At 41.5% G+C, this 59327-nt stretch overlaps 1 protein-coding gene across 1 annotated transcript; it reads right to left on the bottom strand.

The window, feature by feature from the left end:
- Nucleotides 1-35437: 35437 nt before the first annotated feature.
- rgs4 (regulator of G protein signaling 4) lies at nt 35438-58269 on the bottom strand. The gene is given in 6 exon segments (XM_039001709.1): nt 35438-35677; nt 36153-36316; nt 39457-39518; nt 52519-52556; nt 57773-57863; nt 58226-58269. Coding segments are annotated over 6 exon segments (639 nt in total).
- Between the last annotated feature and the right edge of the window lie 1058 nt (nt 58270-59327).

Raw genomic sequence — 59327 nt, 5'->3', positions numbered from 1 at the left:
TCGTTTGTATGCATGTTGAACGAGTGGATTACTGAAATCAATGGCGCAAACTAAACTGACATTTTTGGATATAAAGAGGGACTTTATCGAACAAAACAACCATTCATTGTTTAGCTGGGACCCTTGGGATTGCAATCAGAGGAAGATCTTCAAAGGTAAGTGATTTATTTTATCGGTATTTGGGATTTTGTGACGCATGTGCTGGTTTGAAAAAGTATTTTGACGTGGCTTTTTAAAAATCTGACAACGCGGTTGGATTAACAAGAAGTTGAGCTTTTTAACGATGTAAGACACTTGTATTTTTATGAATGTTTAATTTTACGATTTTTGTATTTTGAATTTTGAGCTCTGCAATTTCACCGGATGTTGTCGTAGTGGCACGCTAGCGGTACACCGATCCTAATGCAAACAGAGAAGAGCTCCAACTTCTTAATCATAGCCTCAATTTTGTCCCTCACATTGAATATAGTTGCGGAGAGTCCTTGTAATCATAGATTCAGATCATTCAAGCGAGAAAAAACATCACCCAGATAGGCCAGTCGTGTGAGAAACTCGTCATCATGCAAGCGGTCAGACAAGTGAAAATTATGGTCAGTAAAGAAAGCTTTAAGCTCATCTCTCATTTCAAAATAACGTGTCAATACTTTGCCTCTTGATTACCAGCGCACTTCTGTATGTTGGAAAAGCGTTACATGGTCGCTGCCCATATCATTGCATAATGCAGAAAATACACGAGAGTTCAGGGGCCTTGTTTTGACAAAGTTAACCATTTTCACTGTATTGTCCAAAACGTCTTTCAATTTGTCAGGCATTCCCTTGGCAGCAAGAGCCTCTTGGTGGATGCTGCAGTGTACCCAAGTGGCGTCAGGAGCAACTGCTGGTTGTTTACCACTTCGCTATTTCTCCCTGTCATGGCTTTTGCGCCATCAGTACAGATACCAACACATCTTGACCATCAAAGTTCATTTGATGTCACAAAGCTGTCCAGTACTTTAAAAATATCCTCTCCTGTTGTCCTGGTTTCCAGTAGTTTCCAGAAGAGGATGTCTTCCTTAATTGACTCCCCATAAACGTAACAAACATATACCAGGAGCTGTGCCAGGACCGCCACATCTTTTGACTCATCCAGATGTAACACATGAAAATCACTGGCTTGTATGCGAAGCAATAATTGTTTTAACTTCTTCTGGCTGCAAGCCCGAAGCCGGGCACAATATGACAACAGCCACTTCAAGTGCAGGGCGCGAAATTCAAAATATATTTTTTAGAAATATTTAACTTTCACACATTAACAAGTCCAATACAGCATATGAAAGATAAACATATTGTGAATCCAGCCAACATGTCCGATTTTTAAAATGTTTTACAGCGAAAACACCACATATATTTATGTTAGCTCATCACCAAATACAAAAAAGGACAGACATTTTTCACAGCACAGGTAGCATGCACAAAGCCAACCTAACTAACCAAGAACCAACCAAACTAACCAAGAAACAACTTCATCAGATGACAGTCTTATAACATGTTATACAATAAATCTATGTTTTGTTCGAAAAATGTGCATATTTGAGGTATAAATCAGTTTTACATTGCAGCTACCATCACAGCTACCGTCACAAATAGGACCGAAGCAGCCAGAGTAATTACAGACACCAACGTCAAATACCTAAATACTCATCATAAAACATTTCTGAAAAATCGATGGTGTATAGCAAATTAAAGACAAACATCTTGTGAATCCAGCCAATATTTCCAATTTTTTAAGTGTTTTACAGCGAAAACACAATATAGCATTATATTAGCTTACTACAATAGCCTACCACACTACCGCATTCATTCATCAAGGCACGTTAGCGATAGCAATAGGCACATTAGCGATAGCGAATAAACCAGCAAAAGATATATAATTTTTGACTAACCTTGATAAGCTTCATCAGATGACAGTCCTATAACATCAGGTTATACATACACTTATGTTTTGTTCGAAAATGTGCATATTTAGAGCTGAAATCAGTGGTTATACATTGTGCTAACGTAGCAACTTTTTCCCAGAATGTGCGGATATTTTTATGGCACTCAACTATTCTGACCAAATAACTATACATAAACGTTACTAAAAAATACATGTTGTATAGGAAATGATAGATACACTAGTTCTTAATGCAATCGCTGTGTTAGAATTCTAAAAATAACTTCATTACGACATCCAGCTTAGGTATAGCGAGAGAGTACCCAAAATCTGGGCACAAACGACTATTTCACATGTTCGACAGATATATGAAATAGCATCATAAAATGGGTCCTACTTTTGATGATCTTCCATCAGAATGTTGTACAAGGGGTCCTTTGTCCAGAACAATCGTTGTTTGGTTTTAGAATGTCCTCTTCTCCAGTCAATTAGCACGGAAAGCTAGCAAAGTAGCGCGACCAATAGAAGACATGCAAATTAATAAACTGACCTCAGAACAGCCTGCAGATTTCAGATTTCTCACTTCCTCGTAGGAAACTGGCTCCAACTCGAGTTCTGTTTTACTCACAGATATAATTCAAACGGTTTTAGAAACTAGAGAGTGTTTTCTATCCAATAGTAATAATAATATGCATATTGTACGAGCAAGAATTGAGTACAAGGCCGTTTGAAATGGGCACCTTTTATCCGGCTACTCAATACTGCCCCTGCAGCCAAAACAGGTTAAAACATCTCCTGCCATGTCACTGATGCGTCGTGAAACAGTGTCGTTTGATGAAGGCATTGTCTGTGTAGTTTTTTGGGCCTTTTCCCCCAGCATTGTCTCAGCCATATCCGCGGCAGCAGGAAGAATTAAGTCCTCCATAATAGTATGGGGCTTGCCGGTCCTAGCCACTCATTAGCTCACCATATAAGACGATTCTAGCCCCTTCTTATTAATGGTATCTGTTGCTTTTATACATGTCTACTCGAAAGTCGTCTTAATTCTCGCTCAAAAAACTCCCTTGACTTATTTTTCGAGTTGTCATGTTTCGTTTCTAAATGTCTGTTGATTTCATTGAGTTGTGAGTCAATGTAGTTCTCATCATATTTGCGCCTCTTCGATGGTCCAACATCCCTGTCTGTTGTTCCGTGCTTCCCCGGGTAAGGGGGCAGTAGCTCTTCAGCTGCATCAGATTCACAACTGTCAGTGTCCTTGCTAGCAGGGCTAGCAACAAATGTAGAATTACTGATGATAGCATTGGAAGTGCTCGTGGAAGCAGAACAACTTGTGTCATCAACAGGTGCAGGTGTAGTACTGCTGGTAGTAGCAGTACTACCAGTACAGCTGGTATGTGTCTCTATGGACGTGGGCCTTATTTTTTAAATATATTTTGTAACCATTTTTGAGCAAACAGAATGAGCAGCAGCTACGTTTGGCTACATACGGACCGTTAGTGGAATACCCACGAGAGAGTAACGGTTAATGTGATTGGATGTTACTTATTTGACTAGGCTACTGTACCTGTATTTGACATTGTGTTGTTATTTCGCTGAACACTAGATGGTTTAATTTTATTTTTGGCAGTGAAACGAGGCTACTGAGGAGAGAAAAAAACATCACCCAAATGTATAGCCCCATTGGAAAATCTAAATGGTCTGTTTGAAAATGTGAATTACATTTTATTTGACGTACCCCTGATGGCACTGCACGTACCCCTACAGGCATAGCCTATAGAAAGGTTGCGCAACATGAAATCATGGGCTCTCATTAAATGTTTGATTAGATTTTCAATTACATTTGCATTGATGTCAAAGTGATTAGAGGGACAATAGAGGGCTGAGTACCAGGCAGTTAGCAAGTTTGGTAGGCTACTAATGACCATTATGACCATTCAACCAAGATCTCAGCGATCACTGCCTCATTGCCTGCATCCGTAATGGGTCAGCGGTCAAACGACCTCCACTCATCACTGTCAAACGCTCCCTGAAACACTTCAGCGAGCAGGCCTTTCTAATCGACCTGGCCGAGGTATCCTGGAAGGATATTGTTCTCATCCCGTCAGTACAGGATGCCTGGTTCTTTTTTATAAATGCCTTCATCACCATCATAAATAAGCAAGCCCCATTCAAGAAATTTAGTACCATGAACAGATATAGCCCTTGGTTCTCTCCAGACCTGACTGCCCTTAACATACACAAAAACATCCTATGGCGTTCTGCATTAGCATCGAACAGCCCCCGTGATATGCAACTTTTCAGGGAAGCTAGAAACCAATATACACAGGCAGTTAGAAAAGCCAAGGCTAGCTTTTTCAAGCAGAAATTTGCTTCCTGCAACACAAACTCAAAAAAGTTCTGGGACACTGTAAAGTCCATGGAGAATAAGAACATCTCCTCCCAGCTGCCCACTGCACTGAGGAAAGGAAACACTTTCACCACCGATAAATCCACTATAATTGAGAATTTCAATAAGCATTTTTCTACGGCTGGCCATGCTTTCCACCTGGCTACCCCTACCCCGGTCAACAGCACTACACCCCACACAGCAACTCGCCCAAGCCTTCCCCATTTCTCCTTCTCCCAAATCCAGTCAGCTGATGTTCTGAAAGAGCTGCAAAATCTGGACCCCTACAAATCAGCCGGGCTAGACAATCTGGACCCTTTCTTTCTAAAATGATCTGCCGAAATTGTTGCAACCCCTATTATTAGCCTGTTCAACCTCTCTTTCGTGTCGTCTGAGATTCCCAAAGATTGGAAAGCAGCTGTGGTCATCCCCCTCTTCAAAGGGGGGGGACACTCTTGACCCAAACTGCTACAGACCTATATCTATACTACCCTGCCTTTCTAAGGTCTTCGAAAGCCAAGTCAACAAACAGATTACCGACCATTTCGAATCACACCATACCTTCTCCGTTATGCAATCTGGTTTCAGAGCTGGTCATGGGTGTACCTCAGCCACGCTCAAGGTCCTAAACGATATCTTAACCGCCATCGATAAGAAACAATACTGTGCAGACGTATTCACTGACCTGGCCAAGGCCAATCACCACATCCTCATCGGCAGACTCGATAGCCTTGGTTTCTCAAATGATTGCCTCGCCTGGTTCACCAACTACTTCTCTGATAGAGTTCAGTGTGTCAAATCGGAGGGCCTGTTGTCCGGGCCTCTGGCAGTCTCTATGGGGGTGCCACAGGGTTCAATTCTTGGACCGACTCTCTTCTCTGTATACATCAATGATGTCGCTCTTGCTGCTGGTGAGTCTCTGATCCACCTCTTCGCAGACGACACCATTCTGTATACTTCTGGCCCTTCTTTGGACACTGTGTTAACAACCCTCTAGACGAGCTTCAATGCCATACAACTCTCCTTCCGTGGCCTCCAATTGCTCTTAAATACAAGTAAAACTAAATGCATGCTCTTCAACCGATCGCTGCCTGCACCTGCCCGCCCGTCCAACATCACTACTCTGGACGGTTCTGACATAGAATATGTGGACAACTACAAATACCTAGGTGTCTGGTTAGACTGTAAACTCTCCTTCCTGACTCACATCAAACATCTCCAAACCAAAGTTAAATCTAGAATTGGCTTCCTATTTCGCAACAAAGCATCCTTCACTCATGCTGCCAAACATCCCCTTGTAAAACTGACCATCCTACCGATCCTCGACTTCGGTGATGTCATTTACAAAATAGCCTCCAATACCCTACTCAATAAATTGGATGCAGTCTATCACAGTGCCATCCGTTTTGTCACCAAAGCCCCATATACCACCCACCACTGCGACCTGTACGCTCTCGTTGGCTGGCCCTCGCTTCATACTCGTCGCCAAACCCCCTGGCTCCAGGTCATCTACAAGACCCTTCTAGGTAAAGTCCCCCCTTATCTCAGCTCGCTGGTCACCATAGCAGCACCCACCTGTAGCACGCGCTCCAGCAGGTATATCTCTCTGGTCACCCCCAAAACCAAATCTTCCTTTGGCCGCCTCTCCTTCCAGTTCTCTGCTGCCAATGACTGGAATGAACTACAAAAATCTCTGAAACTGGAAACACTTATCTTCCTCACTAGCTTTAAGCACCAGCTGTCAGAGCAGCTCACAGATTACTGCACCTGTACATAGCCCATCTTTAATTTAGCCCAAACAACTACCTCTCCCCCTACTGTATTTATTTATTTATTTTGCTCCTTTGCACCCCATTATTTCTATCTCTACTTTGCACATTCTACCACTGCAAATCTACCATTCCAGTGTTTTACTTGCTATATTGTATTTACTTCGCCACCAAGGCCTTTTTTTTTGCATTTACCTTTCTTATCTCACCTCATTTGCTCACATTGTATATAGACTTTTTTTTCTACTGTATTATTGACTGTATGTTTGTTTTACTCCATGTGTACCTCTGTGTTGTTGTATGTGTCGAACTGCTTTGCTTTATCTTGGCCAGGTCGCAATTGTAAATGAGAACTTGTTCTCAACTTGCCTACCTGGTTATTAAATAAAGGTGAAATAAAATACATTTAAAAAAAATAGCAGCATCAGAGTTTGGAGAAGCCTAATTACCGTGAATAAACAGTGACGTAGAATTTGACAGCCATCATGACTCGTGACCGCCGTTGTGGAGGTAATACGGTCAGTGCCGTTTAAAATGAGGCTGGACAATTTTTGATAAAAAATGTTTTTCAAGACCATGGCCTTATTTCTATTACAGCATATACTCTCATTCATATTCCATTCACCCAGTTAATTGTAACAGTGATAGGTTTAGGCCCCATCAAGACATCAAAACTATGAAATAACAGATATGGAATCATGTAGTAACCAAAAATGTGCCAAACAAATCAAAACATATTTCATATTTGAGATTCTTCAAAGTAGCCACCCTTTGCCTTCATGACAGCTTTTCACACTCTTAGCATTCTCTCAACAACAATCATGAGGTAGTCATCTGGAATGCATTTCAATTAACAGGTGTGTCTTCTTAATGCGTTTGAGCCAATCAGTTGTGTTGTGACAAGGTATGGGTGGTATACAGAAGATAGCCGTATTTGGTAAAAGTCCATATTATATGGCAAGACAGCTCAAATAAGCAAAGAGAAACGACAATCCATCATTACTTTACGACATGAAGGTCAGTCAATACGGAAAATTTCAAGAACTTGAAGAACTGAAAGTTTCTAAAAGTGCAGTCGCAAAAACCATCAAGTGCTATGATGAAACTGGCTTTAATGAGGACCCCCACAGGAAAGGAAGACCCAGAGTTACCTCTGCTTCAGAAGATAAGTTCATTAGAGTTACCAGCCTCAGAAATTTCAGCCCAAATAAATGCTTCACAGAGTTCAAGTAACAGGCATTTCTCAATAAATCAAATCAACTTTATTTGTCACTTACTTACAAGCCATTAACAAACAGTGCAGTTCAAGAAGAGTTACGACAATATTTACCAAATAAACTAAAGTAAAAAATAATCAAAAGTAACACAATAACATAACAATAATGAAGCCATTTACAGGGGGTACCGGTACCGAGTCAGTGTGCGAGGGTACAGGTTAGAGGTAATTTGTACATGTAGGTAGGGGTGAAGTGACTATGCATAGATAATAAACAGCGAGTAGCAGCAGTGTACAAAACAATTGGAGGGGAGGGGGTTAATGCAATAGTACGGTGGCCATTTGATTAATTGTTCAGCAGTCTTATGGCTTTAGGGTAAAAGCTGTTAAGGAGCCTTTTGGTCCTAGACTTGGAGCTCCGGTACCGCTTGCAGTATGGTAGCAGAGAAAACAGTCTATGACTTGGGTGACTGGAGTCTCTGACAATTTTATGGGATTTCCTCTGACACCGCCTATTATATAGGTCCTGGATTGCAGGAAGCTTGACCCCAGTGATGTACTGGGCCGTACGCACTACCCTCTGTAGCGCCTTATGGTCAGATGCCGAGCAGTTGTCATACCAGGCGGTGATGCAACCGGTCAGGATGCTCTCGATGGTGCAGCTGTAGAACTTTTTGAGGATCTGGGGACCCATGCCAAATCTTTTCAGTCTCCTGACGGGGAAAAGGTTTTGTCGTGCCCTCTTCACGACTGTCTTGGTGTGTTTGGACCATGATAGATCATTGGTGATGTGGACACCAAGGAACTTGAAACCCTAGACCCGCTCCACTACAGCCCCGTTGATGTTAATGGGGACCTGTTCGGTCCGCCTTTCCTGTAGTCCACGATCAGCTCCTTTGTCTTGCTTACATTGAGAGAGAGGTTGTTGTCCTGGCACCACACTTCCAGTTCTCTGACCTCCCTATCATCTTTGTCGGTGATGAGGCCTACCACTGTTGTGTCGTCAGCAAACTTAATGATGGTGTTGGAGTCGTCTTTGGCCACGCAATCATGGGTGACCAGGGAGTACAGGAGGGGACTAAGTACACACACCCAGTGTTGAGGATCAGCGTGACAAAAGTGTTGTTGCCTACCCTTACCGCCTGGGGGCAGCCTGTCAGGAAGTCTAGGATCCAGTTGCAGAGGGAGGTGTTTAGTCCCTGGGTCCTTAGCTTAGGGATGAGCTTTGTGGGCAATATGGTGTTGAATGCTGAGCTGTAGTCAATGAACAGCATTCTCACATATCTGTTCCTTTTGTCCAGGTGGGAAAGGGCAGTGTGGAGCGCGATTGAGATTGCCTCATCTGTGTATCTGTTGGAGCGGTATGCGAATGGGTGGGTCTAGGGTATCCGGGAGGATGCTGTTGATGTGAGCCATGACCAGCCTTTGAAAGCACTTCATGGCTACCGACGTGAGTGCTACGGGGCGGTAATCATTGAGGCAGGTTACCTGCCTTGGGCACAGGGACTATGGTGGTCTGCTTGAAACATGTAGGTATTACAGACTCAGTCAGGGAGAGGTTGAAAATGTCAGTGAAGACAATTGCCAGTTGGTCCACTCATGCTTTGAGTACACGTCCTTGTAATCCATCTGGCCCCGCGGATTTGTGAATGTTGACCTGTTTAAAGATCTTGCTCACATCGCCTACCGAGAGCGTTATCACACAGTAATCCAGAACAGCTGGTGCTCTCGCGCATGCTTCAGTGTTGATTGCCTCGAAGTGAGCATAAAAGGCATTTTGCTCGTCTGTTAGGCTAGCGTCACTGGGCAGCTCGCATCAGGGTTTCCCTTTGCAGTCCGTAATAGTTTTCAAGCCCTGCCACATCAGACGAGCATCAGAGCCAGTGTAGTAGGATTCAATCTTAATCCTGTATTGATGCTTTACTTTTTTGATGGATCGTCTGAGGGCATAGAAGGATTTCTTATAGGCGTCCTGGTTAGTGTCCCGCCCCTTGAAAGCGGCAGCTCTAGCCTTTAGCTCGATGCAGATTTTGCCTGTAATCCATGGTTTCTGGTTGGAATATGTACGTACGGTCACTGTGGGGACGACGTCGTCGATGCACTTATTGATGAAGCCGATGACTGAGGTGGTGTACTCCTCAATGCCATTTGATGAATCCCGGAACATATTCCAACCTGTGCTAGCAAAACAGTACTGTAGCATTGCATCCTCGTCATCTGACCACTTCTGTATTGAGCGAGTCACTGGTACTTCCTGCTTTAGTTTTTGCTTGTAAACAGGAAACAGGAGGATAGAATTATTGTCAGATTTGCCAAATGGAGGGTGGGAGAGAGCTGTGTATGCATCTCTGTGTGTGGAGTAAAGGTGGTCTAGAGTTTTTTTCCTCTGGTTGCATATGTAACCATGCTGGTAAAAATGTGGTAAATCTGATTTAAGTTTGCCTGCATTAAAGTCCCCGGCCACTAGGAGCACACCGGGTGAGCATTTTCTTGTTTGCTTATGGCCTTATATAGATGGTTGAGTGCGGTCTTAGAGCCAGCATTGGTCTGTGGTGGTAAATAGACGGCTATGAATAATATAGATGAGAACCCTCTTGGTATATAGTGTTGGTCTACAGCTTATCATAAGGTACTCTACATCAGGTGAGCAATACCTAGAGACTTCTTTAATATTAGACATCGAGCACCAGCTGCTATTGACAAAAAGACTCACACACCCACCCCTGAGGGTCTTACCAGAAGTACAGTTGAAGTCGGAAGTTTACATACACTTAGGTTGGAGTCATTAAAACTCGTTTTTCAACCACTATACAAATTTCTTGTTAACAAACTATAGTTTTGGCAGTCGGTTAGGACATCTACTTTGTGCATGACACAAGTAATTTTTCCAACAATTGTTTACGGACAGATTATTTCACTTATAATTCACTGTATCACAATTCCAGTGGGTCAGAAGTTTACATACACTAAGTTGACTGTGCCTTTTAAACAGCTTGGAAAATTCCAGAAAATGATGTCATGGCTTTAGAAGCTTCTGATTGGCTAATTGACATCAATTGAGTCAATTGGAGGTGTACCTGTGGATGTATTTCAAGGCCTACCTTCAAATTCAGTGCCTTTTTGCTTGACATCATGGGAAAATCAAAAGAAATCAGCCAAGACCTCAGAAAAAAATGTAGACCTCCACAAGTCTGGTTCATCCTTGGGAGAAATTTCCAAACGCTTGAAGGTTCATCTGTAGAAACAATAGTACGCAAGTATAAACACCATGGGACCACGCAGCCGTCATACCATCTCCTAGAGATGAACGTACTTGCTGCGAAAAGTGCAAATCAATCCCAGAACAACAGCAAAGGACCTTGTGAAGATGCTGGAGGAAACAGGTACAAAAGTATCTATATCCACAGTAAAACGAGTCCTATATTGACATAACCTGAAAGGCCGCTCAGCAAGGAAGAAGCCACTGCTCCAAAACCGCCATAAAAAAGCCAGACTACGGTTTGCAACTGCACATGGAGACAAAGATCATACTTTTTGTAGAAATGTCCTCTGTTCTGATGAAAAAAAAATAGAACTGTGAAGCACGGGGGTGGCAGCATCAAGTTGTGGCGGTGCTTTGCTGCAGGAGGGACTGGTGCACTTCACAAAATCGATGGCATCATGAGAAAGGAAAATTATGTGGATATATTGAAGAAACATCTCAAGACATCAGTCAGGAAGTTAAAACTTGGTCGCAAATGGGTCTTCCAAATGGACAATGACCCCAAGCATACTTCCAAAGTTGTGGCAAAATGGCTTAAGGACAACAAAGTCAAGGTATTGGAGAGGCCATCACAAAGCCCTGACCTCAATCCCATAGAACTTTTGTGGGCAGAACTGAAAAAGGGTGTGCGAGCAAGAAGGCTTACAAACCTGACTCAGTTACACCAGCTCTGTCAGGAGGAATGGGCCAAAATTCACCTAACTTATTGTGGGAAGCTTGTGGAAGGCTACCCAATTCGTTTGACCCAATTTAAGCAATTTAAAGGCAATGCTACCAAATACTAATTGAGGGTATGTAAACTTCTGACCCACTGGGAATGTGATGAAAGCAATAAAAGCTGAAATAAATTATTCTCTCTACTATCTACTCTCTACTATCTCTCTACTAAAACTGAGTTTAAATGTATTTGGCTAAGGTGTATGTAAACTTCCGACTTCAACTGTAGCTTCTCTGTTCTGCCGGTGTATTGAAAATCCCTCCAGCTCTACATTGTCGTTGTTCAGCCACGACTCGGTGAAACATAAGATATTCATGTTCTTAATGTCCCGTTGGTAGGGTAATCGTAGTTCATAAATTGGATTTTCCAATGATTGCATGTTAGCATGTTAGCAAGTAGAATTGATGGCAATGGGAGTTTACTCACTCGCCTATGGATTCTCAAAAGGCAGCCCGATCTGCGTCCTCTTTTCCTCCGCCCTTTCTTCACGCAAATGACGGGGATCTGGGCCTGTTCCCAGGAGAGCAGTATCCTTCTCATCAGAGTCGTTAAAGGAAAAAGCTTCTTCCAGTTCGTGGTGAGTAATCCCAGGTCTGATGTCCAGAAGTTATTTTCTGTCAAAAGAGACGGTAGCAGCAACATTATGTACAAAATACGTTACAAAATAAACAAACAAAACAGCACAATTGGTTACGGGCATTTAAAACGTCAGCCATCCTCTTCGGCGCCATCTTATTTAGGTTGAGGATCTTTTCGGAGGAGACTGCGTGAATCAGGCCTTCATGGTCGAATTGCTGCAGAGAAACCACTACTAAAGGACACCAATAATAAGAAAAGACGTGCTTGGGCCAAGAAACACGAGCAATGAACATTAGACCTGTCCTTCTGTCCTTCGCTCTGATAAGTCAAAATGTGAGATTTTTGGTTCCAACCACCGTGTCTTTGTAAGACGCAGAGTATGTGAATGGCTGATCTCCACATGTGTGGTTCCCACCATGAAGCATGGAGGAGGAGGTGTGGGGGTGCTTTGCTGGTGACGCTGTCTGTAATTTATTTAGAATTCAAGGCACACTTAACTGACATGGCTACCACAGCATTCTGCAGCAATACGCCATCCCATCTGGTTTGGGCTTAATGGGACTATCATTTGTTTTTCAACAGGACAATGATCCAACACACCTCCAGGCTGTGTAAGGGCTATTTGACCAAGAAGGAGAGTGATGGAGTGCTGCATCAGATGACCTGGCCTCCACAATCACCCAACCTCAACCCTATTGAGATGGTTTGGCATGAGTTGGACCGCAAAGTGAAGGAAAAGCAGCCAACAAGTGCTCAACATATGTGGGAACTCCTTCAAGACTGTTGGAAAAGCATTCCAGGTGAAGATGGTTGAGAGAATGCCAAGAGTGTGATAAAGCTGTCATCAAGAAAAGGGTGGCTACTTTGAAGAATCTTAAATCTAAAATATATTTTGATTTGTTTAAAAAAAAATTGTTTACTGCATGATTCCATATGTGTTATTTCATAGTTTTGATGTCTTCACGATTATTCTACAGTATAGAAAATGGTAAAAAAAAATATGAAAAACCCTTGAATGAGTATGTTTTCCAAACTTTTGACTGGTACTTTAGCTGACACTTGACCAACCGGCTCGATTCGGTCTTTTGTAGCAAAATTTGAAATTGTGTTTTTTAAATTGGATAAAAGTAGAGACTCAGAGCTAGAAAATAGTATATCATACACTGCAGTTGAGGAACAATGGGAAAGTAATTCTGCTTTGAAAGTTGATCAACTTTGGACCTTGAATGTTTTGGTACGGACTGGAGAGCTGTTCTTTGTCTACACCCATTCAGCATCGTTCACACCCTTTTAAGCTTTAGCCCCACCCATCTCTTTAAGGATTAACATGTGAGGCTATATACTAAACAACCAAAGATTTCAAGACTGAAGGCTAGTTTATACTACGGGTGTCTTCGTACATTTAATGTGGAGTGCCAGAGTGTGCTCTGGGCGTTCGTAAACTCAGAGCGTTGTCAGATTGGCTGTTCGTAAATTCAGAGCGTTTTGCTCACGGAGCACACACTGGACACCCTGGCTGAAAAGTAGGGTTGATCCGAGCATTCTGACCGAACAGCAGTCAAGCACCCAAGCTAACTGGCTAACGTTGGCTAAATTGTTAGCTACTTCCAGACACTCTGACCATTTTACTCACCCTAGCAGAACAGGTTAGGCTTTTTCATTTTATCCAGAGCGTTGGTGAGTACAACTGTGATGCTGGCAACAATTTTATTACGCTTTTTTTTGCCAACATTTACTGACACCGGCCATATTCAACTGGTGTTGAGCGTTCGTAAATTCGTCAGTTATTCTGCGCTCTGGCACACTCAGACGAGAGTGCTCTGAATTCGGAGTAGATAGCCAGAGCAAATTACCAGCTACGTCTATCGAAAGTTCTATTGAAATAGTTACTTGCATAGAGGAGTCTTTTGATTAGACACGTAGGTAGTTAGCTAAACAATTAACCATAATCCCAACTCATAACTTTACTACCCTGCATGAATATGGAGGTAGCTAACCAACCAGGGTCAATGTTAGCTAGCTAACATTAGGCTATAACTAGCAATGCAAATGGCTCTGAGATACAAATAATAATGGCTCTAAGATACACAGATCATACATGTAATGTTAGCTAGCTAGCCAGCCAGCTAACATTAACTAGCTAGCTAACAGTACACTTTAACTTGAAATGAAAATGACTTTCTAACAAAATTAGAAATGTGTATTATTGGAAAATGTAGCTAGCTAGACTCTCTTACCCGTATACATGGATGGACGCTTCTCCCTCTCTGCTACGAATGCCATGGCTGCCCTTAGTTTGAAGATCCAGAGCCTTCTGTGTTCTCTTTTCGACTCCGTCTGCATATTTGCAATCAAACGCCAGCATTATCTTCATCTCCTTAGCTATATCATACTCTAATTCAACTGATTACAAAACTCGGCCCTGCAGAAAGTGGAGAGCAACACTTATGCAGTTCTACTATGTGATATCTTTCAAAAAAATCTGTGTTAGAAAGGATTACCTACACATACTGACCAACTCATATTATAGAGAGAAGCGTGCTACATGGCAGACCAATCCGAACTCATCTATCGGCATATCCTGCCCAGTCATTATCTCAGCCAATCATGGCTAGTGGGAAGGTTGCTGACTTGTTCCATGGCTAAACTAACTAGGCTCATAATTTAACTATTTTATTCATATTTACAGATGGCATACAAGTTTGTTATTAACGCACATGAAAGTTCACATATTCCAGAACGCATCTGCCAAAAAACGCATTTTGATTAAAAAAAAGTTTACATACAAATGGCGCTCCTGTGAAGTAGTGACGTGTGACATATGCCTAGCTTCCTGAAATGAATTATATATAGGGTGTAATCATTAGTCCAACATTTGCGAAGGAGAGTTTCTATTGGACAAATTAATGTATGTTTATCCCCATTTTGTTCTGTTTGCTTCTGTTTTAAGAAATATTTTTCAACAGAATCGGCAGAATGAATACACACCTGATCACACGTAAACACAGCTCACTCTCATAACAACCACGTTGTATTCCTTCTCTTCCACTTGTGGACTTCAAGCACAACACATAAGCTGCATGTGACTAGGCGAAAAAACCTTTCCAAGCCAAACCGCTACACACAGCCTACGTCGTTGTCACCATATTAGCTAAAGTAAAGTCATAGTCAGCATAGCTGATTTAACTAACGCGTTAGTAAACCCGCTACAATCATGCAATAAAGTTAGTGTACAGTCTGTAAGCAGTTGGACCGGTGGGCCCCGGTGACAATAAATGAGTAATACCAAAAGCTTACCTTGACTTGGAAGAGTTCCAGTGTTGTGTTGGAAAGTCATTGCCAGATAGCTAACAAAGCATCCATCTGTTTGAGCAGGGTGTTTCAGTAGGCTAAACTAGCTAACTGCATTTGCTAGCTAAGTAAAGTAAGTGAAACTGAAAGTGAAAAAAAATATGAAATCTCTCTCTGTTTCTCTCTTGCTTCTCCTTCATTTTGGAAGAAATTAATTTGTTCAAAACTGTTCAACTATTGTCTTTCTCTCTCATTGAGTCAACTACTCACCACATTACTAGATTAATTATCTGATCCTTTGATTGGACAACATGTCAGTTCATGCTGCAAGAGCAGCATGACGGACATCCTCCGGAAGTTGTCATAATTACTGTGTAAGTCTATTGGAGGGGGATTAGAACCATGAGCCTCCTAGGTTTTGAACTGAAGTCAATGTATCCAGAGGAGGACAGATGCTAGCTGTCCTCCAGCTACACAACAGAGTGCTGTTGAGCATGGTTTAGACCTTCTTTGCAAAATAGTGTTTTAATCAGTTTTTTGGTGATGTGTTGTATCTAAAAAATTTAGTTGTATCTAAAAATGATAACTTTTTAGATGTCTTACCATTTACATTTGTATTAAATTCACTGAGGAGGATGGTCCTCCCCTTTCTCTTCTGAGGAGCCTCCACTGTCGGTCACCGTAACAGCCCTACTCTGGCACATCCTCATTATTGGTGCATCTAATCAAACGAATGTCACACACACAGACAAACATCCCATCCATCCACCCACAAACAAACAAACAAATGTCTACGCACCAGCGGTGGTGATAGGAAATTATCCTAATGATTTTAGTCTAATATCTTCTATGGTCTGTGTTTATTCTCTTCCATTGAGAGGAAGATGTCAATGGTACTTCCAAAGAATGTTAATAGAATATGATAGCAAGTTTGATCTTGGCTTGATTGCAGATAGATTTTCAGGAGATATTGCACACATTGAAGTGAGCATATTCTGTAAAATAGATCTCCTCCCGATGATACTTTTTGTACAGCAGGTTTCTGGTGATGATGTTATTGTAAAGTGCCAAGAAAAAGTATGTGAACCCTTTGGAATTGCCTGGATTTCTGCATAAATTGGTCATCACATTTTATCTAATTTTCATCTAAGTCACAACAACAGACAAACATAGTGTGCTTAAACTAATAACACACAAATTATTGTATTTTTCTTGTCTATATTGAATACATAATTTGAACATTCACAGTGTAGATTGGAAAAAGTAAGTGAATTGGAGTCAGGTGTCAGCTAACCTGGAGTCCAATCAATGAGACGAGATTGGAGATGTTGGTTAGAGCTGCCCTGCCCTCTAAATAACACTCACAAAAGTTTAGTTTTCTATTCACAAGAAGCATTGCCTGATGTGAACCATGCCTCAAACCAAAGAGATCTCAGAAGACCTACGATTAAAAATTGTTGACTTGCATAAAGCTGGAAAGGGTTACAAAAGTATCTCTAAAAGCCTTGATGTTTATCAGTCCATGGTAAGAGAAATTGTCAACAACTGTAGAAAGTTCAACACTGTTGCTACTCTCCCTAGGAGTGGCCGTCCTGCAAAGATGACTGCAAGAGCACAGTGCAGAATGCTCAATGGGGTTAAGAAGAATCCTAGAGTGTCAGCTAAAGACTTACAGAAAACTCTGGAACATGCTAACATCTCTGTTGACGAGTCTATGATACTTAAAACACTAAACAAGAATGGTATTCATGGGAGGACACCACGGAAGAAGCCACTGCTGTCAAAAAAGTTTGCAAAAGTGCACCTGGATGTTCCAGCACTACTGGCAAAATATTCCGTGGACAGATGAAACTACAGTTTAGTTGTAAGGAAAGAACACACAACACAATGTGTGGAGAAAAAAGTACAGCACACCAACATCAAAACCTCATCCCAACTATAAAGTATGGTGGAGGGAGCATCATGGTTTGGGGCTGCTTTGCTGCCTCAGGGCCTGGACAGCTTGCTATCATCGACGGAAAAATTAATTCCTAAGTTTATCAAGACATTTTGCAGGAGAATGTAAGGCTATCTGTCTGCCAATTGAAGCTCAACAGATGTTGGGTGATGCAACAGAACAACAACCCAAAACACAGAAGTAAATCAACAACAGAAGGGCTTCAACAGAAAAAAATACACCTTCGTCCTGACCTCAACACGATTGAGATGCTGTGGCATGACCTCAAGAGAGCAGTTCACACCAGACATCCCAAGAATATTGCTGAACTGAAACAGTTTTGTAAAGAGGAATGGTCCAAAATTCCTCCTGACCGTTGTTCAGGTCTGATCCAAATCAAATTTTATTTGTCACATACACATGGTTAGCAGATGTTAATGCGAGTGTAGCGAAATGCTTGTGTTTCTAGTTCCGACCATGCAGTAATATCTAACAAGTAATCTAACCTAACAGTTTCACAACAACTACCTTATACACACAAGTGTAAAGGAATGAATACGAATATGTACATATTAATATATGAATGAGTGATGGGCGAACGGCATAGGCCAGATGCAGTTGATGGTATAGAGTACAGTATATACATATGAGATGAGTAATGTAGGGTATGAAAACATTATATAAAGTGGCATTGTTTAAAGTGGCTAGTGATACATTTAATTACATCAAGATGGCAAGATGCAGTAGATGGTATAGCGTACAGTATATACATATGAGATGAGTAATGTAGGGTATGTAAAAATTATATAAAGTGCCATTGTTTAACTTCTTATGGCTGCAGGGGCAGGATTGAGTAGCTTGGATGAAAGGTGCACAGAGGTGCCCATAGTAAACTGCCTGCTCCTCAGTCCCAGTTGCTAATATATGCATATTATTAGTCGTATTGGATAGAAAACACTCTGTAGTTTCTAAAACTGTTTGAATTATGTCTGTGAGTATAACAGAACTCATATGGAAGGCAAAAACCTGAGAAGTTCCACTTCCTGTTTGAATTTTTTCTGAGGTGGCAGATTGTCAACCAAGCTCTCATTGAAATTACAGCGAGATATTGATGAGTTTTCACTTCCTACGGCTTCCACTAGATGTCAACAGAACTTTGTCTGATGACTCTAATGTGAATGGGGGCCGAAGGAGACAGGAATTAGTCAGGTCTGCCACGAGCTGACCATGCTTTCACATGCGCATTCACATGAGGAGGACCTCCGTTCCACCGCTCTTCTGAAGTCAATCTAATTCTCCGGTTGGAACGTTATTCAAGATGTATGTTAACAACATTCTAAAGATTGATTCAGTACATCGTTTGACATGTTTCTACTGACTGTTACGGAACTTTTGGACATTTTGTCACGTTATAGTGGACGCGCTTTGTGACTTTGGAATTGTTTACCAAAAGCGCTAACCAATGTAGCTAATTGGACATAAATAACGGACATTATCGAACAAATCAAGCATTTATTGTGGACCTGGGATTCCTAGGACTGCATTCTGATGAAGTTCATCAAAGGTAAGGAAACATTTATCATGTATTTTCTGGTTTCTGTTGACCCCAACATGGCGACTAATTTGGCTATTGTTCTGAGCTCCGTCTCAGATTATTGCATGATTTGCTTTTTCCTTAATTTTTTTTTGAAATCTGACACAGAGGTTGCATTAAGGAGAGGTATATCTATAATTCCATGTGTATAACTTGTATTATCATCTACATTTATGATGAGTATTTCTGTTGAAACGATGTGGCTATGCAAAATCACTTGATGTTTTTGGAACTAGTGAATGTAACGCGTCAATGTAAACTCAGATTTTTTGTTATAAATATGAACTTTATCAAACAAAACATGCATGTATTGTGTAACAAGAACTCCTATGAGTGTCATCTGATGAAGATAATCAAAGGTTAGTGATTAATTTTATCTCTATTTCTGCTTTTTCTGACTGCTATCTTTCGCTGGAAAAATGGCTGTGCTTATTGTGGTTTGGTGGGGACCTAACATAATCTTTTGTAATGCTTTCGCTGAAAAAAAGCATATTTGAAATCGGACACTTTGGTGGGATTAACAACAAGATTACCTTTAAAATGATATAAAACACATGTATGTTTGAGGAATTTTAATTATGAGATTTCTGTTGTTTGAATTTGGCGCCCTGCACTTTCACAGGCTGTTGTCATATCGATCCCGGTAGCGGGATGCAGCCATAAGAAGTTTTAAAGTGGCTAGTGATAAATGTATTACATACATTTTTCCATTATTAACTTCTTATGGCTGCAAGGGGCAGTATTGAGTAGCCTGATAAAATGTGTCCATTTCAAACGGCCTCGTACTCAATTCTTGCTCGTACAATATGCATATTATTATTACTATTGGATAGAAAACACTCTCTAGTTTCTAAAACCGTTTGAATTATTTCTCTGAGTGAAACAGAACTCATTCTGCAGCACTTTTCCTGACCCGGAAGTTCAAAGTCTGAAATCGATGCTCTCTTCCTCTTCCTGCCTATAAATGGGCACAAGAGCTATTAGTATACATGCACGTCATACACCTTCCTCTGGGTGTCAAGAAGGCTGTGAGAGAAGAAATGAGGTGATTATCTCGATCTGGGATGGAATAAATCCTCTTGGAATGACGTGTACCCCATTTCCGGTACTCTGAAGAACGCGATTTGGACAGTGGGGTTGCCTTTTGTTTTGCTGACGTTATAGGCGACTATTATTTCCGGCTTTGATTTTATTTGATACATGTCACCATATCATCGTAAAGTATGTTTTTTCAATATAGTTTCATCAGATTATTGAAATTTTTTCGGGAGTTTTGCCGTGTTCCGTTCTCTTCCGTTTGTTTACATGGAGAGATCCGTGCAACCCGGCTAGCGCGCTTGCTAAATGGAGAGAGAAAGTTGCCATTCTGAATCCAAACAACGACTCATCTGGACAAAGGACACCTTGTTCAACATTCTGATGAAAGATCAGCAAAAGTAAGACCCATTTTATGATGTTGTTTCATATATCTGTCGTAGTCGCCGGCGCCCAAGTGTTTCTGGCTATTGTGCTAAGCTAATATAACGCTACATTTTGTTTTCGCTGTAAAACACTTAATAAATCGGAAATATTGTCTGGCATCACAAGATGCCTGTCTTTCATTTGCTGTACACTATGTATTTTTCAGAAATGTTTTATGATGAGTAATTAGGTATTTGACGTTGGTGTCTGTAAATATTATGGCTGCTTTCGGTGCAATTTCTGAATGTAGCTGCAATGTAAACTATGATTTATACCTGAAATATGCACATTTTTCGAAAAAAACATATGCTATACAATAAATATGTTATCAGACTGTCATCTGATGAGGTTGTTTCTTGGTTAGTGGCTATTTATATCTTTATTTGGCCGAATTTGTGATAGCTACTGATGGAGTCAAAAACTGATGGAGTAATAAAAGTGGAGTCTTTTGCTAACGTGGTTAGCTAATAGATTTACATATTTTGTCTTCCCTGTAAAACATTTTAAAAATCGGACATGTTGGCTGGATTCACGAGATGTGTACCTTTCATATGCTGTATTGGACTTGTTAATGTGTGAAAGTTAAATATTTTTAAAAAATATCTTTTGAATTTCGCGCCCTGCACTTGAAGTGGCTGTTGTCATAAGTGTACCGACGTCGGGCTTGCACGCCAAACAGGTTAAAGTGGCTAGAGTTGAGTCAGTATGTTGGCAGCAGCCACTCAATGTTAGTCTGATGGCCTTGAGATAGAAGCTGTTTTTCAGTCTCTCGGTCCCCGCTTTGATGCACCTGTACTAGAGGTCGACCGATTAATCGGAATGGCCGATTAATTAGGGCCGATTTCAAGTTTTCATAACAATCTGAAATTTTGGACGCCGATTTTGCCGATATCCTTTTTTTTTTTTTTTTACACCTTTATTTAACTAGGCAAGTCAGTTAAGAACACATTCTTATTTTCAATGACGGCCTAGGAACGGTGGGTTAACTGCCTTGTTCATGGGCAGAACGACAGATTTTTACCTTGTCAGCTCAGGGATTCAATCTTGCAACCCGGTTAACTAGTCCAACACTCTAACCACCTGCCTCACGAGGAGCCCGCCTGTTACGCGAATGCAGTAAGAAGCCAAGTTAAGTTGCTAGCTAGCAATAAACTTATCTTGTAAAAAACAATCAATCAATCAATCATAATCACTAGTTATAACTACACATGGTTGATGATATTACTAGTTTATCTAGCGTGTCCTGCGTTGCATATAATCGATGCAGTGCGCATTCGCGAAAAAGGACTGTCGTTGCTCCAACGTGTACCTAACCATAAACATCAATGCCTTTCTTAAAATCAATACACAGAAGTATATATTTTTAAACCTGCATATTTAGCTAAAAGAAATCCAGGTTAGCAGGCAATATTAACCAGGTGAAATTGTGTCACTTCTCTTGCGTTCATTGCACGCAGAGTCAGGGTATTTGCAACAGTTTGGGCCGCCTGGCTCATTGCGAACTAATTTGCCAGGATTTTACGTAATTATGACATAACATTGAAGGTTGTGCAATGTAACAGGAATATTTAGATTTATGGATGCCACCCGTTAGATAAAATACGGAACGGTTCCGTATTTCACTGAAAGAATAAATGTTTTGTTTTCGAGATGACAGTTTCCGGATTCGACCATATTAATGACCTAAGGCTCGTATTTCTGTGTGTTATTATGTTATAATTAAGTCTATGATTTGATAGAGCAGTCTGACTGAGCGATGGTGGGCACCAGCAGGCTCGTAAGCATTCCTTCAAACAGAACTTTTGTGCGTTTTGCCAGCAGCTCTGCTCTTTATGAATTCAAGCCTATCAACTCCCGAGATTAGGCTGGTGTAACCGATGTGAAATGGCTAGCTAGTTAGCGGGGTGCGCGCTAATAGCGTTTCAAACGTCACTCGCTCTGAGACTTGGAGTGGTTGTTCCCCTTGCTCTGCATGGGTAACGCTGCTTCGAGGGTGGCTGTTGTCGATGTGTTCCTGGTTCGAGCCCAGGTAGGAGCGAGGAGAGGGACGGAAGCTATACTGTTACACTGGCAATACTAAAGTGCCTATAAGAACATCCAATAATCAAAGGTATATGAAATACAAATGGTATAGAGAGAAATAGTCCTTTAATTCCTATAATAACTACAACCTAAAACTTCTTACCTGGGAATATTGAAGACTCATGTTAAAAGGAACCACCAGTTTTCATATGTTCTCATGTTCTGAGCAAGGAACTTAAACATTAGCTTTCTTACATGGCACATATTGCACTTTTACTTTCTTCTCCAACACTTTGTTTTTGCATTATTTAAACCAAATTGAACATGTTTCATTATTTATTTGAGGCTAAATTGATTTTATTGATGTATTATATTGAGTTAAAATAAAAGTGTTCATTCAGTATTGTTGTAATTGTCATTATTACAAATACATTTTAAAAATCGGTCGATTAATCGGTATCGGCTTTTTTTGCCCTCCAATAATCGGTATCGGTATCAGCGTTGAAAAATCATAATCTGTCGACCTCTAACCTGTACTGACGTCGCCTTCTGGATGATAGCGGGGTGAACAGGCAGTGGCTCGGGTGGTTGTTGTCCTTGATGATCTTTTTGGCCTTCCTGTGACATCGGGTGGTGTAGGTGTCCTGGAGGGCAGGTAGTTTGCCCCCGGTGATGCGTTGTGCAGACCTCACTACCCTCTGGAGAGCCTTACGGTTATGGGCAGAGCAGCTGCCGTACCAGGCGGTGATACAGCCAGACAGGATGCTCTCGATTGTGCATCTGTAAAAGTTTGTGAGTGTTTTGTTGACAAGCCGAATTTCTTCAGCCTCCTGAGGTTGAAGAGGCGCTGCTGCGCCTTCTTCACCATGCAGTCTGTGTGGTTGGACCATTTCAGTTTGTCAGTGATGTGTACGCCGAGGAACTTAAAACTTTCTACCCTCTCCACTACTGTCCTGTCAACGTGTATAGGGGCTGCTCCCTCTGCTGTTTCCTGAAGTCCACGATCATCTCTTTTGTTTTGTTGACATTGTGTGTGAGGTTATTTTCCTGACACCACACTCCGAGGGCCCTCACCTCCTCCCTGTAGGCTGTCTCGTTATTGTTCGTAATCAAGCCTACCACTGTAGTGTCGTCTGCAAACTTGATGATTGAGTTGGAGGCGTACATGGCCACACAGTCGTGGGTGAACAGGGAGTACAGGAGAGCGCTGAGAACGCACCCTTGTGGGGACCCAGTGTTAAGGATCAGCGGGGTGGAGATGTTGTTACCTACCCTCACCACCTGGGGGCGGCCCGTCAGGAAGTCCAGGACCCATTTCCACAGGGCGGGGTCGAGATCCAGGGTCTCGAGCTTAATGACGAGTTTGGAGGGAACTATGGTGTTAAATGCTGAGCTGTAATCGATGAACAGCATTCTTACATAGGTCCTATTGGGGCAGTAAGGAAATTGGAGTGGGTCTAGGGTGTCAGGTAGGGTGAAGGTGATATGGTCCTTGACTAGTCTCTCAAAGCACTTCATGATGACGGAAGTAAGTGCTACAGGGCGGTAGTCATTTAGCTCAGTTACCTTAGCTTTCTTGGGAACAGGAACAATGGTGGCCCTCTTGAAGCATGTGGGAACAGCAGACTGGGATAAGGATTGATTGAATATGTCCGTAAACACACCAGCCAGCTGGTCTGCGCATGCTCTGAGGACGCGGCCGGGGATGCCGTCTGGGCCTGCAGCCTTGCGAGGGTTAACACGTTTAAATGTTTTACTCACGTTGGCTGCAGTGAAGGAGAGCCTGCAGGTTTTGGTACCGGGCCGTGTCAGTGGCACTGTATTGTCCTCAAAGCGAGCAAAGAAGTTGTTTAGTCTGTCTGGGTGCAAGACATCGTGGTCGTGGTCCGCGACGGGGCTGGTTTTTCTTTAGTAGTCCGCTGCCAAACGAGGGTCAACCAGTTATTAAATCCAAGGGTTCACATACTTGTTCCTCCCTGCTCTGTGAATGTTTACATGGTGTGTTCAGAGAAATACATGAAAATGTATAATTGTTTGTGCGTTATTAGTTTAAGCAGACTGTGTTTGTCTATTGTTGTGACCTAGATGAAGATCAGATCAAATTTTATGACCAATTCATGCAGAAATTCAGGTATTTCCAAAGGGTTCGCATACTTTTTCTTGCCACTGTATCTGGATCAGTGAATGCCGACCTGATAGGCAAGTAGACACACACACAGACACAGGTAGAACCCTTACAAAAAAAACATATCAAATTTGCAGTTTAACCGGTGAAAGAACTGTTTCCACATGCTGAGCTTAAATTTCACATGAAATCATATTTTCACATATATTCAATTTAGAGTTTACATGTTAGCACCACCTTTCATAGGTGAGGAGAATAAGATGTTTTCACCTCATATGTGAATTGCAGTTTCAAAACTTCCATGTGAAATTTGAGGTTTCACATTTTCAAAACTTCCACGTGACAATCGGATATGCAGTTTCACATGCGTTTCACATGTGGAATTGTAAGTTCACATGTGAAAAATAATAAAATGTAAAAATGTACAGTCTTATATGTGAAAGTGAGTTTTTCACATGTGAACTTGCAATTCCACATGTGAAAGTGAAAATCTAACTTGCAGTTTCACCTGTAAGAAAACTCCACATTTACTCCAATGTTTGTAAACAAAGTAAATATAAACAAACACTATATAGCTTAATGGCTGCAAGCCCGAGGCCACAATATGACAACAGCCACTTCAAGTGCAGGGCGCGAAATTCAAAATATATTTTTTTGAAATATTTAACTTTCACACATTAACAAGTCCAATACAGCAAATGAAAGGTACACATCTTGTGAATCCAGCCAACATGTCCGATTTTTAAAATGTTTTACAGCGAAAACAGCACGTATATTTATGTTAGCTCACCACCAAATACAAAAAAGGACAGACATTTTTCACAGCACAGGTAGCATGCACAAAGCCAACCTAACTAACCAAGAACCAACCAAACTAACCAAGAAACAACTTCATCAGATGACAGTCTTATAACATGTTATTCAATAAATCTGTTTTGTTCGAAAAATGTGCATATTTCAGGTATAAATCATAGTTTACATTGCAGCTACAATCAGAAATTGCACCGAAAGCAGACAGAATAATTACAGACACCAACGCCAAATACCTAAATACTCATCATAAAACATTTCTGAAAAATACATAGTGTACAGCAAATGAAAGACAGGCATCTTGTGATTCCAGCCAATATTTCCGATTTATTAAGTGTTTTACAGCGAAAACACAATATAGCGTTATATTAGCTTACCACAATAGCCAAAAACACAAGCCATTTCCCAGCAGTAAAAGTTAGCGATCGTAACAAACCAGTAAAAGATATATAATTTTTGACTAACCTTGATATTCTTCATCAGATGACAGTCCTATAACATCAGGTTATACATACACTTATGTTTTGTTCGAAAATGTGCATATTTAGAGCTGAAATCAATGGTTATACATTGTGCTAACTTAGCTAATTTTTTCCCACAACGTCCGGAGTTTTTTCTGACACTTTTTCTGACACACATATTCTGACCAAATAGCTATTCATAAACATAACAAAAAAATACATGTTGTATAGGAAATGATAGATCCACTAGTTCTTAATGCAATCGCCATGTTAGAATTCTAAAAATAACTTCATTTCGACATACAGCTTCGGTATAGCTAGAGTACCCAAAAGCTGGGCGCCGACGACTAGTTCACATGTACGACAGATATATGAAATAGCATCATAAAATGTTTCCTACTTTTGCTGATCTTCCATCAGAATGTTGTACAAGGGGTCCTTTGTCAATAACAATCGTTGTTTGGATTTAGAACGGCCTCTTTCCCTCTCCATTTAGCAAGCACACTAGCCAAGTGGCACAAATCTCTCCATGTCAACAAACGGAAGAGAACGGAACACGGCAAAACTCCCGAAAAAATTTCAATAATCTGATTAAACTATATTGAAAAAACACACTTTACGATGATATGGTCACATGTATCAAATAAAATCAAAGCCGGAGATATTAGTCGTCCATAACGGCAGCTTATCAGAAGGCAAATCCAGGTTCCTTCTCGCGCCTTCCTGAAAACAGGAAATGGGTGACACGTCATTCCAAGAGCTGTTATTCCACTTCAGACCAAGATAAACACCCCATTTCTTCTCTCACCGCCTCTTGACATCCAGGGGAAGGTGTATGACGTGCATGTATACTAATACGTATCATGCCCATTTATAGGCAGGACCTAGAAGAGAGCATAGTTTTCAGACTTTCCACTTCCTGGTCAGGAAGTTTGTGCCAAATGAGTTCTGTTTTACTCACAGATATAATTCAAACGGTTTTAGAAACTAGAGAGTGTTTTCTATCCAATAGTAATAATAATATGCATATTGTACGAGCAAGAATTGAGTACGAGGCCGTTTGAAATGGGCACCTTTTATCTGGCTACTCAATACTGCCCCTGCAGCCAAAACAGGTTAAAACATGGTTGAAACAAAACAAATATTTCATGGCGGGTCAGTCCTTGCATCCATAGTGTAGTCTTTGCATTTCTGCACCCCCATCCCTCAGCTTTTTACCGAAACTGTGGTGGGGAGCCTACTTTGTTAATGTTTCAATGAAGTATTGTCGCAACAAACACCTTTAATAGAGTAACATTATTAATATATGGTGCAATCCTCTCGTGAGTGAGTTCTCTGTTGTGCAATTAATATCAAGCAAAACTTCTGAAGTCGAGAACAAATTTCTTAATATTGCAAACTAAAATAATAACATAAACCCAAAAATATTGATAGCAAAATGAGGAGCAGGGAAATACATTTCTACAGTTTGCCTCAACCCAGCTAGCATGTTTGGTTCTTTGGAAACTGTGGCAACGTCTATTTTTGGATTCAGATTGGTTATGGGAACGAAGCCCTACAGTATGTTTCCTGACTGGTAAAACAGAACTTTTTGTTACATTCTGACAACAGAAGCGAACCTTCTAGACTGTTCTGGGACTGTTTCTTTTTAGGTTGCAAGGAGGTCCTGATAGCATTTTACTCAAGCTCCTTGACAGTTTTCCTGGGAGATTTTATTAACACTCTGAGAAGGGAAATTATATAGTATTTTAAGGTAATTAAGTAACAATCTGAGAATATTCTCTAAATCTTTTGTTATGGTTATTAGTGAAAGTTTTATTAACACTAAGAAAGAAATGCAAATATTATTTGGAGGTTTTTTAATAACTTCCTTGAAAGTTTGACTGAATGTTTCAACAAGACTTTTAATAATACTTCTATCTTATTTATTACAGATATGACAAATGGAAATTTGCTTAGGCATTAATCATGCAAGCACATTTCTTTTTGATTGTGACATGGCATCAGTGAGATTCAAACCTGTAATTTTCACTCGCTATCCATGGAATTAGTCCACAGCACCACGAGGATGGAGCTAGCATGCCATGTTTTTTTTACGCATACAAAGCTGTTCATTTTAGACTATTCAAACAGACCACATTTCAAAGGAAACCAGGACTCATTAAGATCAAGTATAACTAATAAGTGGGCACTGAGCTTATTGATGTTAATGTGTAGAATTCCATTTTTTAGAACATTCCAGGAATATCGCCAAGAACTGACAGAAAGCATACATTTTCTGAATGTTCTGAGAACATTGCTTAAGTCAAGCATCCACTCCACTGAATAGCAGACTAGTGATTGCTTTGCAATGCTTGCAGTTAGCCTTCCAAACCACTCATTATTGAATTTGTGATTTCCAACTTGTTGTGTAATGTTTATGTCCAATGGCCGATGAGCACCGATATGTTTTATCTATAATTTCTCTTCATAATTTCTCTTTATATGACAAGGGTTGAAAATAATTTGCCAGTAGATTGTCGACTTGATTCATGATGACGACTGCTAGCTTACTAGCTAAGATTTTGAAAGAATGATGTTCACATGAGTCCAATCAAAGCTACTGTAGATATAACGTGATTTGATTTCATTTTATATGTGGCCAATGACCTTGAGCCTTCTTGGATTGGCACTTCTAATGTAACTCAATGGCAGCACACAAGGGGCTTGAATATTTTATCTCTCCCCGTAGATTTTGCATTGACGTAGTGTCCCCATGAGTGACAGAACACTGAGCCAACTAGAGAACATTACCAACCCCTACGCTCTGTATTTTCCGCTGACTGCCCCACCACCACAGAAAGCACTGAGCTAGGCTGAAACACCTACAATTTGGAGCTGCCTTACTCAAGAAAGCAAAAAAATGATCATGTTTGTATGCGGCTTTATTAACTCACAGATTTTTTTTGTAACTTTTTCTTGCAAACTGATATGTGACACATGTTAATGTAAAAATAACATCCAAACAGGTATACAGGTGGAGCTCAAAAATGTGGGGCTCTGAGGAAACCCGTGGGAAACATGCTGAAGTAATCAAATTCCCACCGAATGTATAATGTCAATTTACTTTTAATCCGTTTGTTTGCATATTTCAAGACATGGCATATGAGGTTGCAATGAGATACCTGACGGGTTGGACGATACTTTTGTCGTCAATCATTTTTTTTAAAAACATATACTTAAAAAGAGACAATCAACCAATCCTGAAATTCTTTATTATCTAAATGTTGAAAATGCATGGGCTATGGAGAGAAACAAAATGGTGCAGTTTGAGGCCAGATGGCGGAGAGTGATGTGGGGACTGAAGAAGGGGGTGTGAACAGGTGGGTCTGGACAGGGGTGATGTTGTGGATGTTTGTGTGCGTCTGTATGTTGTTGTTTGTAGAAGAATGTTGTTTCTTAAAGTTCTGTGAACTTTTTAAGAACATTCCCAATGTCAAACAATTTGGAGAACATGGCTAGAAAATTACCTAAAATAAAATGACATATAACCATCTGTGAATCTTTAGGAAACATTCTGTAATGAAATCCGTTTTTTTGTTAAGTTCCTTAAAGTGTTCTAAAACCAAGCAACTATCCTGCACCTTTCCCAGAAAGTTCTGGGAAGGTTATATGAAAAATAACCATAGGACAACCACGCTCTCCCCAAGCTCTAAGAAACATACGTTTTGAGCTATCTGGAATGTCTGAAACACATTGTGTGGCCTCGTGGTAAGGGAACAGTGTTACACAATTCTACACTTGATTGATTACTTCACTGCTGTTCCAGAGACAGTCACTTACTGTCTGTGTGAGTGTGAGAAATCATAGGTCCTGGGGTTTTGAATTATTTATAGCTCCCCCACTTCCTGGCACACCGTAATTATCTGTAAACAAATCCGTGTACCAAGATGCAATTCGATGCGTGGTAAATTTACAGTTGAATGAAAAATACCTTAAAATAGAGCTATAATAACATTTGCCATGTGGCATAGGCTACAGTTGAGCAGAGGTGTTATTAGGATTTCCACATATGGGGAACCTTATTTAGCAAGGCTAGAAAAAACATGGCATTTTAAAAACGCATTTCATGCAATTCTGTGTCATTTACAGGACAAAAGACAGCTGAATATTTTTTAATACCACACAAATGGTCGAAATGAGTGGCTACTCAGACACTGACCAACTGAGATCAATCTGGTATTGAATTCAAACAAACAATTACCGATGCCAATGAAGCAATATACAGACAGACCCCCCCCCAACCTCCACCTCCTTTTGCACTCAGAATATAATAATTTTCTCAGGGCATGGACTCTACAAGGTGTCGAAAGCCTTCCACAGGGATGCTGGCCCATGTTGACTCTAATGAATTAAGAAATGACATCAATAAGGGATCATAGCTTTCACCTGGATTCAACTAGTCAGTCTATGTCATGGTAAGAGAAAGTAATCCTTAATATTTTGTGCACTCTATATATATATATATATATATATGTCCAGTTGAAGTCGGAAGTTTACATACACTTAGGTTGGAGTCATTAAAACTCTTTTTTCAACCACTCCACAAATTTCTTGTTAACAAACTATCGTTTTGGAAAGTCGGTTAGGACATCTACTTTGTGCATGACACAAGTACTTTTCCAACAATTGTTTACAGACAGATTATTTATCTTATAATTCACTTTATCACAATTCCAGTGGGTCAGAAGTTTACATACACTAAGTTGACTGCGCCTTTTAAACAGTTTGGAAAATTCCAGAAAATGATGTCATGGCTTTAGAATCTTCTGGTTGGCTAATTGACATCAATTGAGTCAATTGGAGGTGTACCTGTCGATGTATTTCAAGGCCTACCTTCAAACTCAGTACTTCTTTGCTTGACATCATGGGAAAATCAAAAGAAATCAGCCAAGACCTCAGAAAAAAATGTAGACCTCCACAAGTCTGGTTCATCCTTGGGAGCAATTTCCAAATGCCTGAAGGTACCACGTTCATCTGTACAAACAATAGTACGCAAGTATAAACACCATGGGACCATGCAGCCATCATTCCTCTCAGGAAGGAGATGCATTCTGAGATGAACGTACTTTGGTGCGAAAAGTGCAAATCTATCCAAGAACAACAGCAAAGGACCTTGTGAAGATGCTGGAGGAAACAGGTACAAAAGTATATATATCCACAGTAAAACGAGTCCTATATCGACATAACCTGAAAGGCCGCTCAGCAAAGAAGAATCCACAGCTCCAAAACCCCCATAAAAAAATCTAGACAAAGGTTTGCAACTGCACATGGGGACAAAGATCGTACTTTTTGGAGAAATGCCCTCTGGTCTGATGAAACAAAAATGGAACTGTTTGGCCATAATGACCATCGTTATGTTTGGAGGAAAAAGGGGTTGGCTTGCAAGCCGAAGAATACCATTCCAATCGTGAAGCACGGGGTGGAAGCATCATGTTGTGGGGGTGCTTTGCTGCAGGAGGGACAGGTGCACTTCACAAAATAGATGGCATCATGAGGCTGGAAAATTATGTTGATATATTGAAGCAACATCTTAAAGCATCAGTCAGGAAGTTAAAGCTTGGTCGCAAATGGGTCTACCAAATCGACAATGACCCCATGCATACTTCCAAAGTTGTGGCAAAATGGCTTAAGGACAACAAAGTCAAGGTATTGGAGAGGCCATCACAAAGCCCTGACCTCAATCCTATAGAAAATGTGTGGGCAGAATTGAATAAGTATGTGCGAGCAAGGAGGCCTACAAACCTGACTCAGTTACACCAGCTTTGTCAAGAGGAATGGGTCAAAATTCACCTAACTTATTGTGGGAAGCTTGTAGAAGGCTACCCGAAGTGTTTAACCCAAGTTAAACAATTTAAGGCCTCCCGGGTGGCGCAGTGGTCTAGGGCACTGCATCGCAGCGCTAGCTGCGCCACCAGAGTCTCTGGGTTTGCGCCCAGGCTCTGTCGCAGCCGGCCGCGACCGGGAGGTCCGTGGGGCGACGCACAATTGGCCTAGCGTCATCCGTGTTAGGGAGGGTTTGGCCGGTAGGGATATCCTTGTCTCATCGCGCTCCAGCAACTCCTGTGGCGGGCCGGGCGCAGTATGCGCTAACCAAGGGGGCCAGGTGCACGGTGTTTCCTCCGACACATTGGTGCGGCTGGCTTCCGGGTTGGAGGCGCGCTGTGTTAAGAAGCAGTGCGGCTTGGTTGGGTTGTGCTTCGGAGGACGCATGGCTTTCGACCTTCGTCTCTCCCGAGCCCGTACGGGAGTTGTAGCGATGAGACAAGATAGTAATTACTAGCGATTGGATACCACGAAAATTGGGGAGAAAAGGGGGTAAAATTTATTTTAAAAAAAATAATAATAATTTAAAGGCAATGCTACCAAATACTAATTGAGTGTATGTAAACTTCTGACCCACTCGGAATTTGATGAAAGCAATAAAAGTTGAAATAAATCCTTATCTCTACTATTATTCGTACATTTCACATTCTTAAAACAAAGTGGTGATCCAAACTGACCTAAGACAGGGAATTTTTACTGGCATTAAATGTCGGGAATTGTGAAAAACTGAGTTTAAATGTATTTGGCTAAGATGTATGTAAACTTCCGACTTCAACTGTATGTATACTGTACCAGTCTAAAGTTTGGACACACCTACTCATTCAAGAGTTTTTCTTTGTTTACTATTTTTTACACTGTAGAATAATAGTGAAGACATCAAAACTATGAAATAATTCATATGGAATCATGTAGTAACCAAAAAAGTGTTTAACAAATAAAAATATATTTTTGATTTTTGATTCTTCAAAGTAGCCACCCTTTGCCTTGACAGCTTTGCACACTCTTGGCATAAAGAAAAACCCTTAAATGAGTAGGTGTTCTAAAACTTTTGACCGGTAGTGTATACTGTATATATAATATATTGTATGCTGTATAAACTTCCATACGTTTTTTTTTTACTATTCTTTTTGGGCCCAGGTGCTTCATACCCGGTAAGCCACTGCATTAATCCGGCCCTGTGTGTGTGTGATTATGTTCTTCACGGACTGTTTGAAAGATAAGGTCTTTTACACACACATGCTCAACATCTGCAGCTCTCTGTGTATAGCGTATATGTCAGGCCTCCGCTTTTCATCAGCTAGATGCAATGAAGGCTCACTCTTAAATTCAGTAAAGAGCTCAGAGTCAATGCCAAACATCTATCAGATTGTTCAGTAAAAGTCTAAGCTTAAACCTTTTTATGTTTCTTGGAGCCAGACCTGGGTCAAATAGTTGAGCTGGCCGAGATTTACAGTAATTACCAATGGAATAGTTCCAAAAGAGCATACTCCAACTAAATCAAGCTAAACTACCTTAAATATCTCTAAGTATTTGAAAGTATCTGACATATGTATTGTGCACAGGTCATGTCGAGGCCGCCTGTGTAGTCCCTTGTAATAGCTCCGTTAGACAGTATATAGGTGACAGGCCTTCTCCTGCGTCATCCAACAACCACCTCAGGCTACCAATTATACTGTACCTCTAAATATCAGCCCAGACCCATTTTCCTCTGCTTAGTCAATCCAGATCCATTCACACTAGTTAGCTATCTAAATCTGTACAGACTCATTCTTCTGCTACAACCAGGTTGGCAGCATGATCACACTATCTTGGCTGTACTAATATTTGAGCATATTTTCCCTTATTCTGTCAATTGAAGTTAGAATTTAGACTCACCAAGAGAATATTTATGTAACATTGGATTAAAAGTGGGTACAGATTTGATCACACTTTTGTTGTTGAGAATATTCCTGTACCGCAGGAAATGCAGATGCAGATGAAATGCAGCTTTGTGATTGACATACATTTACTGAAAACCCACACTAACAGACGGTTATATTAACAGTATTGCAATTTTCATGTAGCCTAATTTTGGCCAGCTATAGCCTAACAACCAATCAAGCAACATTATGGAGATTGCATGGCTGTGTGCTCCATTTTATACACCTGTTGTGGCTGAAATAGCCGAATCCATTTATATGAAGGGGTGTCCATATTCTTTTAGTCTTGTAGTGTATCTTCAGTGTGGTTCTGAATAAACAAGCTTTAATGGCCAAACAAATTACCCTGACTGTTGTTGGCACCCATGAGAGCTGTGCGAAAGGTAACATTAAAATTACTTTTTTTAAATACTGTATGTCCACTTGTTGTTTGCTGCTCACACAAGTGCTTTCAGTGACAGACAAATAACCTTTAAATCGACGTGATCTGCATTAGGCCACTGACGTAAGACCTTATCTTTCTAAATATGGCTTGTTATAGGACGGGTCAAGACTACGTATGGGAGTAGCAAAGAGTGAGTGAACCTAGTCTTCTCTACAGTTGCGACTTCTATTTTTGCCCAACTCTTATGCCAAGTTGTATGTATGTAAATACTGTCTTTTCCACATTAAAGCTGCAGTCTGTGGTAATAAACTAGTTGGAATAGTGTGTACTGGAGCATATCTTCTGTCACTGGCACTGTGACCTATACAGTGGGAGGTAAAATCAATATTTATACTGAGAGCAGTCCATAGTTTCAAGTAGTTTAATCTAGTGTCTGTAACTCTCTGTCATCCCGTTTCTCTGTTTATCAACAGATGAACTAATTAAATCTGAATTTTTTTGTGGTGATGTATTCAGTTTATACAGGGCATTGCAATGATTGGAATACATGGTCGTAGGAAACTGCATATTGCCTTAAATAGAATACGTACAGCTAGTGTGCTGATATTAGGATATGTATGTTTCCGAAACTGGTACATTTTACAGTATTGGCCTTTCGTTCATTTGGATAAATGCATGAAAGTAAGTAACCAACTCTGTTGATGCATTGTTTTATTCACAAATAAATGAATAAACGTGTCAAGAAAACAAGAAAATAAATATGAAGATGATTATTATATAATAAATATTTAGCCATCATCATTGGAGGCGAGTAGGAGTAATGTTTTAACAAAACTTACAGAACCATATAATGATATCAATAGCATTACCAATAACCATATAATAATACAGTATCAATAGCTTTACCAATAACCATATAATGATAAAGTATCAATAGGTTTACTTCATAAGCACATCAGGAAAGGATCAGCTGAAGCAAGTCGCTGAATTGCTCAAATGGGAGTGTGTGCGTGTCTGTGTGTGTCTGTTAGGGTGGATAGAGAAGTAATTCCAGATTGTTTCTCCCTGTGTTGTGAATCAAAACATCACCTGGTCATGACTTTGTTGTCAGGTTAACAGAAGGCCAGTGAGTTACACCTTAGCAGGGCATGAACTGGCCACAGGTCAAGTAAAGACAGAAAAACAGAGTCAAACAAAAACATCAGTCAGGTGAAAGAAGCTTTTAACACCAATCCATTCAGAAACTATAATCTAATTTAACACTCAGTTTGAAGAAGTGCATTTTCATTATTGGTGTTTAAGCATGACTTAGCATGGAGCCCTTAATTAAAGCCAGACAGAGGGGACACAGGGAACTAACCAGGGTGAAATACCTAAATGCTTGTTTGAACCATTTGAATATTTTTAGGGATCTGGAAGATATTCCGTGTAAAGAAAGCAGACCCTCGCACAACAATGAAAATCAGAGAAAGGAGCATCCTTTCAGGAACATATTTCTCCTGAAAAATTACATCTGACTGTTCTCTCCCTCTCCAATCGTCCCCTCGTCTCAAAAATAATCTATTTGTGATGCATGTTGAAATAGTTATCTAGAACAATGGACAGAAAAAATAAAACCCCACCCACTCATAATGTTTTCTCTTCAAGACTACCTGCTCTTTCCCTCACAGATTGACAAAATTTTACACATTCTTCAATCCGTCCTTGTTTCTCTCTCCATCTCCATCTATGCACCACATCTGTTCTCAGAACAGCCTATTTTCCCTCCTATCTTCTTCAGTGCACAGAGTGGGGTGGTGGTGCTCAACAGGGACAGATCCTGGATCAGTTTGGAGTGGAGGAACCTTCTGTATGAGTCTTTCTCCATCAAAGTGAAGATCTTCTGCTGGGCGTCATCAAAACAGGATAAGCCGGCAATAGACAGGTTCTGTCTGGTCTCCTCTCGCGTTGCTGAGTCCAGGTTCACCTGATAGGGAGAGGGAAAAAGAGATATACACTGTAAAAGTAATGCAATAAACCATGGATACTGTATCAACAAAATGTGCCACAAAAGTGCTATAAAAATCCAAAAGGACAATCCCAAAGGAAAAACTGCAGGTGTTTTTCGAAAGGGGGGACTCATTGAAGGGGAAATCCTCAGTTGAAACAATAACAAAGCGTGCTCTGTTTCGGTGAAAAAATTAGGGATGGGGATGGAGAAATGTAACCACTCTCAAATTCATAGAAATCAAAATTATATGATGCTATAAAAATTATAGTTTAAACCATCTTTTGTGAGTGGCTCTCAGTTGGTATAGGTTGTGTTGCTCTTGTTAGCATAATATTTGCATATGTTCAGGCCGTCATTGTAAATAAGAATTTATTCTGTCTTGTCTGGTTAAATAATGAAATATAATAATTTTAAAAAGCCATAAACATGCCAATCATTATTCCCATTTGACCTCATTTGGAGAGTCTGCCTCAATGTACTGTTCGTAGATCTCTTTAGCTTTGACCGCCATCTTGTTTGGGGCAGACTTTTTGTATTCCTCGCAAGCGTTCCAGAATTCCAAGTTCTCCTGGCTGAGCTCTGACTTCAGGAACGCAGTAAACACAGTACGACCACCTGATAGACAGACAGACAAACAAACAGAGAAAGAGGTTAGGTCAGTCTCAGATCCTCTTACTTAGCATGTGTAACATCCAGAGATATTTCCAGGGTGCTGGGTTGAGTGTTCGATATGAAACCACACACTATTAAACAAATCCTAACTGCTTTTCTCTATTAGAAGGTGAGAGAGAGAGGGTGAGAGAGAGAGAGTGAGTGAGAGGGAGTGAGAGGGAGAGAGAATCCCTCTGTAGGGAGTCAGTGGTGACGGTCAAGGCCTGGATGGTTCTCAGGAGGCGTTGCTCCTGCTCTGTGTCCCAGCCTGGTCTCAGACTAGACGTAACATAGAAAAAGTAAAACTATGATACGTTTGGTATGGTTACATAAGACAGATGATTATTGAGGCAAAAACAAAAGTATGGTGGTTGGTTAGCCATATAAGGCAAACATCTAGCAAACCAAAGGTTGTGAGTTCAAATCTCATTACGGATAACTTTAGCATTTTAGCTAATTAGCAACTTCAACTACTTACTACTTTATAGCTACTTTTCAACTACTTATCATGTCAGCTAACCCTTGCCCTCACCCCTGAACTTAACCCTAACCCCTAGCCTAGCTAACGTTAGCAACCTAGTTGGAATTCATAACATATCATACATTTTGCTAATTCGTAACATATAGCACGTTTCGCAAATTCGTAACATATTGTACATTTTGCAAATTGGTCAAATATATCACAAATTGTAATTAGTAACATATCATACGAAATGGGTGCTGGACATATACAAATTATATATGGTGTCCCCACAAGGTGTCCCCACACACAGCCTGATACCACAGGGACTGTCAGCACACACACTGTTTGTTCACCAGCACCTGCCCGCAACTGCTAATAACCCAACTACCAGAATATACAGTTGAAGTCGGAAGTTTAACTACACCTTAGCAAAATACATTTAAACTCAGTTTCACAATTCCTGATGTTTAATCCAAGTAAAAATTCCCTGTCTTAGGTCAGTTAGAATCACCACTTTATTTTAAGAATGTGAAATGTCAGAATAAAAGAGAGAATGATTTATTTCAGCTTTTATTTCTTTCATCACATTCCCAGTGGGTCAGAAGTTTACATACACTCAATAGTATTTGGTAGCATTGCCTTTAAATTGTTTAACTTGGGTCAAACGTTTTCGGTAGCCTTCCACAAGCTTCCCACAATAAGTTGGGTGAATTTTGTCCCATTCCTCCTGACAGAGCTGGTGTAACTGAGTCAGGTTTGTAGGCCTCCTTGCTTGCACATACTTTTTCAGTTTTGCTCACAAAAGTTCTATGGGATTGAGGTCAGGGCTTTGGGATGACCACTCCAATACCTTGACTTTGTTGTCCTTAAGCCATTTTGCCACAACTTTGGAAGTATGCTTGGGGTCATTGTCCATTTGGAAGACCCATTTGTAACCAAGCTTTAACTTCCTGACTGATATCTTGAGATGTTTCTTCAATATATCCACATAATTTTCCTTTCTCATGATGCCATCGATTTTGTGAAGTGCACCAGTCCCTCCTGCAGCAAAGCACTCCCACAACATGATGCTGCCACCCCCGTGCTTCACGGTTGGGATGGTGTTCTTCGGCTTGCAAGCCTCCCCCTTTATCCTCCAAACATAACGATGGTCATTATGGCCAAACAGTTCCATTTTTGTTTCATCAGACCAGAGGGCATTTCTCCAAAAAGTACGATCTTTGTCTCCATGTGCATTTGCAAACCGTTTTTTTCTGCTTATAATTTCCAACATTTTGGTTGGTTATTTGTTAGTCAACTTGTCTACATGCATCTTCTCTTCTGTCATTACTTGTTATCCTAGAAAACTAAATAAACACTTGCTCAACAGAATGTCATAAATCGATGAAATTAATGCTTCAATCTAATTGACATGGTAAATCCAACATTTTTATTTTTGCCTCAGTGGATCGTCGTTAATGTCACGCCCTGACTTGTTATATTTGGTTTCTTTATTATTTGGTTAGGTCAGGGTGTGACTAGGGTGGTTTGTTTAGTTTTTGTATTTTCTATGGGTTTTTGTCTTGTCTTGGGTTTTTGTTATCTATGGGGATTTTGTATTGTCTAGGGGTAATTAGGTTGATGGTGGCCTGGATGGGTTCCCAATCAGAGACAGCTGTTTATCGTTGTCTCTGATTGGGGAGCCTATTTAGGTTGCCATTTTCCAACTTGGTTTTGTGGGTAGTTGTCCTTGTTAGTTGCCTGGATGCACTACGTTGGCGTCACGTGTCGGTTTGATATTTATTGTTTTTGTTGGCGACATCGGTAAATAAGTATGTACGCTCAAAACGCTGCGCCTTGGTCCACTCCTTTAAACGGCCGTGACAGTTAACTTTTTCTTCCCAAGTTCCCAAAAGCATTTGGCGATTGGTGTGTATTTGACATGTGTACAGTTAGGCACTAATGCCAGATAAAATAATGAACAAACTATGTAGCTTATAGATATGAATTTCACAAGAATTTACATTTATGGATTTTGTGTATGCATTGTTTTCCATTTATTCAACCTGACCACCACCCACCCGCCCTTCATCCACACAATATTTAATGACCCTAAACCCTCCCGCCGCGTGGATATAACTGCGGGGACTGAGAGTTCTGGTTCATCCAGCGCATCACACACACACAGGGAGGGAGCAGAGCAGCAGGTGTCTAGGGGCTACCCAGCATACCCTCTAGACACATAGCACATGTCCAGAGCATGAAAACGTATCCGGAGAGCTGGCTGAAGTCCCCAACTACACACAGCTAAACCCACAAGTACCCTACAGCCCACACAGGCATTATGACATCAGTCTTTAAACAGAACCCTAGAGAGTGATAAAGCCCATTGAATGTAATTGAGTTGGGGTCAGAGAGACAGGGGGAGAGGAGGTGAGGGAGATACAAATGTCACTCAAGTTTTGAAGAAATGTTGTTCCGTGGTCTGGCTTGGTAATAGGTCATGGTAGAGTTTTGTCAGAGATTCAGGAATTCCAGCTTCAATTAAATTCAAAATCAATACATCTTTTCAATTCAGTAAACCACCATAACATTTGAGCAAGATCGACTCCCCAATCCTTCAGTATTCTAAAGATGTCTCTTTGATTTGTGAGAAACTCACCTTCACAATTCATCAGGTTGTTGAAGGACAGCTTCCATTTCTCCAAATCAGCAGGTGAAACTCTAAAACCAGAGAAATAACAATTATTATACTGTACACCTGTATTACTGGGAGAAACAATAATATTATTAATATTTCAGTACATCTCTTGTGTGATATCCCACAGTTCTTGACCTGCATATTGCTGATGACCTGTATTTTAATGATAGCCTACCAGTAGATGTCATATCTATCTTACATAATGTTCTTTACAACAGGACATACTGTATTTGACTACTGTATTTTCCATGAGCATCAGCCACACCAGATGCACCTCTTCGAGCTAACCAACCATTTTATAACATTATAAACTGGGTGGTTCGAGCACTGAATGCTGATTGGCTGAAAGCTGTGGTATATTTAAGCAATAAGGCACGGGGGGGTGTGGTATATGGCCAATATACCACGGCTAAGTGCTGTTCTTACGCACAACGCATCACGGAGTGATTAGACACAACCATTAGCTGTGGTATATTGGCCATATACCACAAATCCTGAGGTACCTTATTGCTATTATAAACTTAATTAGAGCAGTATAAATACATGTTTTTGTCAAACCTGTGGTGTACGATCTGATATACCATTGCTGTCAGCCAATCAGCATTCAGTGCTCAAACCACCTAGTTTATAATAGACCATATACCACGGGTATGACTAAATATCTATTTTTACTGCCATAATTACGCTGGTAACCAGTTTATAAAAGCAATAAGGCACCTCGGGGGTTTGTGGTATGTGGCAAATATGCCACGTCTATGGGCTGTATCCAGCTACTCCGTGTTGCGTCGTGCCTAAGAACAGCCCTTAGCTGTGGTATTTTGGCCATATACCACACCCCCTCGGGCCTTTTTAATTATACACCTCTTTGAGCTAATGAGTAACCAACATTTTATAATATTATACAACTCTTTGAGCTAATGCGTTACCAACCATTTTATAACATTATCAGAAAGATCGCTCAAGAGAGACTTCGAAATTGGACATCTATCCATGTTCTGAGGATGTCGGAAAATGCCTTCAAAACCGGCAACTAGGGGCAACAGTAAACGCTATTACCATCAAGTAGGCTAGGGTTTTGCGAGGTTGTGAACAGAGTGGTGGATGGGTGTAATCCCATGACTCTGGACCCTTACCTTAACCATTCGGAATGAGTCCATGAACTTAATGTTTTAACCCTATCCAAAACCTTAACCATCTAAATGTAAAGTTTGGAGCAACTTAGAAATGTTTGTTTGGAGAAACGGAATAATACTGAGCAGGAGGAGTCCTTATAATGTACCCCCTTATAAATGTAAATAATGTTTCCAAAATTATATAATTACTCCTGTCTAATTACACTGAATTTGGGCAGCAAAAACGCCAAATATCGAACAGATTGTTGCGTTGCGGCCATAAAAATATATTCTATAGCACCCAGCTAGCACATAACATTTTGAGAACCATATGTTCTCAGAGCAGGGTTGTCCTATGGTTATTTTGCATACAACCTTCCCATAACGTTTCCTACAGGTTTCCTCATGGTCCTATTTAAAGTCATGTTCTCAGAACATTCAGAGAACGTTAAGAAGCAACGTTCTTCTGTGTGGATATCAGTACTTCAGTATAATGTTTACTACAGGATTCTTCATGGTTCTTTTTAAAGTCATGTTCTCAGAACGTTCAGAGAAGGTTGAAAAACAACAGACTTCTGTGGGAATTCCAGTACTTCAGCATAAAGTTTTCTGCAGGTTTCCTCATGGTTCAATTTAAATACTCTTCTCAGAACATAAAACCACAAGAAAACATCAGTAACATTCAAATAATGTTCTAAGAATGTTATTTAAAAACAATCTTCTATCTTGTTAAATGTGTTTAGATGTGTTGGTCGTGCCCACTAATTGGCCACAACTGATCTTAATGAATGCTTGTTTCCTTTGAAATAGGGTCTGTTTAAATAGACAAAAATGAACAGTTCCCACAACTTCCAAGGAACCAAATGTGCTAGCTGGAAAAGGATTTTGGAACCTCACCCTGATAATTTGACTGGTATACTCATGGGTATTCTTAAAATGGCTGTCAGTCTTGACTTGAAAGGGCACTTTTGTTCTACGGATTCTATTTCCATGGATTTTATTTCTCACTGTCAGTGTATAGCGAAAGACCTTTCGCAAATACAATTCAATTCAAAATAAAATTGCGGGAAAAAGGTTTGGAAAGCATATGCCTACTGCTGAAAAGAGAAATCAAATCAAATGCAAATCACATGCTCCGAAAACAAAGTGAAATGCTTACTTTACAAGCCCTAAACCAACAGCGCAGTTCAAGAAGAGTTAAGAAAATATTTACCAAATAAACTCAAGTAAAAAATGATAAAAAGTAACAACATAACAATAACGAGGCCATATATAGGGGGTACCGGTACCGACTCAGTGTGCGGGGGTACAGGTTAGAGGTAATTTGTACATGTAGGTAGGGGTGAAGTGACTATGCATAGATAATAAAGAGCGAGAAGCAGCAGTGTACAAAACAAATGGAGGGGTGGGGGGTGGGGTCAATGTGGCCATTTGATTAATTGTTCAGCAGTCTTATGCTTTGGGGATAGAAGCTGTTAAGGAGCCTTTTGGTCCTAGACTTTGCGCTCCGGTACCGCTTGCCGTGCGGTAGCAGAGAAAACATACTATGACTTGTGTGACTGGAGTCTGACAATTTTATGGGCTTTCCTCTGACACTGCCTATTATATAGGTCTTAGATTGCAGGAAGCTTGACCCCAGTGATGTACTGGGCCATACGCACTACCCTCTGTAGCGCCTTACGGTCAGATGCTGAGCAGTTGCCATACCAGGCGGTGATGCAACCGGTCAGGATGCTCTCGATGGTGCAGCTGTAGAACTTTGAGGATCTGGGGACCCATGCCAAATCTTTTCAGTCTCCTGAGGGGGAAAAGGTTTTGTCATGCCCTCTTCACGACCGTCTTGGTGTGTTTGGACCACTATAGAGCGTTGGTGATGTGGACACCAAGGAACTTGAAACTCGACCTGCTCCACTACAGCCCGGTTGATGTTAATGGCCTGCTCAGCCCGCCATTTCCTGTAGTCTACGATCAGCTCCTTTGTCTTGCTCACATTGAGGGGAGAGGTTTTTGTCCTGGCACCACACTGCCAGTTCTCTGACCTCCTCCCTATAGGCTGTCTCATCGTTGTCGGTGATCAGGCCTACCACTGTTGTGTCGTCAGCAAACTTAATGATGGTGTTGGAGTCATGTTTGGCCACACAGTCGTGGGTGAACAGGGAGAACAGGAGGGCTACACACCCCTGAGGGACCCCCGTGTTGAGGATCAGCGTAGCAGACATGTTGTTGCCTACCCTTACCAGCTGGGGTTGGCCCATCAGGAAGTCCAGGATCCAGTTAGAGAGTGAAGTGTTTAGTCCTTAGCTTAGTGATGAGCTTTGTAGGCACTATGGTGTTGAATGCTGAGCTGTAGTCAATGAACAGCATTCTCTCATAGTTGTTCCTTTTGTCCAGGTGGGAAAGGGAAGTGTGGAGTGCGATTGAGATTGCGCCGCTTCTGGGTGAGCATCTTCTTGTTTGCTTATGTAACGGATGTGAAATGGCTAGCTAGTTAGCGGTGGTGCGCGCTAATAGCGTTTCAATCGGTTACGTCACTCGCTTTGAGACCTTGAAGTAGTGGTTCCCCTTGCTCTGCAAGGGCCGCGGCTTTTGTGGAGCGATGGGTAACGATGCTTCGTGGGTGACTGTTGTTGATGTGTGCAGAGGGTCCCTGGTTCGCGCCCGGGTCGGGGCGAGGGGACGGACGTAAAGTTAAACTGTTACACTTATGGCCTTATAGAGTTGGTTGTGTACGGTCTTAGTGCCAGCATCGGTCTGTGGTGGTAAATAGATGGCTATGAATAATATCTGTCAGTAGAAGCCACCATTTTTTTTCTCAACAACTCGGATGAACAGAACTGTATTTCAAAGTAGCTCTGGCCTAGGCTACGCATATTCATGTTATCTTCATCATTGAATGAGTCAGTGCCACTGGAAAGTTGATTTAGTAGCCTACTGCAGTATACAGTGGATTCAGAAAGTACTTAGACCCCTTGACTTTTTTCACATTTTGTTATGTTACAAAGGAAATGTCCGTAGAGCTCCGAGACAAGATTGTGTCGAGGCACAGATCTGGGGAAGGGTACCAAAAAATGCATTGATGGTCCCCAAGAACACAGTGGCCTCCATGTTTCTTAAATGGAAGAAGTTTGGAACCACCAAGACTCCCCCTAGATCTGGCCGCCTGGCCAAACTGAGCAATCAGGGGAGAAGGGCCTTGGTCAGGGAGGTGACCAAGAACCTGATGGTCACTCTGACAGAGCTCCAGAGTTCCTCTGTGGAGGAGGGAGAAGCTTCCAGAAAGACAACCATCTCTGCAGCACTCCACCAATCAGGCCTTTATGGTAGAGTGGCCAGACGGAAGCCACTCATCAGTAAAAGGCACATGACAGCCCACTTGGAGTTTGCCAAAAGGTACCGAAAGAACTCTCAGACCATGAGAAACAAGATCCTCTGGCCTGATGAAACCAAGATTAAACTCTTTGGCCTAGATGCCAAGCACCACGTCTGGAGGAAAACTGGCACCATCCCTACGATGAAGCATGGGAGTGGCAGCATCATGCTGTGGGGATGTTTTTCAGCGGCAGGGACTAGGAGACTAGTCAGGATCGAGGGAAAGATAAACAGATCAAAGTACAGAGAGATCCTTGATGAAAACCTGCTCCAGAAAACCTGCTAAGAACCATTAAAATAATGGCGACGGAGGAGATGGATGCCATTTTATGGGGTCCTAACCAATTGTGCTATTGTGTTTTTTCACGTTATTTGTATTTAATGTTTCTACCACTGTCTCTTATGCCCGAAAAGAGCTTCTGGATATCAGGACAGAGATTACTCACCTCGTACTGGACAAAGATTTTTTCTTTAACGAGTCGGATATGAATGATTTACTTCAGACACCCAACAAGGCCCAAATTCCCGTCATTCTCATGAAGAAGAGATGGAGATATCGGGGACGTAGGTTGGGGTGCCTTGTCAGGATCCGACGGCGAGTGGATAATCTGCCTCTACCATCAGTCCTATTAGCCAACGTATAATCATTGAATAACAAAATGGATGAGCTACGATCACGAATATCCTACCAACGGGACATTAATTGTAATATCTTATGTTTCACTAGTCGTGGCTGAATGACGACATGGATAACATACAGCTGGTGTGGTTTTCGCTGCATCGGCAAGACAGAACAGCTGCCTCCGGTAAGACAAGGGGTGGGGGTCTGTGTATATTTGTAAACACCTGGTGCACAAAATCGAATATTATCAAAGTCTCTAGGTTTTGCTCACCTGAGGTAGAGTATCTCATGATAAGCTGTAGACCACACTATTTACCAAGAGAGTTTATCTATTTTTTGTAGTTGTCTATTTACCGCCGCAAACGATGCTGGCACTAAGACCGCACTCAATGAGCTGTATAATGCCATAAGCAAACAGGAAAACACTCATCCAGAGGCGGCACTCCTAGTGGCCAGGGACTTCAATGCAGGGAAACTTAAATCTGTTTTACCTCATTTTTATCAGCATGTTAAATGTGCAACCAGAGGGAAAAAAACTCTAGACCACCAAATCTGACTATAATTATATCCTCCTGATTCCTGCTTATAAGCAAAAACTAAAGCAGGAAGCACAGGTGACTCGCTCAATACAGAAGTGGTCAGATGACGCAGATGCTAAGCTACAGGACTATGTTCTGGGATTCCTCCTATGACATTGAGGATTGCACCACATCAGTCACTGGCTTCATCAATAAGTGCATCGATGACGTCATCCCCACAGTGACCGTACGTACAGTACATACCCAAACCAGAAGCTATGGATTACAGGCAACATCCGCACTGAGCTAAAGGGTAGAGCTGCTGCTTTCAAGGAGCAGGACTCTGGAATCCTTTAAATTTCCCTGGGGGGTGCAAACAAAGGATTCGCTTCGGGAAAGTCGTATTCCTGGTCGTAATGCTGGTAGTGCTGGTGAGTTACCACCGCTCTGATATCCAATTGTTCTTCCCGGCTATATGACATATTACCTCAACTACCTCGACTAACTTGTGCCTCCGCACAATGACTCTGTACCGGTACCCCCTGTTTATAGCCTTGCTACTGTTATTTTACTGCTGCCCTTTAATTTGGAGACTTACATTTCCCTCACTAACTTTAAACATCAGCTATATGAGCAGCTAACCGATCGCTGCAGCTGTACATAGTCCATCTGTAAATAGCCCACCCAATCTACCTACCTCATCCCCACATTGTTTTTATTTACTTTGCTGCTCTTTTGCACACCAGTATCACTACTTACACTCCATCATCTGCTCATCTATCACTCCAGTGTTAATCTGCTAAATTGTAATTACTTTGCTACTATGGTCTATTTATTGCCTTACCTCATGTCATTTGCACACACTGTATATAGACTTTCTTTTTTTTCTATTGTGTTATTGACTGTACGCTTGTTTATTCCATGTGTAACTGAGCTGTAAATGTGTAACTGTGAGTGTAAAAAATAAAATTAAATAAAAAAATAAAATACAGTGAATGCTTACTTACAAGCTCTTAACCAACAATGCATTTTTAAGAAATATAAGTGTTAAGTAAAATAATAGATAAGTAGAAAAAATAGAAAAATAACTAATAATTAAAAAATATCTATTTTTTTATTTCACCTTTATTTAACCAGGTAAGCTAGTTGAGAACAAGTTCTCAATTACAACTGCGACCTGGCCAAAATAAAGCAAAGCAGTGCGACAGAAACAACACAGAGTTACACATGGAATAAACAAAACATAGTCAATTATACAGTAGAACAAAAGAAAACAAAAAGTCTATATACAGTGAGTGCAAATGAGGTAAGATAAGGGAGTTAAGGCAATAAATAGGCCATGGTGGCGAAGTAATTACAATATAGCAAGTAAAACACTGGAATGGTAGATGTGCAGAAGATGAATGTGCAAGTAGAGATACTGGGGTGCAAAGGAGCAAGATAAATAAATAAATACAGTATGGGGATGAGGTAGGTAGATAGATGGGCTGTTTACAGATGGGCTATGTACAGGTGCAGTGATCTGTGAGCTGCTCTGACAGCTGGTGCTTAAAGCTAGTGAGGGAGATATGAGTCTCCAGCTTCAGAGATTTTTGCAGTTCGTTCCAGTCATTGGCAGACGAGAACTGTAAGGAAAGACGACCAAAGGAGGAATTGGCTTTGGGGGTGACCAGTGAGATATACCTGCTGGAGCGCGTGCTACGAGTGGGTGCTGCTATGGTGACCAGTGAGCTGAGATAAGGTGGGGCTTTACCTAGCAGAGACTTGTAGATAACCTGTAGCCAGTGGGTTTGGCGACGAGTATGAAGCGAGGGCCAACCAACGAGAGCGTACAGGTCGCAATGGTGGGTAGTGTATGGGGCTTTGGTGACAAAACGGATGGCACTGTGATAGACTGCATCCAGTTTGTTGAATAGAGTGTTGGAGGCTATTTTATAGATGACATCACCGAAGTCGAGGATCGGTAGGATGGTCAGTTTTACGAGGGTATGTTTGGCAGCATGAGTGAAGGATGCTTTTTTGCGATATAGGAAGCCAATTTTTGGATTGGAGATGCTTAATGTGAGTCTGGAAGGAGAGTTTACAGTCTAACCACACACCTAGGTATTTGTAGTTGTCCACGTATTCTAAGTCAGAGCAGGGCGAGCATGCACGGGCAGGTACGGGCGAGCAGGTGCGGGCAGTGATCGGTTGAATAGCATGCATTTCGCTTTACTTGCATTTAAGAGTTGTATGGCATTGAAGCTCGTCTTGAGGTTAGTTAACACATTGTCCAAAGAGGGGCCAGAAGTATACAGAATGGTGTCGTCTGCATAGAGGTGTATCAGAGAATCACCAGCAGCAAGAGCAACATCATTGATGTATACAGAGAAGAGAGTCGGCCCGAGGATTGAACCCTGTGGCACCCCCATAGAGACTGCCAGAGGTCCGGACAACAGGGCCTCCGATTTGACACACTGAACACTATCGGACAAGTAATTGGTAAACCAGGCGAGGCAATCATTTGAGAAACCAAGGCTGTCGAGTCTGCCAATAAGAATGTGGTGATTGACAGAGTCGAAAGCCTTGGCCAGGTCAATGAATACGGCTGCACAGTAATGTCTCTTATCGATGGCGGTTATGATGTTGTTTTGGACCTTGAGCGTGGCTGAGGTGCACCCATGACCAGCTCTGAAACCAGATTTACATAGTGGAGAAGGTACGGTGGGATTCGAAATGGTCGGTAATCTGTTTGTTAACCTTTTGTCAATAGGGGGGCGCCATTTCGACTTTGTAAAAATTCGTTCCCAAATTAAACTGCCTCTTACTCAATTCTTGCTCGTACAATATGCATATTATTATTACTATTGGATAGAAAACACTCTAGTTTCTAAAACCGTTTGAATTATTTCTCTGAGTGAAACAGAACTCATTCTGCAGCACATTTCCTGTCAGGAAGTGAGATTTCTGAAATCGAGGTCCCTGTTCTAGGGTCAGTTTATAAGTCCCCATCGTTGTTCCAAGATGGCTTAGCAGTTCAGACGTCATTTTGTCCTCGTATTGTCGTGTCCTGTATATATATATATTTACACCTTTCTTCACATATCTTTTATATATTTTATTATCCAAGAACTCAACTACAACAGCTTTCCTGCAACCCGCCTCACCAATTACAAAAAAAAAAGTATTATTTACCTCAAATCTGAAAATCCACAGTGGAAGCTAGCCAGGGGCTAATCAGAAGCTAGCCAGAAAGCTAACCAGAAGCTAGCCGGAAGCTAGCTAGAAGCTAATCTGAAGCTGCCCAGAAGTTAGCCGGTTTGCTGGCTAGCGTTGGTGTTTCAGCTGCCCACGTTTTGTGGTCATCACCTATTCCTTTAGCTCGATAATCTACCGGCACTTTTGTGCAACGCGTCTCGGACCGGAGCATACCGGGCCTTTTTTTTTCTCTCAGTGTCCCCAGATTTCAGCCGCAGGCTCTGGACATTTGCACGGAGCCCCACCGGGCCTTCACGACTGACTGCCGACGTTATCTGCCCGAGGGAGTTATCCAACTGGCACCTCCGTCGCGACGTTACCTGAACGCTCATCTGGGGCCCGCTAATCGTTAGCTGTCTTATCGGCTGCTATCTGAATAAGTATATCGGACAATTTTTTCTTGGGTCACTATATCTATTTTGCCAATTGGATTGATCCCCTCTACCACACGGAACCCCACTAATCTACAGACGGAAACGCACGAGGTGTCTAAAAATAGACCTCCATCCTATGCTATCTTGCTACCGATAGCCATCTACCCGGCCAGCTGTCTGGATCGCCGTGACCCCAACCAACCTCTACTCACTGGACCCTTATTGATCACTCGATTAAGCATGCCTCTCCTTAATGTAAATATGCCTTGTCCATTGCTGTTCTGGTTAGTGTTTATTGGCTTATTTCACTGTAGAGCCTCTAGCCCTGCTCACTATACCATATCCAACCTCTCAGTTCCACCACCCACATATGCGATGACATCACCTGGTTTCAATGATGTTTCTAGAGACAATATCTCTCTCATCATCACTCAATACCTAGGTTTACCTCCACTGTATTCACATCCTACCATACCTTTGTCTGTACATTATTCCTTGAAGCTATTTTATCGCCCCCAGAAACGTCCTTTTACTCTCTGTTCTAGACGTTCTAGACGACCAATTCTCATAGCTTTTAGCCGTACCCTTATCCTACTCCTCCTCTGTTCCTCTGGTGATGTAGAGGTGAATCCAGGCCCTGCAGTACCTAGCTCCACTCCTATTCCCCAGGCGCTCTCTTTTGATGACTTCTGTAACCGTAATAGCCTTGGTTTCATGCATGTTAACATTAGAAGCCTCCTCCCTAAGTTTGTTTTGTTCACTGCTTTAGCACACTCTGCCAACCCAGATGTTTTAGCCGTGTCTGAATCCTGGCTTAGGAAGACCACCAAAAATTCTGACATTTTCATCCCCAACTACAAGATTTTCAGACAAGATAGAACGGCCAAAGGGGGCGGTGTTGCAATCTACTGCAAAGATTGCCTGCAGAGTTCTGTTTTACTATCCAGGTCTGTTCCCAAACAATTTGAACTTCTACTTTTAAAAATCCACCTCTCTAAAAACAAGTCTCTCACCGTTGCCGCCTGCTATAGACCACCCTCTGCCCCCAGCTGTGCTCTGGACACCATATGTGAACTGATTGCCCCCCATCTATCTTCAGAGCTCGTGCTGCTAGGCGACCTAAATTGGAACATGCTTAACACCCCAGCCATCCTACAATCTAAGCTTGATGCCCTCAATCTCACACAAATTATCAATGAACCTACCAGGTACCACCCCAATTCCGTAAACACGGGCACCCTCATAGATGTCATCCTAACCAACTTGCCCTCCAAATACACCTCTGCTGTTTTCAACCAAGATCTCAGCGATCACTGCCTTATTGCCTGCATCCGTAATGGGTCAGCGGTCAAACGACCTCCACTCATCACTGTCAAACGCTCCCTGAAACACTTCAGCGAGCAGGCCTTTCTAATCGACCTGGCCGAGGTATCCTGGAAGGATATTGATCTCATCCCGTCAGTAGAGGATGCCTGGATATTTTTTTTAAATGCCTTCCTCACCATCTTGAATAAGCATGCCCCATTCAAGAAATTTAGAACCAGGAACAGATATAGCCCTTGGTTCTCTCCTGACCTGACTGCCCTTAACCAACAGAAAAACATCCTATGGCGTTCTGCATTAGCATCGAACAGCCCCCGTGATATGCAACTTTTCAGGGAAGCTAGAAACCAATATACACAGGCAGTTAGAAAAGCCAAGGCTAGCTTTTTCAAGCAGAAATTTGCTTCCTGCAACACAAATTCAAAAAAGTTCTGGGACACTGTAAAGTCCATGGAGAATAAGAACACTCCCAGCTTCCAACTGCACTGAAGATAGGAAACACTGTCACCACCGACAAATCCACTATAATTGAGAATTTCAATAAGCATTTTTCTACGGCTGGCCATGCTTTCCACCTGGCTACCCCTACCCCGGTCAACAGCACTGCCCTCCCCTCTGCTACTCGCCCAAGCCTTCCCCATTTCTCTTTCTCCCAAATACAGTCAGCTGATGTTCTGAAAGAGCTGCAAAATCTGGACCCTTACAAATCAGCCGGGCTAGATAATCTGGACCCTTTCTTTCTAAAACTATCTGCTGAAATTGTTGCCACCCCTATTACTAGCCTTTTCAACCTCTCTTTCGTGTCGTCTGAGATTCCCAAAGATTGGAAAGCAGCTGCGGTTATCCCCCTCTTCAAAGGGGGGGACACTCTTGACCCTAACAGCTACAGACCTATATCTATCCTACCCTGCCTTTCTAAGGTCTTCGAAAGCCAAGTCAACAAACAGATTACCGACCATTTCGAATCCCACCATACCTTCTCCGCTATGCAATCTGGTTTCAGAGCTGGTCATGGGTGCACCTCAGCCACGCTCAAGGTCATAAACGATATCTTAACCGCCATCGATAGGAAACAATACTGTGCAGCCGTATTCATTGACCTGGCCAAGGCTTTTGACTCTGTCAATCACCACATCCTCATCGGCAGACTCGACAGCCTTGGTTTCTCAAATGATTGCCTCGCCTGGTTCACCAACTACTTCTCTGATCGAGTTCAGTGTGTCAAATCGGAGGGTCTGTTGTCCGGGCCTCTGGCAGTCTCTATGGGGGTGCCACAGGGTTCAATTCTTGGACCGACTCTCTTCTCTGTATACATCAATGATGTCGCTCTTGCTGCTGGTGATTCTCTGATCCACCTCTACGCAGACGACACTATTCTGTATACTTCTGGCCCTTCTTTTGACACTGTGTTAACAACCCTCCAGGCAAGCTTCAATGCCATACAACTCTCCTTCCGTGGCCTCCAATTGCTCTTAAATACAAGTAAAACTAAATGCATGCTCTTCAACCGATCGCTGCCTGCACCTGCCCGCCTGTCCAACATCACTACTCTGGACGGCTCTGACTTAGAATATGTGGACAACTACAAATACCTAGGTGTCTGGTTAGACTGTAAACTCTCCTTCCAGACTCACATCAAACATCTCCAATCCAAAGTTAAATCTAGAATTGGCTTCCTATTCCGCAACAAAGCATCCTTCACTCATGCTGCCAAACATACCCTTGTAAAACTGACCATCCTACCAATCCTCGACTTCGGTGATGTCATTTACAAAATAGCCTCCAAAACCCTACTCAATAAATTGGATGCAGTCTATCACAGTGCCATCCGTTTTGTCACCAAAGCCCCATATACTACCCACCACTGCGACCTGTACACTCTCGTTGGCTGGCCCTCGCTTCATACTCGTCGCCAAACCCACTGGCTCCAGGTCATCTACAAGACCCTGCTAGGTAAAGTCCCCCCTTATCTCAGCTCGCTGGTCACCATAGCAGCACCTACCTGTAGCACGCGCTCCAGCAGGTATATCTCTCTGGTCACACCCAAAACCAATTCTTCCTTTGGCCGCCTCTCCTTCCAGTTCTCTGCTGCCAATGACTGGAACGAACTACAAAAATCTCTGAAACTGGAAACACTTATCTCCCTCACTAGCTTTAAGCACCAGCTGTCAGAGCAGCTCATAGATTACTGCACCTGTACATAGCCCATCTATAATTTAGCCCAAACAACTACCTCTTTACCTACTGTATTTATTTATTTATTTTGCTCCTTTGCACCCCATTATTTCTATCTCTACTTTACACTTTCTTCCACTGCAAACCAACCATTCAGTGTTTTTTTTTTTTACTTGCTATATTGTATTTACTTCGCCACCTTGGCCTTTTTTATATTTTTATTTATTTATATATATATTTTGTTTGCCTTCACCTCCCTTATCTCACCTCACTTGCTCACATTGTATATAGACTTATTTTTCACTGTATTATTGACTGTATGTTTGTTTTACTCCATGTGTAACTATGTGTTGTTGTATGTGTCGAACTGCTTTGCTTTATCTTGGCCAGGTCGCAATTGTAAATGAGAACGTGTTCTCAATTTGCCTACCTGGTTAAATAAAGGTGAAATAAATAAAAAAAATAAAAATGTAAGCTATGGGGCTACATGCACTGCATACGCCTTCCTCTAGATGTCAGTAAGCGGTGAGAATTTGAATGGAGTGGATTGCACCATCTGGGGCACTGTAAAAGCTCATGGAACGGAAGTACCGTTCTTTTCAACGGGGCGCCTGGCGCAAGAGGGACATCACAATGGCGTCCTGAAAAGCTTTCGTTTTAGCAGTTCTATATCTCCGGCTCTGATTTAATTAGATTTTTGTCTTAAAAACTTCATAAGGTAGTTAATTTAAACCGACTTATAGCAGTTTATATTAGTTTATTGTGATTTTCTGGGATTTCTTTGTGACGCGCTATCACGAGTTGGACACCTCTCCAGTGGATGGCTAGCGTTAGCTGCTATTTCTACAGGAGAAGAGGACATCTTTCAACCAAAAGACGATTGTTCTGGAGAAAGGACACCTTGCCCAAGATTCTGATGGAAGCTCAGCAAATAGTAAGCAGTCTTTATGCTGTTAATTCGTATTTATGTTGACAAATGTCAAATAATAATTCCGCCATGAATTTCGGTGCGGTCTCGCTTTAGCGCACGCTGTATGCGTAGTAACGTTAATTTTAAAAATCTAACACAGCGTTTGCATTAAGAACTAATGTATCTTTCATTTGCTGTCCAAACTGTATTTTTTTAGTCAAGTTTATGATTACTTATCGATTAGAATAGGTGCCTCTCCAAGATGGCGCCGGACAGATTGCTTGAAGTTTGGCCACTAATCACATTGTATAACCACGATTTGTGCCGCTAAATATGCACATTTTCGAACAAACCCTATATGCATTGTGTAATATGATGTTACAGGACTGTCATCTGATGAAGAATATCAAGGTTAGTCAAAAATTATATATCTTTTGCCTGTTTGTTACGATCGCTAACCTTTGCTGCTGGTAAATGGTGTTGTGTTTCTGGCTATTGTGGTAAGCTAATATAATGCTATATTGTGTTTTCGCTGTAAAACACTTAGAAAATCTGAAATATTGGCTGGATTCACAAGATCTGTGTCTTTCATTTGCTGTACGCTGTGTATTTTTAAGAAATGTTTTATGATGAGTAATTAGGTAATACACGATGGTCTCTGTAGTTATTCTAGTTGCTTTGGTGAGAGTTGTGATGGTGGCTGCAATGGTAAACTATGATTTATACCTGAAATATGCAAATTTTTCTAACAAAACATATTTATTGTATAGCATATGTTATCAGACTGTCATCTGATGAAAGTGTTTCTTGGTTAGTGGCTATTTATATATTTATTTGGTCGAATTTGTGATAGCTACCTATGCAGGAAAAAAATGGTGGAGTAAAAAAAGTGGTGTCTTTTGCTAACGTGGTTAGCTAATAGATTTACATATTGTGTCTTCCCTGTAAAACATTTAAAAAATCAGAAATGATGGCTGGATTCACAAGATGTGTATCTTTCATCTGGTGTCTTGGACTTGTGATTTAATGATATTTAGATGCTAGTATTTACTTGTGACGCTATGCTAGGCTATGCTAGTCAGCTTTTTTACTGATGGGGGTGCTCCCGGATCCGGGTTTGGGAGGAACTAGAAGTTAACTTGGCTTTCGAAGTCCTTAGAAAGGCAGGGTAGGATAGATATAGGTCTGTAGCAGTTTGGGTCTAGAGTGTCTCCCCCTTTGAAGATGGGGATGACCGCGGCAGCTTTCCAATCTTTCGGAATCTCAGACGACACGAAAGAGACCTTGAACAGGCTAGTAATAGGGGTTGCAACAATTTCGGCAGATAATTTTAGAAAGAGAGGGTCCAGATTGTCTAGCCCGGCTGATTTGTAAGGGTCCAGATTTTTCAGAACATCAGCTATCTTAATTTGGGTAAAGGAGAAATGGTGGGGGCTTTGGCAGGTTGCTGTGGAGGGTGCCGGGCAGTTGACCGGGGTAGGGGTAGCCAGGTGGAAAGCATGGCCAGTCGTAGAGAAAAGCTTATTGAAATTCTCAATTATAGTGGATTTAGTGGTGACCGTGTTTCCTAGCCTCAGAGCAGTGGGCAGCTGGGAGGAGGTGCTCTTATTCTCCATGGACTTTACAGTGTCCCAGAACTTTTTTGAGTTAGTACTACAGGATGCAAATTTTTGTTTGAAAAAGCTAGCCTTAGCTTTCCTAACTGCCTGTGTATATTTGTTCCTAACTTCCCTGAAAAGTTGCATATCACGGGGCTGTTCGATGCTAATGCAGAACGCCACAGGATGTTTTTGTGCTGGTCAAGGGCAGACAGGTCTGGAGTGAACCAAGGACTATATCTATTCCTAGTTCTACATTTTTTGAATGGGGCATGCTTATGTAAGATGGTGAGGAAGGCACTTTTAAAGAATAGCCAGGCATCATCTGACGGATGAGGTCAATGTCATTCCAGGATATCCCGGCCAGGTCGATTAGAAAGGCCTGCTCGCAGAAGTGTTTTAGGGAGCGTTTGACAGTGATGAGGGGTGGTCGTTTGGTCGCAGACCCATTACGGATGCAGGCAATGAGGCAGTGATCGCTGAGATCTTGATTGAAAACAGCAGAGGTGTATTTGGAGGGCGAGTTGGTTAGGATGACATCTATGAGGGTGCCCGTGTTTACAGATTTGGAGTTGTACCTGGTAGGTTCATTGATAATTTGTGTGAGATTGAGGGCATCAAGCTTGGATTGTAGGATGGCCGGGGTGTTAAGCATGTCCCAGTTTAGGTCACCTAGTAGCACGAGCTCAGAAGATAGATGGGGAGCAATCAATTCACATATGGTATCGAGGGCACAGCTGGGGGCAGAGGGAGGTCTATAGCAAGCGGCAACGGTAAGAGACTTGTTTCTGGAAATGTGAATATTTAGACTAAGGTCTACCTGTACCTGTTGTACTCAGCGCATTTAACAAATAACATTTGATTTGGGGTGAAGGTTCACCTTCCAACAGGACAACGACCCTAAGCACACAGCCAAGACAACTCAAGAGTGGCTTCGGGACGAGTCCCTGAATGCCCTTGAGTGGCCCAGCCAGAGCCCGGTCTTGAACTCGATCAAACATCTCTGGAGAGAGCTGAAAAACAGTGCAGTGACGCACCCCATCCAACCTGACAGAGCTTGAGATGATCTGCAGAGAAGAATGGGAGAAACTCCCCAAATACAGGTATGCCAACCTTGTAGCGTCATACCCAAGAAGACTCGAGGCTGTAATTGCTGCCAAATGTGCTTCAACAAAGTATTGAGGAAAGGGTCTGAATACTTATGTTAATCTGATATTTCGTTTAATTGTTTTATACATTTGCAACATTTAGTTGTCAGCGTGGGGTATTTTGTGTGGATTTATGAGGAAAAAAAAACAATTTTATAACGTTTAGAATAAGGCTGTAACGTATCAAAATGTGGCAAAGGTCAAGCGGTCTGAATACTTTCCAAATGCACTGTATAATAGTTATATATTGTACAATCTGTGTTTCCCTTCTTTTTATTGGCCCTGGGCCAGGTCAAGGTTCGGTATCTCAAAATCATCTTAAGGCTAAATTCATCTTAGAATCGTAGGATCCTATTTTCAACAATGAACTTAGCCTTAGATGCGTTTATATTTATCTGTTTGACAGTGTCAGAGTAGCCACTAATTTTGATAATTTGTGTAGTATTAAAATGTGTGTAGTATTATCCTGTCTTGTAGGCCTAAGATTTTCCCACTACATGTGTAAATCCTAAAAATGCTTCTGCTGAACTGTATGCGACTAGGCAAATGCAATGACAGAATGCTTTATATTAAAGGATTTGTTTTTTACTGAAAGTACCATTTACATTTTTGAACTCAAAGTAAAATGAGTTCACCTACATTGGCTACAATCAGATTATCAAAGTTGATCAATATTAATGCAAACTGTGAGGTTGCAATTAAGGGGTTGTGTTCGTTTTTTCTCATCATGAGGGCACTGATTAGATTTTGTGCTAATGAAATAAAAAGTCAGGCTGGATATTGTCTATGATGACTAGTTTAGGGACAACAGATGCAAAAACTGGTCGAATCAACTTTGTTTCCACGTCATTTCAACAACAAAAATAAATGTGATGATGTTGAATCAACGTTGAAAGCTGATTGGAGGTAAGGGAATTTAGTATTTTCACCCAACCTTTCACCTAAATACATGGACATGGTGACATGTTTTGTTTATTTCACGTTGAATTCACGTGAGTTGACAACTTAACCAAATGTAAATCAAAACCTAGGTGTAGACCTGCATTAAAACCTATTTACCCACGTGTACAATGGGTATTGCCTTGAGAGCATTATTCCCCATGGTGTGATAAATTAATTTAATGGAGTCTGAAGGCTATTTTATCTATGATATATAAACGCAACAATTTCAACGATTTTACTGAGTTACAGCTCATATAAGGAAATCAGTCAATTGCAATAAATTAATTTGGCCCTAATCTATGGATTTCACATGACTGGGCAGGGGCACAGACATGGGTGGGAAGGTATAGGCCCACCCACTGGGGATCCAGGCCTTGCCAATCAGAAAGAGTTTGGTCGCGACTTATGGTAGAGAAATTAACATAAAATTCTCTGGCCACAGTTCTGGTGGACATTCCTGCAGTCATCATCACAATTGCATGTTCCCTCAACTTCAGACATCTGTGGCATTGTGTTGTGAGACAAAACTGCACATTTTAGAGTGGCCTTTTATTATCCCTATCACAAGGTGCACCTGTGTATTGATCGTGTTGTTTAATCAGCTTCTTGATATGCCACACCTGTCAGGTAGATGGATTATCTTGGCAAAGGAGAAATGCTCACTAACAGGGATGTAAACAAATTTGTGCACAACATTTGAGGGAAATCAGCTTTTTGTGCTTTTGGAACATTTCTTGGATCTTTTATTTCAGCTTACGAAACATGGCACCAACACTTGTGTTAATATTTTTGTTCAGTCTGTATGATAATGAGTATCAAGATTTTATTTGCTGCTCACATTTAACAGGTCTCCCTGGTAAAATAGATCCTTAATCTCAAAGAGATGTCCTTTATAAATAAATCAATACATTCAAAGTGTCACTACTCTCCTGTACACTCACCTCTTGACAGCGGTCGTCTTCTCTTTGACCTGTTTCTGGTCTGTTGGAAACTCAGGCTTCTGAAGCAGAAAGCCAATCTTGTGTTTGATGTCTTTGGCACTGAGGGAGGAGAGAGAGTGGGTAATGTTTGCCTACAGAATGTATTAAAACATCACAGTCGTGTGTCCTATTATATGTAATGCACTTACTGTATAACAGAACCAAGATGCCTGGCACACAAGGCTCGTATTCAACATACATTACTGTCTGAAAATATCCCATTGCAGCACAGACATGACATCTTTCAATTGTTAGAATCTCACATGACATGTTGCATTACTTTTGTTGCATCAAATTTTAAACCTAGCATTTTCCAACTGTTACTGTTGCATTTATCCTCTTCCATACAACTCAATACATGTTCCATACATGTTGATAGTGATCTACAACAACATGCTAACAAAGCAGAATAACCATCTTACCTTTTTAAGCAGGTTGCTGGCAGTGTTGCTAATCCCTTACACATGTTGTATGTTTGCTCAATCCAAATCTAGGAGAATGATTTGCAGTGGTTTGGAGTTAAGAGGAGAAGTCTGTAAGTATGACTGTTAGTCCTCTCAGTGTTTCAGTGGTATGCTGTGTCTTGGTGAAATCTCCTACAGTTGGGGTTTTATACAGCCACTGTGCTCACACACAGATGGAGAGCCAATCACAGCCCTCACGGGGCTAAGTATGCTCGATCAATTCTCTCAAAGAGGGAAAATAATATGAGCAGGTATTTGTCAGTGACTGCTTGTTACCCCCTGAAAGGTAAGGCTCTTTAGTATAAAGCCAGACTTATAAAGCCAGGTGCAGGGCATTAGGAAATTGTTTCTATGCTGTAGCCTTCCCAACTGTAGGCATACTGGTAACTGCCAAAATAAAGGAAACACTTGGGAATACAAAGTACACTACATACAAAAGTATGTGGACACCTGCTCGTCGAACATCTCATTCCAAAATCATGGGCATTAATAAGGAGTTGGCCCCCTTTGCTGCAACATCCTCCACTCTTCTGGAAAGGCTTTCCACTAGATTTTGGAACATTGCTGCAGGGATTTGCTTCCATTCAGCAACAACAGCATTCGTGAGGTTGGGCACTGATGTTGGGTGATTAGGCCTGGCTCACAGCCGGCGTTCCAATTCATCCCAAAGGTGTTCGATGGGGTTGAGGTCAGGGCTCTGTGCAGACCAGTCAAGTTCTTCCACACCAATCTCAACAAACCATTTCTCTATGGACCTCGCTTTGTGCACTGTCATGCTGAAACAGGAAAGGGCCTTCCCCAAACTGTTGCCACAAAGTTTGAAGCACAGAATCGTCCAGAATGTCATTGTTTGCTGTAGCCCGAACCATGAAAAACAGCCCCAGACCATTATTCCTCCTCCACCAAACTTTACAGTTAGCACTATACATTAGGTCAGGTAGCGTTCTTCTGGCATCCTCCAAACCCATATTCATCCGTCGGACTTCTAGATGGTGAAGCATTATTCATCACTCCAGAGAATGCTTTTCCACTGCTCCAGAATCCAATGACGGCGAGCTTT

The sequence above is a fragment of the Salvelinus namaycush genome, chromosome 10 (genome assembly GCF_016432855.1).
Source record: "Salvelinus namaycush isolate Seneca chromosome 10, SaNama_1.0, whole genome shotgun sequence".
NCBI lineage: Eukaryota > Metazoa > Chordata > Actinopteri > Salmoniformes > Salmonidae > Salvelinus > Salvelinus namaycush.
This window is presented reverse-complemented; position numbering and strand designations above follow the sequence as displayed.